The following is a 72,089-nucleotide window of genomic DNA, read 5'->3' as shown; positions in this document are numbered from 1 at the left end:
CCTTTGTTTATTTCTTTATTTTCCCTGAGTCACCTTACCTTTTGCTCATTTATCTAATGTATGCCCAAATATCACTACACTTTTTCAAAGATTCCACCTTACCTTTTGTTCAGTTTCCTATTTGTCCTAATTCACTCTATCTTTTGTTCATTTGTTTAAAAACAATAGGTGTTATTTTTATTTCACTCTATCTTTTGTTCATTTGTTTAAAAATAATAGGTATTATTTTTTATTTGTTGTTAATAATTAATTTAAGAGTAGTTCATTTTCCTATTTGTCCTAATTCACTCTATCTTTTATTCATTGGTTTAAAAACAATAGGTGTTATTTTTATTTCACTCTATCTTTTGTTCATTTGTTTAGAGATAATAAATATTATTTTTTATTTGTTATCAGTAATTAATTTAAGAGTATTTTTATGTTAATTTATCTAAAAATATTGAATGTTAGTTCCACACTCAAACCTCACCATATCATAAATCTTTAGCAAAGTCAAAGTCATGTTTTCTATTCATTTACTTAAAATAAGCATATGTTCATTTAAGTTCAAAATCACATTTTATGTTAACTTATCTAAGAGTACCAACTATAAGTGCTACACCTAAGCCCCACTACATCATAACCCTCCAGTCAAGGTGAAAGCCATGACTTTATGTTCCTTCTCTATTTTCCTTAACCCAAATTACTTTTGTTCATTTATTTAGAAGCAGTAGATGTTAGCTTTTGCTTGTTTTTTGTGATTTAACCCAAACTTCACCACATCATAAATCTCGAGTGGGGTAAAAGTCATATCTTTTTTTCATTTATAATCATTTGAGGTCAAAGTCATGTATTTATTCATTTATCTAATTTAAGTATTAGGACTTTGGTTCCACACCACATATCGACACCTACACCCAAATTGCACCACATTTTTAAAGGGTCCACCTTACCATTTTCTTATGTATATCATATATTAAATCACAATTTCACATATAAAGCAATCCACCTTACCTTTAGTTCATTTGTTTATTTACCCCAATTCACTTTCTTAATTCCACATCCAAGCTAATCAACCTCACATTTAATTCATTTCTCTATTTACCCCAATTCACTTTCTCAATTCCATATCCAAACTAGTCAAACACCTAACTTACCTTTTATCATTACTTTGCTCTAATCCACCTTAACTTTTCTTTATTTTTCTAAACATAGTTTTCATTTAATAGATATTACTTTTATTTATTTATTTGTTATTTATTCCATATCCAAACCCCACTATCATAAACATCAATTCAAAAACAAAACCATAATTTTTGTTCATTTATCTATAACATTATGTTCATTTAATGTCAAAGTCATACCTTATATTGATTTATGTAAAAATAGTCCCACACCCAAACCTTATCCCTATTGCATCATAAATTTCAAATCAAGCTCAATGTCATGCCTTTTGTTCATTTCTCTATTTGCCTAAGTCTAACTTACCATCTAAACATAATGTTCATTTATCTAAAAACAATAAAATTTATATTTGTTATTTTTTGGGATTTCAATAAAACCTTATTACATCATAAAACCTCAGTCCAAAGTTATACCTTTTGCTTATTTATTTAAGAGCAGGTGTAGATTCATTTAAATTCAAAGTTCGTGTCGTACTTTGGTTTATCTAAAAATGCTAAAGGTTAATCCCACACCCACACCCAAATCCTACCATACTAGAAGAGTCAAAATCGTGTCTTTTATCCATTTATCTAAGACTAGGCTTATGTTTTTTTCTAGGGTTGAAGCTTAATTTTTTTTAAGTATTATATGTCATTTACCTTAACACATCATAAAAACATTGAGTCAAAGTCAAATTTATATCAATTAAAGTTAAAATCATGTTTTCATATTTATTTAAGTTTATCTCAACATGAATTTAAGATCAAGTTATGTTTTAAGTTGATTTATAGGTCATTTTTATCTTGATACCGGTATAGATATTATACATCTATACCAGTATCTGTTGCATATGTTCATAGTCCCGCGCCTTTGTCTGGCTCCTCGAAGCTTGAAGACTATGCTTCGGGCCGACTATCTCGTCTAGGGCTTCAAGCAGCTGCCATTCACTTTGCCTGGGAATGGTTCTCCATTTAGCTTGACTAGCTAGACCATGCCTCCATTTGTGACCTCCTTAACCACGTATGGTCCCAGCAAATGCATTTTGAGTTTGTCTGGAATTTTTTCAAACTTATTTTCATACAGCAGCACTAAGTTGTTTACCTTGATGGTGCGCAACTTAATATGGTGATCATGCTAGGCCTTTTCACAATGCTTTTGTACTTGCTGATGAAAACCAACCAAGAACCGTTCCTCCTCAAGTTCTTCCAATTTTGCGAGCCTTTCCTCCAAAGCTTCACGGTCCATCATCCCAGGGAGTGCTACTATTCATAGACTAGGTATGATATATTCCATCGGCATGACAACCTCCATGCCATAAACTAACCGGAAAGGTGTTTTTCCCATCAGTTTCTTGCACGTTGTCTGTAAGCCCATAGCACTGTAGGTATGTGTAGGTCCCAATCGCTTTGCTACACGTTGCACACTTTGGTCAGTGCAGTCTCGAGTATTTTGTTGAATGCTTCTACCATCCCATTGGCTTGTGGGTGATATGGTGTACCTTTCTGATGATACATATAGAACTCTTATGTGAGCACGCTAATGGTTTCATTTAGGAAATGTGTTCCACAATCACTCATTAAGATTTTCGGACAGCCAAATTGGGGCAACATGTTTTCAAACAAAATCTTGGCAGTCGTAGCAGCTATGCAGTCTTTGACCGGCTGAGCTTCTACCCATCGTGTCACGTACTCTATCGCGGTGATGATGTAGTGTGCACCTGTCTTTCCCTGAGGTTTGATAGGTCTCACAAAGTCAATTGCCCATTTCTCGAACAGCTGCAGTGTCATTTGTGGATTCAATGACATCTCGTCCCTCCGCAATGGTTTTTTGGTCCTTTGACATATATCGCAGGCCTTACAGTGTGTTTTTGAATCTTGGTGAAGGGTTGGCCACCACAACCTTATGCGAAGAATATTTTGTGTTGTTGCACATCCTGCATAGTGTCCTCCTGCAGCGCCCCCCATGTGCTTCCGCGAGGATCTGACTTCATTCAAGTTCAGTTATGTATCTTCACAATCTCGTCATTTCCCATTTTGTATAGGTGACCCGCGATGACAGAAAAATCTGCCACGTGCACCACCAATTATTTCTTCTGTTGGACGAAGTATTCCTTCAGCGTAGTTCCTGTTGTCAGAAAGTGTATTATATCTTTTAAGTGTACATCCACGAAGCGCACAACAAAGAGTTGTGCGTCGGGTAACTCTTCCTCCAAACTAGTGTGTTCCTTACCCATCTCAATACGCAAGTGATATGGTCCTATGTTCAAGTGTCTAGGTTTGACCATGACCTCAAAGTCATATTCTTGGAACAATAACAGATACCTACATATGCGCCCCCCCAACACAGGATTATTGACCAAGTATTTTAGCGCGGAATGGTTAGTATACATCTTGAAATGTCCTCCTAGCAAAGAGTGTCGGTATTTTTGGAGTGTATACACCATCACTAACCCCTCGCTACTCCCAGCGCGATGCATGACACATCAACATGGACATGAAACTCCACATCCCATTTTGGGAAGACCAAGATTGGAGCAGAGGCCAATTTTCCCCTTTAGGACATCCAGGCTCTTCATGCAATCATCATTCTAGCAAAATGTGGCATCCTTTTTCAATAGTTTTTCCATCGGCGCGGTGATTTTGGCATAGCTTTTGATGAACTTCCTGTAGTACCCTATGTGTCCCAAGGTAGCGCACATCCATTTAACACTTCACAGTGCTTCCAAATTTAGAATCATTGCAATCTTCGCGGGGTCTACCATCAGTCCCTATTGGCAGACCACATGTCCCAACAGGTTCCCAAAGGGAACGAGGAACGTGCACTTCTTAAGGTTCATCGCAATCTGGTGTCGTCGACAAGTATCTAGTGTCAAGAGTAAGCTTGCTACATGGTTCTTAACCAATCTGAAGATAGTCTAATCATTCAGATAGAACTCCAGGAACTTGTGGATGTATTCTTTGAATGCGATAAAAACGATGCGCGAAAAGATGGCTGGCGCATTCTTCAACCCAAACGGCATAACGATGTATTGAAAGTAGCCCCATTCTATTGCGAAGGTCATCTTGCTCCCGTCTTCCAGTGCAATTTTGATCTGGTGGTACCCTGAGAACCCATCCGTGAACGAGTATGCTTCTTGTCCACCAACATTTTCCAATACTTCATCTGTGAACATTGTCGGGAATGGGTCATGTACATAGGTGTCATTCAACTTCCTAAGGTCCACGCATATTCTTATTTCACCCTTCTACTTTTTCTCCTGTACTACCATAGTGTTCACCTAGTCAGATTCTTCCACCTGCTCAACAATTCCAGCTGCGAGTATTTTGTCTAATTCTACCCGGACTTTTCCTTATACTTTGGATTCAAGCGGTAGACCTCTGCTTCACCGGCTTCGCATCAGGCTTTAGGGTGATCTTCATCATCCTTAAGTCGCCAACAATCTCTTTTAAATCCGTAATTTTGGTTGGGAATAAGTCTTGGTACTCATGGAGTAACTTAGCGACGTTATCCACCATGGCATCATCCCAATAGTCACTGAGCATTGCATACTTTGGTTCCGCCTCCATCCTAATGTTTACCTGCTTCATTTTTAGTAGCGCGGTGATGTCAAAATCCTCAATCAATGGTTCTTGAACCTCGAGACAGCCTTTAGTTTCTGGAATGTTAATATTCCATGGATCCTCATCATCCTCCTCAATATTTACATTGTAACACTCTAATGCGCAGCTCAACTGGGTCGCCCATTCTAGCTGAAGCACTTCCATTGGCTCCTAGGGTATTTTGAAGATAGCTGCTTTTACTTCTTGTAGCGCATCATCAATAGTATCCCACCAACAATCTTCAAATGTGAAGGTTAACAGGAATCCTTCATGAAAGATATCCCATTCACTCGTGCCATGGCAGAGCTCCATCTTAGCATACCAATTCATGGGTATGATAGAACAAATGCACCCATTCAGGTTGTGGCTCTTCCCCGTAAACCTTGGTCCATCTCGTGAGGTGTGTACATGGATCATGTGTCTGTCATACTTGTCTGTTAGTCGCATCTACAGTTTCCAAAATCGTAGGCACATCATCCTTCTGCATCCCCGCTAGTCCTTAAAACTTCTTTGATGTGTACCCCACCATCTTGTAGGTGTACCGCGCAGTGCCCATTTCAAAGCATCGAACTGCTGTTGTTTTGGCACCTCTCTTTCAAATTTGTTCAGGAAATCATCCACCTCACTCAACCCATCATACATAGGTAGATCCCTTACCTTTGTTGTCACGCAGTGCAGTGATCTTACCATCATGTTGCAATTGAGCGTGGTTACCTCGTGTAATTGTTTCTGCCATTGTTCTATTTCCTCATCCAAATCTAAGGTGCAGGAGATTTCGCTCTCCCACGAATTCCTACTATATTGTTGGATTCACCATGTCCTGCTCTTGTGTGGTGATTTTGTAGATACAGTCTAGGTCATCGTCACTCTCGTCAGCACGCACTGGCTTTGTGTAGCACAATCCTTCCACAGGGTCTAAAGGTACCACTACGCGTAGTGACTTTTTCTCAACAATCATATTGTGCTTCTTTAGATATATCACTCCATTCATGTCAGTGGCCCAATCTATTCCTAGTAGCACAGGATAGGGATTGTTGTCATCAACAATCTCTATCACTTCAAAATCTGCAAACATGCTCGCACCTTTGATATTTATCGTTATTCCCTGTAATCTTCCCATCGGTAGGATCTTTTGCTGGTTCACCATTCAAAATTGAATAGGATACCATTACAAAGCAGGCCTGCCCATGCAGTCCCATGTCTGCTTTGGCAGAACGTTCACGTCTGATCTTAAATCTAGAATCACTTGATCCATTTCATATTCCCCAATTTGTGCAGTCAATCTCATCTCCCTTCCTATTCGCGTTGTGTGCTTCTGAGCTTCCAGACCACGCACGGTTCCCTTGATACAACACATCTAGTGATGAGTTCTTGCAGTCCTTGCTGTCACGCAACAGCTTCATGCATTTCTCTAGAAAGGTAGTAAGCATTGATGGTCCATCTCCGGTTCTAGTTTGTCTTTACTACCTGAAGTGTAGGCCTTCATGAAGCTCTTCTTAGCTTCCATGAATGTCTCTTTCGCGCGCTCCAAATCGAACTTTAGTTCCTTTGTTGGAGCCTTGCAAACCCAAGCACTCTCTTCGGGCTGCTTGCCTTTTTCATCTCCTCATGTGATACCACTTCAGAGCATGATGTTTACATTCGAGTCCACCTCACACAGTTCAGACCTCATCATTTGTAGGTTCTGAGTCGGGGGAGGCTAGAGTATTCCTTTATCACACAACCTCGCTATTAGTGTGGGATAGTCCTCCTTCTTATGATCAAACTGGGTACAAAATAAACATGATGCTCTCGTTGGATTTGTACAATCGTAGGCATAATGCCTTGGCCCTCTGCAATTGTAAGAAATTAGCTGTCCGCGACCCCTTCCTGGTCCCATTCCACCTTGTCCTCGTCTATGCCCTTGACACCTAGTGCGTGCCATCCCTGCATTTTGATTGAGGGCTCGTGTTTCGGTCTGAACCCTATAGGTAGGAGCCTGATCCATCATTAGTTCATAACTTCTATAGGTATGCTCATCATGGCCTACTAACCTGCATAAATTACATAATAACTGTTGGGATGTTTGTGTATATTTTTGTAATAGATGACAGTTATCTGTAGCGTGCTTCCCTCCTATTTGATAAATCATGCACCATAATGCAGGTGCCGCACTCGACCCTGCTTGTGTCTCTGGTCTCAATGGCATTGGCTCTCCTCCTGTTAGGTAGTTTGCGAAGACTAGACAATGGTCCTTGTCATGCCCCTGGCCCTTGCATTTTATGCACCATACCTCCTCACACGCTTCTAGGTGATCCGTCCTATCTTGTTTCAAGCTCTTCATCTCGAAACACAAGTTTTTCAACTGCGCGTGGATCTGTTGCACTCCCAGGCTAGGATTTTGTATTGGGATCTCGTGTAGCCTCATTGCAATCTCTAAGCATTTGGCCTGAGTAGATAGCTTTTGTTGTGACAACGCGGTCCTTAGATGCGGCGTTAGTGATGCTACAAACCATGCGCAGTGCTGCCCATCCATCAAGGTCATGTTGACTTCGCAAATCATACCCTTCTGTCTTTGATCCAGCTCCTAGGGGGTCTCACCTAGAAGCATCACGATTTCCTTAAATCTGATAATCAACTGTGTTTCTGATTTTGGTCTGCTAAATTCCCTGTTTATTGCAGCTTGGATATCCACAATCCCAACGTTTGGATTGTCATTGGAATTCTTAATGTACCATGTCAGTGTGCGATCTGCAAGACGCTAACCAGTGTTTCCTTCTTCATATTATCATCCATGATTCCTTGCTTTTCCCATACAACGTTTACCACGAACCAAAATCATTCTGGATTTTCGTTCCCTACTCCTTTGAATACAGACAACTTTATTGAGCTCACCATATTAAACTGTGGTGGTGGTGGAGGTGGTGTGGGCAGAGATGGGGGTGAAGATGGTGAAACTGGTGGTGGTGTAGGTGGGGGTGATATGCATGGAATTCACTGCCTTATCAGACTAATCGCACTTCTTGGTGAAACTTTCACGAGCTCTTCCTCGCTTTCTTGTCGAGGCGAAATCAAGGGGCTAGTTAATATCTCTGCGCTACCTTCATTTCTATAGAACCTCCCACTTCATGTAGCCCCAAACATCAATCTATTCACATAACCCGCTTTTCACACTGTAGCATTTTAATCCAAGTGTTCACATATTTAATGTACTTACCTCGCGGTCATTTGAGGAAGTGTCGAGCCACCTCGTTGTAGTTGATTGACATGTCTACCATGAATTCGGTGATAAACCCTCCTATAATTTGATCGAGCCAATGGTCCACAGTGCGCGCGATCTTATCTTCCGATGCTTCTAGTCTGTGCACCAACTTTGGATTCCACACAATAGGTTTGTCGAGCCTACACCTTCCCTGACTGTCTACTAGATTTGCAATCCACTCGTACAACTCAGAGGGGAAGGATGCAAAGAAAATTTTATGGATATCTGTATATAAGTAGCACTCTAACCATTGTTCCTTTGATACTTGCGGATTCATGTTTTCCTGCACCGCGAACTCGTGAAATTTTCTATCCAGCCACCCTTCAATTTTTCTCTTTATCGGATTCTAGTGACATGACATCAAACATCTCTTATGCAGATCCCAGTCCCGACAATGAAACCATTTGTTGGCTTATTGGGGCCTGACCTAGGTTCAGAGGTGATTTAGCCAAACAAATCTTAGTACTACTAGCCCTTTCGGCAATAGTCCGTAGAGCGCGGACGAAGGTCTCACTCGAAGTAGTATGGGAGGGTGCTAGAACCAGGTTTTCAGACCCTGGAGATGTCGGATGAGTTCAAATGGTCCGTGGTTCGACCCTATGCGTACATCGCTACGCGCACTTACCCGTACCTCGCAGCCAAAATTGCTGCCTTTGCAAAGCACTACTCGGGTGTCAAGCACTGTTGTTACCCCAGTCCTTACTAGTATTCTACTGTTAGTTGATTAACTTAGCTTATTTGTATGCGTTAATTTACATTTAGCAATATAAATCATTCATACATGTTCACGCAGTAAACAAACAATATATTTGCAATTTACATCAACCATGCATTAATCCAAGAACAGATACACAAATTGGTAACAAAACCTTTCTTTATTAATCTCTTCTTCGGTTACAGACTCGACTCTGCCCTGCGCACTTAGCTGCAGGGGTTTGCGCACTCAGCTGCAGACTACTAGGCCTCCACACACTCAGCTACATAGCCTTTTCCTACGCTACAACCCAAGATGCACTTAGACACTTAGACTCTTCCCTTGCCTCTTTTCTGCCTCTACTTCCTTAGTTAGTCATCTTTTACATTGAGAGCCTCGCTCTATTTATACAATTCCATGATCTGCGAATGATGGGTAGGCCGACATTACATTAAAAGACTAGGGCAGGCAACCCTGTGACTCTATCATATGTTTCATGGTCCACACCCGCAATTCATAAAGACTTTACAACAAAATTAGATCAAAACTCGGGCTTTGAGGCCCAAAACATGCCTTGGGGGGATTCCATGCCCAACAGGTTGGAGCCTAAATTTGTAAAGGAGGATTGGAGTCCTCATTATTATACTTTAAGATAAAATTATATTCAAATAATTATATTTTTTAATTCTTGTGTCATGGCATTTATTGTGCTTCTAATTTTTAAAAGAATTTTAACTAGCAAAAAGTAACAATTGGATGAAACATTTATTCACCCCCCTTAGTATTTGTAACAAAATATACTCCCTCAAATGGCCAAAAAACATCATTTGAGGCCTCAAAATGACCTTGACATTTTAGAACCTAAAAAATGCCAAGATGGAGAATTGTGTTGAGTTGGTGGAATAATAAATGGCTATTAATGTCCACCTAGATTAGTTCACCCCCTCGAGAAGTAGTGGCTCCCATGCGTCAATTTCCCTCATGATATGGGGAAACGTTTGCTGAATTTGACTCCTAATGAGCTAGTTGCAGTGGTGATGAAGTTGATATACTTTAACGACTTAATAGACTTGTATGTTTGGGAAGGCACCTCTCATCTTGGTATCCATGATACAATCTAATATAACCTACTCAATGTAGTGAGGATTTAATTTTGTAGGGGCCAATTGCTTAGCCACCTCCAATGTGTCCAATGGAGGTGTAAAATATGGTTGAAGTAGATTGACATTAAATATTGGGTGCAAGCCAAGGAAAGAGGGAACATTCAATTCAAAAACATTTTTACCCACAAATGTTATGATGGTGTAAGGCCCATATTGGAGTGGTCTATGTTTCATATGGGGGTTTCTGCGACACTCTTTCTACAAAAGAAACCACATGTTGTCACCAACCTAAAACTAACTAGAATGATGTTAGCTTATCTCTGTAAAGAGGATATGTTACCTATTCTCATTCATAAGATGTTGTTAGAAGAGGTTAAATATGGTTATTTTAACATATAACACTAACCCAAAAGGGAAAAAACAAACCCTAGAATATGAAGCACCAAAGGGATTGCAAATATTGAGGCGATTGGTTGATATATCAACATCCTAAGGGCACTATTTTGCAAAATTTTGAGTGCATGCATGAGCTTCTTTTGGCATGGTAGCCGAATCAACATTCCAAAATGAAATGTGTTGATTATGTACCTACTTGTAGATAATTATGATAATTATTATTATTCAAATATTGAATGTAATGTATCTATGACATTATATATAGGAATTTGATCCATAATTTTAAGGTATATTATCTTATGCATGTAATAATGGAAGGATATGAAGTTACAAAAGGAATCCCTTTGAGGGTATTATAGATGATATAACAAGTATGTATGAGCTGCTCTTATGAACTTTAATAGAAATCATTGTGATATGGTCCCCCCTCTATAATGTTTGAATGAATATTGTGTATGAATTGTTAATAAGATGTGTATGGTTTATACTATATATATATATATATATATATATATATATATATATATATATATATATATATATATATATATATATATATATATGTATTTATCTCATGATTCTCTTAGTCTTAGGTAAGAGTCTATTCTTCTCTACACTATTTTATATATTAATGTTAATATATTATTGTTGGCATGCATGCCAAACCTAAGATATATTATTAGTTTCAAAAGTTATTTATGAGTATTCCTTGACATTTCCATATTGCATGCTATTTAAAATAAAATAATATAAAAAATATTTATCCTTTACCCCTACCTCATAATCATATAGACTAAACCAATGTACTAATACAATTCCCTTATCATACTTTATTAAATTATTAATGCAATATTAAAAATCCTTTTGAGGGTTGAGCCTCATTAAACTTACCATTTTTCAATATCATATCCTCTCTACACAAAATATATTTGGTTGACGATTTATACCACTATTTATACTCAAGACCTTAATCAAGTTAAATTCTGGTATATAACCATATATCTATCTACTAAATTTAAGTCTTAACCATTTTAAAATGTCAATTAATACATTAAGACAATCGCTTATTATCATTTACTAAATTATCATTGACATATTAAAAATCTTTTGACAGATTAACCTTAACCAACTTATTGTTTTTCATTATTATATTCATCATAGAAAAAATATATATATTTAATTAGGGCTTAATCTATCTATATGTTTCCATGTGCTACTATCCACAACTAAAATCTTAACTATTCATTTGGAGTTATCTTGGATGGTTAGACGAAACAATTATTATCCCATATATAAAAATTTACACCCTTTGTTTTAATAATCCACTTTACCCACAACCAAAACTTTTACCAAATTATCTATATATATATATATATATATATATATATAATCTTGCCCTAAGTTATATTCATCTATAAAACCATATACCTTTTCTATTTAATATCCACCTTACATTTATCTATCTATCCAAATAAAATCATGTATAGTTATATACCACCCTTTAAATGATACACTTAATTTCTTTGTTCATTGTTAATTTATCTAAACTAAACATATAAAATCATACCGTTCACTTTCAAAGGTCCACCTTTGTTATACATTCTTTAAAAATTGCAACTTTTATTATACACCTTTTTTATTTTTCTTTATTATCTATTGTATGCCCAAAATTTACTATACTTTTTCAAATATCTCACTTTACCTTTTGTTTATTTTTTTATTTGCCTTAGCTCACTTTACCCTTTGTTTATTTCTTTATTTTGAGTCACCTTACCTTTTGCTCATTTATCTAATGTATGCCCAAATATCACTACACTTTTTTAAAGATTCCACCTTACCTTTTGTTCATTTTCCTATTTGTCCTAATTCACTCTATCTTTTGTTCATTTGTTTAAAAACAATAGGTGTTATTTTTATTTCACTCTATCTTTTGTTCATTTGTTTAAAAACAATAGGTGTTATTTTTATTTCACTCTATCTTTTGTTCATTTGTTTAAAAATAATAGGTATTATTTTTTATTTGTTGTTAATAATTAATTTAAGAGTAGTTCATTTTCCTATTTGTCCTAATTCACTCTATCTTTTGTTCATTGGTTTAAAAACAATAGGTGTTATTTTTATTTCACTCCATCTTTTGTTCATTTGTTTAGAAATAATAGGTATTATTTTTTATTTGTTGTTAGTAATTAATTTAAGAGTAGTGTTATGTTAATTTATCTAAAAATATTGAATGTTAGTTCCACACCCAAACCTCACCATATCATAAATCTCCAATCAAAGTCAAAGTCATGCTTTCTATTCATTTACTTAAAATAGGCATATGTTCATTTAAGTTCAAAATCACATTTTATGTTAACTTATCTAAGAGTACCAATTGTAAGTGCTACACCTAAGCCCCACTACATCATAACCCTCCAGTCAAGGTGAAAGCCATGACTTTATGTTCCTTCTCTATTTTCCTTAACCCAAATTACTTTTGTTTATTTATTTAGAAGCAGTAGATGTTAGCTTTTGCTTGTTTTTTGTGATTTCACCCAAACCCCACCACATCATAAATCTCGAGTGGGGGTCAAAGTCATGTCTTTTTTCATTTATAATCATTTGAGGTCAAAGTCATGTATTTATTCATTTATCTAATTTAAGTATTAGGACTTTGGTTCCACACCCACATATCAACACCTACACCCAAACTGCACCACATTTTTAAAGGGTCCACCTTACCATTTGCTTATGTATATCATATATTAAATCACAATTTCACATATAAAGCAATCCACCTTACCTTTAGTTCATTTGTTTATTTACCCCAATTCACTTTCTTAATTCCACATTTAAGCTAATCAACCTTAGGTCATTTCTCTATTTACCTCAATTCACTTTCTTAATTCCATATCCAAACTAGTCAAACACCTAGCTTACCTTTTGTTATTACTTTACTCTAGTCCACCTTAACTTTTCTTTATTTTTCTAAACATAATTTTCATTTAATAGATATTACTTTTATTTATTTATTTGTGATTTATTCGACATTCAAACCCCACTATCATAAACATCAATTCAATTGTTCATTTATCTACCCCATTATCTACCCCATTATATTCATTTAATGTCAAAATCATACCTTATATTGATTTATGTAAAAATAGTCCCACACCCAAACCTTATGCCTATTGCATCATAAATTTCAAATCAAGCTCAATGTCATGCCTTTTGTTCATTTCTCTATTTGCCTAAGTCTAACTCACCATCTAAACATAATGTTCATTTATCTAAAAACAATAAAATTTATATTTGTTATTTTTTGGGATTTCAATAAAACCTTATTACATCATAAAACCTCAGTCCAAAGTTATACCTTTTGCTTATTTATTTAAGAACAGGCGTAGATTCATTTCAAGTCAAAGTTCCGGTCGTACTTTGGTTTATCTAAAAATGCTAAAGGTCAATCCCATATCCACACCCAAACCCTACCATACTATAAGAGTCAAAATCGTGTCTTTTATCCATTTATCTAAGACTAGGGTTATGTTTTTTTCTAAGGTTGACGCTTAATTTTTTTTAAGTACTATATGTCATTTACCTTAACACATCATAAAAGCATGGAGTCAAAGTCAAATGTATATTAATTAAAGTCAAAATCATGTTTTCATATTTATTTAAGTTTATCTCAATATAAATTTAAGATTAAGTTATGTTTTATGTTGATTTATAGGTAATTTTTATTTTGATTATAGATTTTTAAAATATTATAAAATGTGATGCTTTTATAAAATATATATAATTTGAGTGGGTTTGATGGTTAAAAGTATGTATTTTTTCTTAAAAATTACAGGAGTAGAATATGTATGTTTTAGTAGATTTAGTATTGAAATTACTATAGGAAAATAAGTCCCTTATCCCAAAAAAAAATCTTATATACTAATTTAGTATCTAGCTTGACCGTATCCTTAAATTAGATAATAATATTAATAATAATATTCCTAAAAATTTCCAGACATATCCGACTCATAGCTATCCACCAGCCAATATGAATTATTATATATTGATCCTCACAGCGCTGTGGGATTCGCTCGGATCAAAAAAGCGAAGCATCCTCAGCTGCCTCAGGTTGTGCATCCCCATCTGAAAAGCGATCAACGTATTTTAATAGAACATCAGCGAAAAATACGGAAGATCGCGTGGATTTGGGGAAGGTGCAAACGATTCCAGGCACTCATAATGGGGATGCCTATTTCAATCTTCATGTTGAAGCATGTTCTCTGTTATTTTTAGAGAAAGGTATATCAATGGACTTTTTTTTCCTTAGATTGTAAAATTTGAGACATTATATTTTTTAAATTTATAATGTATTAAGTATGGAGGTTTTTCGTAAAGAAGTTTTGGTTATTGGGATGTAAGTTTTGGAAGTGATAATCTTGAGTCATTGAGGTTATGTGATTTATTTCACTAGTTTCAATCTTATTTTTTCACCTATGTGAAGATCACCGGATTCTGTTAACTGGATTATTAAAAAATCATGAGAAATTAATTAGTTAAGACTACCTCTCATAGAAACAATCATAAAGAAATGACTTTCTTAACATAGTTGAATTCCAAAAAATGATATCTAATTTATAATGCACATAAGTTTAGAGACTAAAAAAATAAAAATGTAAATAACGGATTCTCTAAATATTCTGTAATCAGTAAGATGATTACAAAATATTCAAAAATTAGCAATCGACATAAGCTCAAGGGAGCTGGAATTAGGTTATGCATCTCCATCTAAAAAGCTCACCGTATTGTAATAAAAGATCAAAATAAAATATGGATCTGTTCATGGATTTGGCGAAGGTGAGGCACTGATGCCCATTTCAAGCTTTATATGGAAGCATATTTTTGGTTTTTTTGAGAAAGGTGTAAATCGATTTTTTTTTTCCTGAACATCAGATTTAAGATATTGTATTTTTTGAATTTGCCAATAATATAAATTCCAAAAATGAGAGTTGAGATCTCCAATAAAAATATCTTAATAAATCTCCTCTAACCAAATACAACAACTTTTACATAGTATCGAACCAGGCTCAGGTAAAACAAGCTACTGTGACACTGATGCTATCCCCGTTCTTGATGTCTCAGTGATAAGGGCTAACCTTGACACCAGAAAGCATGAAATCTATTCACAGCCAACATGCAAGTGTACTGAAAGATATCAAGATAAATGGTGTTGGGCTCATTATTAATACAATCCTTAAACAAATATTTTTGTTAATTAGATGCAGGGTTTTAAATTGACCATTTTTTTTTTATGAATAAATGCTAGCCTATTTATTAGTTAGAAATAGAATGTTAAATTCACAATGAGATGTTTATTATAAGGATTATGGGTTTATTATTAAGAGTTTTTGGGATAGTTTAATTTTTGAAAAATTGTTTTTATTTTCGACTTTTGTTTAGAAAATAAGAACATTTAGTATAGATTAAACTATAATTACACAAACCAATTAATCTACATTTTATGAATTTAAACTAATTTCCTATATTTTCACCAATAATATAAAACTACTCCTACAAACTCTACCAGACTTAAAAGTTCATCATTGATTTTTTTTTTATTAGATCCAAGGAATTATAAACTGGCTACCTGGCTGCCTTTACACAGAGTGCTTTAGCTGAGAGTGGAAAATTATAGTTACAACCAACTCATTCAAAAGTTTTACTTCGAAGCTCATCGAATAAAAACATATTTTTACATAAAGTCTAATCAAGTGCACCTTTTGAAACAGTAAAAGGTGGCGTGTTGAGCAGATAAACGATACCAGGTTGGTATCAGATCCTTCAGAAAAGTATAAAATTCAGAGTCACATGGGCATGTGCACGCACTGCTTTATTCTGGTAGGCTTTCATATAAAATTGGAAATATTCAGGTTAGCCTGCAAGAGGATACCTACATGCTGAGTGTAAAGTCCATATAAAGATTTGAATGTTATTGGTTGTTGGCATTATTTAACTTATTTATCAACAGAACCAGAACGATGATAAATATAGGATGATAATAATAATTTAATTTTAATTTTTAATTATGATATGAATTTTTTTATATTGTAAATTTGTTTATGGAGTATAACAATATATATTAGTGGAAAATTATTTGATATAATATATATAAACTTTTCAAAATATTTTTACAAATACAGAAAAATTAACTTTCATGAATAAGGATTATGGTTTTATAAATCATATCTAGTTCATTATTTACGGCTGAATTTAAGTCTGGAAGCAGGAAGTTGACTTCACTCACAAACTTACCAAAAGAAAAAGAGCCTTGTTGGCCTTGAGCTATTTTTTGTCTCAATTTGATAATTTCTACCCTAGGCTTCATATTTCATCTTCCACCATTTGCATTTGAGATCTCTGGTTTATCAGAATTTCCATGGTAGTTGTCAAGGTTCTAGCAAATTGATTTTACCTCAGCACAACTGCAAAATGTCCTCCTAAATCACTTGAATATTTGTGTCCTCTTCCTATTTCATCTTCCACCCTTTGCATTTGAGACTTCTGGTTTATCAAAATTTCCATGGTAGTTGTCAAGGTTCTAGCAAATTGATTTTACCTCAGATACAACTGCAAAATGTCCTCCTAAATCACTTGAATATTTGTGTCCTCTTCCTATTTCATCTTCCACCCTTTGCATTTGAGACCTTTGGTTTATCACAATTTCCATGGTAGTTGTCAAGGTTCTAGCAAGATGTCCTCCTAAATCACTTGAATTTTTGTATCCTCCTTGTGTTGCATATCATTGAGAGTTACCAGAAATTGACAACACTCTCTACCCTGGAGGGAAGGGGAATCCAATACCCAATCAAAAGCAGCCCAATCAAAAGCAAAACCAATAACAACATTATGGGCACCTTTACCCATTGCACCAAAATTCTCCCTTGGAAGCCAAAGTGCTTCATTATCCCATGTCCAATAATTAAATAAATAGTGAAATATTTATTTAATTATTCTTGTAGAAACTATAAAAGTGGGTGAAAATGAAATTAATTATTTTCACATAAATTGGTAAATATATGAAAATAACATGAAACTAATTGAATATTTTTGGGTTATTTTCATATGGGTAAATTAAATGACAATAATTTAAGAAAACTGGTTCACTAAATTATTTCTTATGGTGAAAATGGGTTTTAATGTGTAAAACCCATACTACATGGCTAATTTGGATCATCCTAGTGGAAAATGACTAGGTGGTCACTTTTTTTGTGATAATAATTGTGAATCTAGTTGCTATATCTTAGATTTGAGTTTCATTTGATTTCTTATAACAAGGTACCAACACTATTATTAGTTAAGGCAAGAACATGAGGAAAACTAGTGGATAGATTTAAACACTTTCAATTTGTATAGGCCTATTTAAGAAGAACCTGCTAATGCCTATAACCTCACCAATCTTCACAACCAACATTCCTAATTTGACTTAGACTCAATAATGGATTGCATGGGAACATGTAGTTACTTTAGTTAGGGGGAGATGTTGGGTTCAAAAAATGACATCGTTTTACCACATTTTCTCACCATTTTACCCATTTTGTTTATAAAATCCATATCCTTTTCATCCATTATCGTTCAATATTTCATCTTTTTGGCTCAAATATGTTAAATCTATTAAGTCTTGTTTGAATTTGAGAAGGATAATAGCTATTTTTGTGTATTCGTTGACAATGTGTTGAGAAAATTCCTACAAGATAACTAGTTGCTACAAGATATGATATTCTAGTACTTCAGGAAATTGTTACTCTATCATTTACAAGTGTTATTACTCTCAATAGTCTCGATGATTATCATTGAAGGTTTCTGTCACTCATGCTAATACTCATAGAAAACATTAGCCCACATAGTCTCTTATGGAAACGATGAATTGTCTCTTTCTTGATGACGTGGTTGTTCCAATCACGGTCATTATAATTATTCTAAATATGTTTGTTGACTCATATATGACATACCCGTACAAAAGTGTGCAAACCATTGCGACCCAACTCTCTTAAGAAAATATGATAATATAAAAGATAAAGAAAATAAACCTCATGAGTAAGTGGGGTCCCGAGAGAAATAACAATATGGTTGGCTCTTAGATCTTAATTTATGTTTTTATATCTTATGACAATTATAACGGGTTGCATGTGCTTGTTTCATGATGTTAATGATAGAAGATGGTAAGGAAAATCTCAACTATGGTATATTCATTTCATTATTAGCTCTATGGTTATTTTTATCTGGAGATATGCCTCTAATTTTGCATGGAGAATCATTAATGTCACCCTTTTGTTTTGTTATAAGCATATACATGATATATTTTGGTGCCTCCATTTAATGGTTGTAGAACATGATTTTGTGTTTGTCAAAACATCCTCTTGTGAGTTTCATAATTGGCATATATATAAGTTAAAAGAAAAGGAGAGAGGTGAATATATGACCTAATTCATTCACATACACATTCATAAGATATAATATTTTTACCAATATTTGGGGCATTAACATTGCTTTTATATATATAAGCAAAAGAGGGAGGTGAATATATAACCTAATTCATTCACATACACATTCATAAGATATTATATTTTGTCAAACGTTTGGTGCATTAACATTTCCAAAAACTAAACATGTAATACTTTGTTAAATGTTAAATCATGAAATTGTCATTATATGGCATAAGTAATGGCTAGCATAGCTAATTATTTGGCATATAATATAGATGGTGTAACATTACATTAAGTCTTTGGGTTATAATGTAAGCTTGGCATATGGTTTCAGCATTCGACAAAGTCTAGTTGAATGGCATGGTGACACATAAACTTGGAATTGTTAGAAACCAGAATAATACTAAGAGGGGGGTGTGAATGGGTATTATGACCAATTTAACCAACTATTGCAAATTTATACTTTTCAATTTGTTTAGCAACAATTCATGTAAGTAGCATCATAAATCAACTCATGAATCACACAACAACACTATAATTAACATACACATATGTAACACATAGAGGCTCGAGATGTATTGTGGAAACCAATAATGGGAGAAAACCACCAATATTATTTTTAGTTTCTTGTGTAAATGCAAGCCTTGACTTGTTGTTACATTATATTTTCTAACACCAACTAGAAGGAAACAACCACTCTCTCATTCACAACACCCACTTGTAGGAGCACCAACCCCTATTTGTTTTGTTCGCTTCAATTTCCTTCTTTGCAAGCCACTACTTGTAGGAGGCACTGCCCCTTAAGTTGTTTCTCAAAAAACCACCTGAAGGAAGCATCGACTCCTTCATGTGTAGGCACCAACCCACTAAACCATGCAAATCCATTCTTCATTCATTTTCAAACTAAAATGTATAGGTGCTCTTGTTACAATCAACTTGTTTATATCTATGCTTTGGCTCTCACTAAGCTTGATATATAATAATACAGCTCAACATCCTTTGACTCTACCTTTGTTATGTAGCTATCCTCACACTCAAGTATGATCACAACATTTCAGATCTATTTAATCAACTCGGTATTTCACTGTCTCATCCCTTTCAACTTTCAACCATCACAACTCTTCGCCTTCTTAAAATGCTTGGCTTCTCATATGTTTGGCCTTCTTAGTCACTTTCCCTTCTCAGACGTTTCAAACACTAATTTGTTGTTCGCTTTCAAGATACATCCATCTCAAATACCTCAGACCATATGCATTATTTGTAATTTTGTTGTTGTTTATATAGATTTAGAGATTCCTCTATATTGAGTTCATTTGCGAATTTTGGGTTTAGAAATCAATTTCACTTTAGTTCTATTCTTCAATTTAATTGGTATTTCTTGTGTTGATTAGATTCTCTTTTTTTCAACTTGAACTAGATTTTCACCTATATTTCAACACCAAGACTTATTCTCAGTTTAACTCTCTTATTATGTCCATGGATGCTGTTTTGAATGGCAGTGTATCAACCTATTTTAATTTTGGCACTAGAACACCAAATTTACTTCAACTTAGAATACAAAATTTCAATCCATGTTGCACCCTTAACGTTTAGCTCTCTTCTACATGAAACTATATCCTCATAATCATAAGCCAGGTGTTGTAGGGCACAAATCCTCTCTTTGTAGCACTCTTATCCATATTTCTTTGTACCATGACCACTAGCTTAAGTACAGAGAGAGCTTATCATAACACGGATTTTATAAACCTTCTATGCCTTTAATTTTTATTTTATAAGCATTATATTCTTGAGGGAAATAATCATGTTATACCTTACCGTGCTCACCATGTCAGCTCTTTATAACCTATTCAAAGAAAAATCAATGCGACACATGGACTTGTTAGGTCTACTGAGTCATGGGCTAGATATCTGTATAAAAATAGTCCAAACACCTCTTAAGCATTTACTGGCCCAAAGTGCCACAAATAATTAACACGAGAGAATTCTTACAAATGCATCCCATGGCATGAATTCCAAGAATGTGCCACATTATTCTCTGAGCCACATTACTTGATCCAGGTGGATATTGGTGGCCACCTGCCAAGTCCACTTGGACCCCCACCATTGTCTTTCTTAGCATTTTCAGTTTCCTTAATTGTAGCACAACTTACTATTTTTAGCAGTTTTTTCGGGTCCTGAACTTCCGGAGCCGTTTTGAGGCCCTAAACGACGTTTTTTGGGGAATCCAGGGGCAACATGGGTGGACCAATGTTTCCCGTTCCAACAATGATAGTGCTCGGATAGATCTTTCTAATGAGCTATTGTACGCGTCAAATGGAGATCATATGCCAAGTTACGACCCGGGAAGTTGATGTACCAATTTACCCCAAACGGGGCCCACAGTTGGCGTTTCATCTCCTAGGGTTAGGTTTTGGAATGTTAAGGGTTTTCCATTGTTTCTCAACAATAAATAGGCCTTCGAGCCTCATTGTAACACAGTTCGGAGGCATGTAGCCATCACATCTCTTCTTAGAGATAAGCTACCATCGCCCTAGCTGGTTTATTTCCATTTCTGGTTGTAAGCATATTTCAGTATTTTCCATTAATGAAATGAAGTATTATTTCCGCTGCATCTTTGTGTATATGGTTATCTCTGTGATTTGTTGCATTCTTGTTTAAATCCGGATCATTACTGCCACCTGGAGTTATGTCATCATATGAATAACACATTCAATGAATTTCAGGCGTTAAAGTGTAACACCTTCCTCCCACATCTACCTAGGTAACCGGCCAACTAGGCTAAACATGTGATGAGAGGCTACTATGATATGATTCAACCTCCTAAGTGACCTTAAGGAAGTGGAATCAACGGAAACACAACATACAAAACTTCCACATTACCTACAAGACTCCTAGTAACCATCCCAACCACTCAAGTAGCTAGCCCTTGGGTCCCACTGAGGTTTTAGACCACTTGACCTCTCGACGCTCCCATGCTATGGGCTTGCCAAGGACACTCTCATGAAAAGGAATGCCAATGTCTAGGGATTGTTTTGCTCAGTGTTGTGCCAGCGTCCCCAAGATTTGAGCCACTTTTTCAGGCCCAAAGCCGAGGTCACTACCCATAATTGAATGACACCTTTAGAACAGTAAGATAATAGGGAAATAATGATGCAAAATTAAATACTTGAACAAGTCCTTAACTGGACCCCTACTAGCAATGACAGGTATTTCATCAACATATCAAAAATATGCAATCTACCAGTGTAAACAACATATTTAAGCATAGGTGTATCATACTTATCTAAGAATCACTATGAAACATTGTTCCCTTATGACATTTGTTGCATTATCATCTATTAGGTCATAGATAAATTGTGCATTCATTTACAAGTAAAAACATGATGAGACCCATACATAACCACCGTCATAAAACATATACATAACCAACATAATAGTAACAAAAATACCAATGAAATCACAACCATATGATCCAAATATAAACCAATGTAATACTCATAGAAATACAAGGAGAAATAACCTCATATTGATGATGAAAAATCCAAACCCAAGATGGGACTACCACATTCCACCCAACCATAGAATTGTTGAGCCAAATCTCTCTTCAGCCATTCACCCTCGTGCCATATTCCAAGCATGAATGTGGTTCTCAAACCAAAAGAACTAACCAAGGCATCCCAAGGCTAAATCACCTCACCCTATTCAATAGAAACCAGGCTTTACCATAATCGATCCCAAAACACTAGGCCAACACAATGAACATGTAATAACAGGCTTTACCATGATCTCCACCCAACCATTAGGCCAAACAAGAATGGATGCCAAGGGATTTCTGCACCTACACCGTGAGGAATTTTCCTTTCTCCTAGTCTCTCAGGCTTTACCACAATCCACATCGGATCACTAGCCCCTAAACTGAGACCCACTCTCCAAGATTTACCACATATCCCAACCCAGGATTACAAGGCCCAACGAGAGCAATCCACCTCTTGGCTTTACCGTATATCCTGCCATTCACCTACAAGGATTCCTAAGCCCATTGAGGCAACACAATCCTGGCTTTACTGCAACCCACAATCTAGCTCACGGGTTATTAGGCTAGTGGCTTTCCCGTGATCCACAGTTCGGTTCAGGGACCACTAGGACATGTGCTCTATCATTCAGAGATCCACTTCATTCAACTTCAAATCCATCCGGCAATATAGCTCAACCGAAACATGAGAACCCCATCACACCATGGTTATCCAGAAATGGAAAGGCTAGGTTGAAAATACTATCACACCTAACAAACCCATGCCATAACAACAAACGAACCACATGCAATACCATGCATGCCAAATCTAGTAAGGAAAATACACATGCAAATTGATACCTACAAAGAATATTGTTGTAGCTTCTTGATCCTACTCTTCCTTGCTTGATCTTTTCTTCCCTTTTCCTTATTTTCCTTTCTTGATCCCATGAAAAACCTAGCAAAAGTTTACCAACTAATCCTCATAAGCATTTTTATCAATGAGGCCTCTATTTTCTTCATTTTCCATTATTTTCCTTCAATTTCCTCCTCACATGCAACCTTTGCACCTTTGACCTTCCTTTTCTCCTAATTTCCATTATTTTCATAAATAAATGTGCCAAAATTTCCATTTTGCCTTTCCAAAGCCTTAGCCATTGCCTTTGCCAATTTCCTTAGCCATATTAACCTAAATGAACACCCACTAGGATTTTTTTCCCACCATTCAGCTTGGAATATGTATCCCAATCTTATATATTTTTACATGAGTTTTTAACCAGGGTTGTTACAGAACCCTCTCCCTTGGGGGAACACTGTCCTTAATGTTCAATGACACCTATAACCAACAAGACTGCTGAAAACAAAGCATACTTCCCATGGAGCTTTATAACATAGCTCATTTTAGTATTTACAATGATTATTTTCTAATCATGACAAACCTACTATTTACTAGAGCTTTATAACACAAATCATTACGATATTTACAATACAACCACACACATACACATTTTCTCAACCATCAAATAAAAGGATACAATGACTGCATCCACAATAAGGGAATCCAGAGGCTCACACCTCCACCCTCAAAGTAATACCAGGATTCACCTCCTTCGTAAGAAGTCTAGAATCCACTACCACAATCAAAACTGCATCCAATGTCTAGCACTATAATCTTGCACCACTTGTCCTCTCACTGAACAGTTACCGACTCATTGTTCCAGGGTGCACTCCCGCTGTGTATTTGATTCCATCTAAAAGTGTTGACCAAAACAAATATATCCCCGAGCTTCCCTTTTCTGCTACACAATCCCTCGGGTAATCTAGTCACCCCTTCTATGTAGTCACTGACCTTCCAAGTTCCCCAGCATCCCCTATCTCGAGCGATCCATCCCTTGGAAAGTCTTCCTCGCATCAGAAATTCAAACAACCAAGGCATATAACTTCCTCAAACCATCATAGCAGTCATAGCATGCTCATGGCAATAAATGGACACTATTGGGTACCAGTGTCCCGTAATGGCCCTAATCCTGAAGTGCTTTACCAACATACTGCTGCATGTTCCAATTCCTTTTTTCATTGCTTCTAATTCTTGCAATTGATTTCAACCACCCAACTCAAAAGTTCCCGCGCTTTCATGTACCAAGCACATAATTTCCATTAGATTCAAAAGAAATTGAAATAACTTCAAATCATACCTCATTGGTGGCCCATCAATAAGGTACACTTGCAATTATGTTTATTTCCTATTACAACAAGTCAAACTAGCATATTTGACCAAATCATCATGTATAAACATATCACATCAGGTTAGCTCAAAACACAACCATCATAGACCAAAATCCTAAATCACATGTAACCATGATAAACCAAAATCATAGATCACATGTAATCATCATAGACCAGAATCATAATTCACATGCATAATAAAACTAAAATAAAATGTTGATACTTATGTTTTAATCAACCCTTACCTTTAACTTTTTCCTTATTTCGTACGCACACCAAATCAGTTGCCACACCCAACAAACAGCCAGTGCCTTCTCCTCAACCATGTGCACATACACATAATGTGCATCACACACATACAACCTCACATGACATACAACACCACACAATACATGCATCTACACTTGACACACAACACATACACCTGCACCTAGTGTACAATACAACACAATACATGTGCCTACACCTAGTGTACACCACCACACAATACATACAACTACACCCGACGTGTAACACAATATATATATCTATACCTGATGTACGACCCCACACAATACATATACGTACACAGAGTACAACATAATAAATACACATGTCGCGATACCATAACTACATATTGCACACACATATTACCACATGCTCGCAACACAGCATGTATGACATGCACAATGTTGTACCTATTTCTCGTAGGCAGTTCTTGGCTACAAAAACTATGTCGAGAAATCAAATCAACTAGCCTTTAGGTTCAAGCTGGCCCTTGAAACAGAGGGGGCTCCTTCAATTGTTACAAGGCCTTGTTTAATGTTGATCATTGTCACTAAACAACATCCTATGAAGCACAATGGCTAGATTTAGGATTTAATGGAGTGGTTACTAATGATTGCACAATTCTTGTTCATGAATAAATCCCTCCCTTGTAGATTCCTTTCTCAAAATTTCAGCTTCCAACGTGATAGAAGAACTTAAATTTTTAAAGAATTTAAAAGAAGAATATAAGGGGATTCCTAATAATTAAGGAGTGAGACATAATACTTAATTAACTAGGCAAAATTGGATGCATGTAGAAAACTTCTATAGCCCAACAAAACACATTCAGGAGAAGATAGAAGGAAAAACAATAACTAGTTCAAAGAGGAGCTACCTCAAATAGACAGTCCAATATACTAATCTCTTTAAACGATTATAAATTTGCAGGGGATTTCAGAGAGATTGAAACTCAATCTTTTCTTACCTAGATATTCTATAATACTTTGAACATGTGCAATGTTAGGTTTCTATACCAATAGGAGTCATAATTTTTGAATGACTAAGTTTAAAACTTATAATATGTACATACCTTTGCTTTTGCAAATGTTTTCCATATTCAAAAATTTAAAAATGTAAAGAGGATATGTCCTAAAAGAAAAATCAAAGGACAAAAAGAATAAGAAAAGGTCTAAAAAAAAGAAAATATATGAACCCCAAAAAACAAAAAGACCATGAAAGTGTGCAAGTCTAAATGCCACTACTATTTACTTTCATGCATAATAATGATTGTGTGCAACTTGTTATTCATGCCACAATCCATGGTAATCAAACTATTTAATCTTGATTATGCCATGCTTTAAATTTCATGTTGATAGTTAGAGAATAAAATCTGACCAAACTGTTTAATCTTGGTAGATCATTATATAGGTAGAGTAAATAAAAGGAGCTCATCAGTTTAATCTGAGCCCTTGGATGATATAAGATTAGAATTAGATAGTTTCCTGCTTTAAAAGAAAATTGATAAGGGTTTGCTAGCTCAAATGCACCTTAATAAAGAGAATTAAAAATGGTAGGATGAGTATATGGGTAAGTAGAAGAAAGGTTGCAAAAGTATTATGATTGATTAGACAAAAACACATTTATCATATTTCAACATGTATTTCAAATGTGAATGGGCAATTAAGCATGCATAAGGTTTACAAAGTCAATTAATTAAATTCCCCCATTCATTTCACCCCTTTACTTTACTAATTTTGCATAAATAAATTCTAAGTACTTAAATCCTTTAAGTCAAATAGGCTCAGAGCATTTCTCTGACTTCTGGAGGGATTGGACCCTCGGCTTAATGACTTAAGGACAACAAGTACTAGATTCCCCCTCATCAAAAATTCATCTCCCTTCATTCCCCCTCATTTCCCTAATAAAATCCCTTTTCCTAAGGTTAAAACACTATTTGCCTAAGGAAAGTAATCACCCCCATGTAAAACCCATTTTTCTTAAAAACCCACAAAAACACTTTAGCCTAAGTTATAATGCATATATGCGAAAAGCAAACAAATCACAGAAAATACATTATGTTTAGTGCAATTCATTTCCGTTGTTTTCATATTAACTTCTAACTTTTATATATTAATTCCCATTAATACCCTTTCTCGTATGTGTATATCAAATCCCTTACATTAATATCCTTAGACCTAGTTTTAACTATAAAACAACGAATTTCATCCAAACCTCGACAAAGTTCATTAACTGATTGATTCATGATTACATTAAGTAAAACTCCGAAAATCACCCCATCCGCCTAAGTTTGTCCTTAACCCATGCTTAATCACCATACCGTTGCACTTAATCGCCCGTCGGGCCCCCCACTATCCTATGTGTAGTTTCCCCACCCAATCACTGTGCGATCACTTCCCCCCACATCTTAAGGCTCTTATCCATATCAGGCCAACCCATCTGCCGAACTATACCCAACCAAAAAAGTGGTTTTGCCACCAGCCCCCGATGATACGTGTTCGCTGATGAGTGGCATCGGGTGGCCTCTCCCCAATACCACCGAGCGCCTGTAAGTAGTGCGAAATAAAATTCTTATCATCCTCTTGCCAGATGAAAAAACCGTCTACTGTTCACCTTGTGCCAAAATTTGAAAAAATCAAACCTTTACCCGTTTAAACACAAAAACCCCAGTTTTGTTCGTTTTCGACTGTTTGTGTAGTAAAACCCTGTGTAACCCTTCTGCACCACCTAAAGCCTCTGCTAACCAATTCAAGTATGGTTTACCTCTCGAAAGCACTTTGGACTCACTCCATAGACCTATAAAGCTTGATAAAACCATTAATGACCCTCCCTGTCAACCCAACGTTTTCCTAACAGTTTGTTTTATTTTGCAGGTGACCAAAAGACCGTAACCTTGGATAAACAGTCTTAATACTAGTCATAAGACCTGTTTACTCTGAGATTGTTATCAAATCTATTCAAATAGAGATGGAAAATAAAACATATTGTTAAAAGATAAGCAAAGGAAACATGGAATTAAATGATTTACTATTGAAATAAACAGTAAAAACCTAAAATATACAGTGAAGGTAAAAGGAAATAGTAAAGAATAGTCAAAGTGTATCAGGGTTAAAGAGTATCAGATTGAATACCAAGTCAAGTAAAGTAGCTAGCATGAAGACAAACAATAGGGAAGACAATTACAAAGCATACAGATTCATGTCAAAGTGAAGATAGATGAAAAAACAGAGCAGTAAAATTAAACAATAAAAGTAAACATCGAGGTAGTAAGGGTTAAACAGAGATGAAAACACTTTCACCAACAACAATGAAGTTTATCCAAAGTAAAATTGAAAAATAGTTAAAATAAATTCAAGGTTAAAAGATGAAATCAAAGCAAAAATGGTACATTCTTCAAAAATTTCTTGTTTAAGTCATAGTTTTACAGAAACTATCGTGGCCAATACAAGATAAATTTGGAGAAACTGAAGGAGGTTTGTGTTCCTAAAAGGCTAATCTACAAACAACTATCTCATTTTTACACAGGTATTACCACAAGTGAGATAAGTGCATGTATTCACAGGCTATTTTTCGGACTGTATAAAGTCCTGTTTTTGACATCTTTTTTCAGAGAATATTTTGAATAGCTGGAGCTGAATTTTGGGAAATTGAGAGACAATTATCTCAAAAACATACTTATATACAATAACCTCTTTCACTTTTTACATCTCTATCACGGAGTGAAATATACAAAGCTATAAATGTACCATAATCTTGCAGAATTGCTGGATCAGAATGCACAAAGAAAGGATGCAGTTAGTGACTGGGATGCCTCATCATCAATTGAGAGTTGCCATCAAATTCGAATTTCTCTTGTTTTTCACTATAAATCCATAAAAATAGTGCCAAATAGATTCATTAGTTTGGAATGTCCTTTATTTAAGTTCTATCAATGTAAAACAATTTGAGATATTTGTAAAACCAATCTTGATATTTTTTCAAGATATTTCAGTTTAGAATTTGTATAAATACTTATTCATTTGAAGTATTTTGGGGGGATTCAAAGACATTTCTATAGACATTTTCTTCTCAAGTTAAGGAGCTATTGTACTCAAGACTGGATTGGCTTGCTGGATCAAGGAATAAAGTAAAGACATTTCACAGGATTCCTGTGTAAAGCATAAATCAAATAAGTATTCTCTCTCTCATGTGTATTATTGTTTCTCTTTATGTTTATTAATAATCATATGTGTCTCTATGAAATCTGAATGTTAAACTAGGAATGATATTTCAGAACTGGCTTGAATGCTCTCTGTCTTGACTGTTTACATTCTTAATGTTTTCTGCTAAACTATCTTAGTTTGGGAATTCTTAATTGCTCCCTTACTTCCATAGTTTTCCCCCTAGGTCTATAGTAAAGGATTCTTAGTTGCCCTTTGCTCATGATCACTTCTTGCTCTTCATCTTGATCCCAGTCTAAGGATTCTTCATTGCCCTTTCACCCTGGTTAGGACTACCTCATCCATTGGAACTTGAAGATTTTCATTTTGTTTTGTTAGCCTACCCTATGAACTCTTCCTTTAGTGATTGATCTAATCCAGTTAAGCCATCCTTTAATTGACTCCATAGCCCAATGGCTTGAAGGCCTTGCTCTGTCCATCTGTTCCTAGAATTCCACCACCCAACCAATTCAAAACCTTATGAGCACTAAGAACTAGCCTAAAATCCCACCAAAACAAAGTTAAATTATAAAGAGAGAGCCCTCTCTGGACTTAGGTTGGCTAGAGCCTGAGTCTAAAAGATTAGGTTTGTGGTTACCTCAGATTATTCCTTCTTTTTATAACTTCTAGGGAAGACTTCTCAGTGATAACATGCAGAAAACAAGTTATGGAAACACTAGAAAGACATACTAGAAACTTAAATTATGTCATAAACTAGAGTCGGAAGGCTTTGATAAGGAATTCTATAATAGAAGTTTTATAGAGCTGAAAGGTTTTGGCATCAAAAGCGAACCTATGTTTATTAGAAATGATCAAATATATAGAAAAATATATCTCTAACTTGTTACAATATTTCTGGAATAATATCCTAAACAATATACTAAAAATAAAAATAATCTTTGGATACTCTGCCATAAATTTGGAACTGTTTGAAAGTATTGAAATCTGGAATTGGTTCACTAGAAATCTGTCAACTTCCCTTTTCTCAAGGTCAATTTTGCCACCTAGACACTAGTTGTCACACAACACTTTTTCTCTTTTGATATCTCTGTTTGTGGTAAGTAAAAACCTTCGTGAAATCCTCATACTTTGTAACTGCTTCATCATTTTGAAAAGTAAAATATCCTTAGAAAACATAGGTAATGTCTGGTTCTATAAATGTTTCTCTGAGAAACACAGTGAGCAAGAACCGAATCAACCAGACATGCACTAAAACCATCTAAGGATAAAAATTCAATTATAAAACATTCAACTGAATTCAAAAACTTTAGTGCTACTTAAAGAAATTTGGCTATTCACGAAATCTGATTTTTTCCCTTTCAAAGCACCCACAAAATATCTCAAACCCTTGACAATTTTGTGAAAAATTTCGCAATTGATGTCATTCTGCACAAAACCCACATTCCAGATTTTTGAAATTTGTCTTTGCTTGCTAAGGATTTGAGCCCAAAATTCATTGTCTATAAACACTGCAAAATTTTAAATGAAGTACACAATAAAATTTATTTCTTTGATAAAAACTGGTGCTTAACCATGGAATCCCCTTTTCAAATTGGTGTTGGTAATATCAATATGGATTTTGGCACCTGATCACGATTATCTGTCATACATTCTCACTTGAGAAGAAAAATTAAAATCATATCATTGCTCTTGAGTCTTGTAAGTCCAAAGTCCGCAATACGAGCACTGAAATTGCCATCTAATAGCACATTGTTCGGCTTTACATCTCCATGGATGATGGGCAGATCACATTCAAGGTGCAGAAATTCCAGAGCCTACACAACATCAAGGATAATATTGAATTTCTTCTCCCAATCCAACTTACCAGGCAAACTCAGATCATCCTTCTCAAACAAAGCTTCCTGCAGGCTCCCGTTCTGTATATATTCATAAACGAGGGGCCTCCTCTTACCATCTACATAATAACCCAAAAGAATAATGGTGAAAGGAGAGTGAAACCTGCCGATGATGGCCATGTCATTATGAAAATTTCGTTCACCTTGTAGGGACAAGGCATCGAGTTTCTTGACAGCCACCTCCTTGCCATTGCGCAAAACTCCTCTGTAAACAACCCCAAATCCTTCTTTACCTAGCTTCATCGAATCATCAAACGAGATGGTAGCACCTTTAAATTCCCCCAAGTGCATGGAGCCTAAGAACCAGGGTTTGCTTATTGGCTCCAGAGCCATGGCCATGACAATTTTCTTCCTTTGGCTTTAGTTGATATGAATGGATGCTCTGAAATAAAGAGGCTGAAGATGGAGATCCCACAAATTGTTGTGGGTATAAATTTCTGGATGACATCTTGTCTACGTAAACCTAGAGCTCATAACTCTTCTTCATTAATAGTTCAATAAATGAATGCCTTATCCTTGTATCCAATCATGGAGATAAGCCTAACTGCTTGCATTAACTCAAAATCCAAGTTGTCCATACCTGAAAATGATTCCACAGAAATGAAGGAGCCTTCAAGTCATTGATGTCTGGAGACCATGATAACGGAACTACACCTAAAAACAACCTAAATATATGCTTCTTACACCATAATCTCAACAGTGTAGCCAGATGAAGAAGGAGGATATTTTAAAAGCAGGAAGGGTTAAAATTAGAACCCCAAGTTTAGAGAAACATATTAACCACAGTGACTTGACTAACTCACATTTTGAAAGTAGGGTTGACTTATTGTCGAGTGGAAGAAAGCAAAGCAGCACTTATTCAGAAATTCATGGTCAACATAGGCCTGTGGGAAGCAGAAACAAAGGTTTGAAAATGTGTGATGAAATTTTGAATGAAATGAAGCAACCCACCCAACAACCCAACATGGATGACAAAGATTGAATGGACAACATACATTCCTGAGCACATATATCAGTGAATATTTATCTACAAGACTGAGGATTGGAAGTTGGAATGGAGTTGGGGAATTAGAATAAGACGATGGGGATGACAAGCATAACAAATATCTAGGTAGTCATGTAGGAGTGAAAGACCCAATAAATCCATTTCTATCTATTATCACTCCACGAAACTCTCCTAGGTTGCAGCTCGGAGATGCCTGGTAACATATAATCTTCAATATTATTCTCTGAACTATTGGAATGAATGATGGTTTGAATCAAGCCAAATAACCATTTAAACTATGTTTTTACGCAAGACATGCATGAACACCCTCAGCTTACAAGGATTTAAACCACTAATGCTCAATAGTTTGTAGATTTAATGAATGGATGGAGAATACTGACCATATCGATAGATGCATATATATAGATATATATATATCTATATATATATATATATATATATATATATATATATATATATATATATATATATATATATATATATATATATATATATATATATAAACACATATGAATGGCTAGCTACAGGCAGCAAATGAGAATACTGACTGTACTAGCAGATGCATACATAATAACACATATGAAGGGCTAGCTATAGGCAATAAAGAAGCTTGCATATCTAATTTATCAACGCAGAGATAAGATGACAGTTATCTAGCATTAGATATAGAAGAAACATGAACAAACTATTCAAATGCAAGCTTAGAATAGAAGAGAAAATGAACATTGAACATATAACAACAAAAGAAGCTTGTATTGCTAATGAATGCAGATGAGAAGCTTGAGTAGCAAAGTCTCAATAGTCTCCAAAAGTTGAACCATTGTTACATCTAGTTTTTAGCCTTTTATAGGTCTTTTACAATGCTCCTGAGCTCTCAAAGGCTCAGAGTCTTAATCTGTCCTCTCTGTCCCTTAACTGTTTGATTCATTGAATAGGCAAGCATGGTTCGGAGGTTTTCTCCTTCTGACAGAGGAATAACCACCTTTAGATAGTTTGATGCATTGTTTGGGAGCTCTCTCATGCCAGGGATGCCCCGTAATCACTTGTTAGTTTTTGATAAGCTGTGTTGTTGATGCCTCATGACAGATTCTGTTTCGGGATAGCTGCGCGTGCTATGTTGCATTGTGTTGTTCATGATCACATTTTGGCCTCTGTCCCTATCTCTTGGCCTCTGTTAGGTAATGGAAAGGGTCTTTGGGCCTATGTAATCCCTTTAAATGTTTATAAATATTGTTTTGTTGTTTTTACATAGAAAACTTTGCACGCAGCAAAAGACTGCCCATCTTAGTTTGTTTTGGACTTCAAAAGTCCTTAACATGGCCTATCCCTCTATTGGGTCTTCCCTTAGGGTCACTATGCAAATCACAAGTGGCATGGTCCCTTGCTTCCCTTTGTATTCTGAAACGTGTTGAAAAACACAAAAAAACCATGAAAAATGGCTTATGGCAGACCTGAAAAATTATACATTTCATTCCCAAACCCTTTCGGGTCCGGGGCCTATCGCATCGTCGCTACCAAAGGCTCCCTTGTATTTCTTAAAATACGAAAAACATTGAAAATGAATTAAAATTGGCCTTCTTGTGGACCTGAAATATTATCAAATACTATTTAGAATACCATCAGGTCCGAATCATCACATCGCACATATGAAGGAGTAAAGGCTTTGCCCTCGATTTCCTCGATTGCGATCTGCCAATGAGATGTGGGCCATCGATCTATGTGCGCGATCGATGGTCCACGTTTAATTGCCAATCACAATCGCTCATTCCACACTATCTGCGTTGATACCTCCATCGACGTGACTCGCCGATCTGATCATCAGTGATCGCTGATCGGCGATGTCTTGCATCGATTGTCACTGCCTGCCTGTGCTAATCAGATCCGCCGATTGCAATTTGCTGTTTAGATCTGGGCTGTTGATCGGCCAGATCTAACTACTGTTGTTCTTTCAGTGTTTAAGCCTACGATTTTTGTTTTTCACTGTTTTTATTTGGTTTTTTCCTCCCGATAGTGATTTTCCACACTTCCAAGGGCTCTTGGCATGTGAATGTTGGGATTTTTAAATGATCTTAAGAAATATTTGAAGCCTTTGGTGCATACTTGGATCCTTTGGCATAATTTTAAGCAAATTTTGAAGCCTTTGGTAGTGTTTTGGATCCATTTTTGGGCCAAATGCTTCCAAGGCTAACACTGGCTCCTTTTGGGGATGAAATCCTCCCTGTGAGGTTTCAAGAATCACAGATCAATGCCTTTCCTGTAAAAACAACATCAAACCTTCCTCCTAGTGTTGCATTGGGCATGGAGTCTATTTTGCAATGAAAATAAAAACTGGAAATAACATATTTACAATACCAAGGCTTTAAAGCCTTAAATGAAACAAATTTTCAAAAAAGGCCCATTGATTGGGCCATCAAAAACATCTCCTCCTTCCTTTAATGCATCCCTTTTGAGAAAACAATCACCAAACTGAAAATTGACCCTTTTTACCTTTCTATCAAAGGTTTCTTTCTCTTTGTCAATGTGTATATCAGCAAAATCATCAAAGACTTGCAAAAGCCTATTGAATTGATCATCTAGTCCAAAGACTTTCCAGCATTTGGCATTATCAGGCAGAGATGGTCTATATTTCACCTCATCTCTGTATGCTTTCAACCTTGGATGTTTTTCTTGGAAGGTTTTGTACACCTGCTGAATGATCTACTTCATACTTTGTTGTGTCATTTGTGACCTCAAAAGTTAATATAAAATATGAATCAATGTATTCCTCTGTGATCTGGAAAACTGGTTTCTTAAGCTGAGTAGAGGCCAACTGAGACTTTTTAATCTAAAGAAAACAAGCTCCAAAATTAGTGTCAACAGCATATATGGGATGATTGGTGGGATTCCTTTCATCACTAATTATATAAGCCAACTGAGCTTCTCTGTATAACCTCCTGCTTTCACCTCCAAAAACTGGGACATTAGCATAAGATAGAGCATTTTGCAATGTTACACCTAATCTTTTGATCTAGCCTCTAGAAGGTAACATGCCAAACTTGGGGGGGGGACATCTTCTACCACAATATCCATCATCATGCTTTTCATGGGTAGCTGAGAAAAAGTGATGGCTAGATCCTTGATTAATCCCAGGCATTCCACCTTTCTAGAGTAAAAAGAAAATAGGTCATGGTAAGGCTTCTTAATGTCAAGATCCAATTTATCCATGAAAGCCTTGGGCATTAGATTATGGTTGGCTCCAGTGTTTAGAAGGAAATTGTGAAGGATTTTATCATGAATGGACAGAGAAACATAGAATGATGGCGAGCTGTCTTCACAATTTTCAATCATTGGGCTAAGAATAACAGTTGGTTGCTCATCTTGTATATTTACATAGTTAGTGGAGGCTTGGATGGCTTTAGGCTTAAGAGCCTCAAGGATAGATTTCTTGAAGGACTCATTCTTCACTAGTTCAATTAGAGGCATAAGTATTCTTAGCTTCTGAATTTATGATTGAAAACTGAAAGAAGAAGGGGGCTTGTCAAGGCCTTTTACCTCTATGGCTGGAGCTTTGAGGATGATAGTATCAATTGCTGGTTGCTTCTGCTTATTAGCTTGTTGTTCTGCAGGGACAACAGCTTTATGAACAGGAGTTTCCTTGACATTATTCATCTTTGACCTCAAACTATATCGTTGCTGATCTTCAGTTTGTAGAATAGCTTCACCATCCTACTTTTGGCTGATCTAGTCATTGAATAATGACTTCGCATAGGCAGTTAAGGTCAAAAAAGGGGAACTGCCTTTGTCTTCCATACAATGGATCTCATTATCTTCAAATTGCTCTTCTTCCATGACTGCATTCTAAAAAGGGGTCTTCACCCTTTGGTCTTCATTGGCATCTTTATTTCTTTGCAAAGTCTGCAACTGGCCATTTTCTCTTCTATATGGATTTGGATTTGGAGGAGCAAAGGTATTAGGAACCCTTCCCTTCCCAGAGTGCTGCTCAACCTTTAATTTGGAGATCTCAGAGGCTAATGACTCTATCATCTTGGTCATTTTATCGATCTTGGGATCTGAAGGTGATGAAGACTCATCCCTTTGTCTCCTTCTATAAGCATTTCCCTTAAGCTTATCTGTAGCCATGATGTTTGATTCTACCTCCAAGGCTGCATCCTGCATATCAACCAAAGAAGCACATCGCCTCTCCCTTAATAGTAAATAGAAGTCAGAATCAAAGGCACTGGCATAGATGATTCTAGCATAGGTCGTGGTGGGTTTTACTTCAGTTGGTATCTTGCTGTACATGTGGTTAAACCTCTTATTAAAATCAAACAACAACTCACCATTTTCCCTCTTTAAGTTCCCAAACTCAGTGTGGTAGTAGAGGAGATCCTTTTTATCCCCCTAATGCTTTAGAAATGCATAATCTAAATCCTTAATATCTACTATAGATCTTGGAGTTAGTTCTCTGGACCATTTTCTAGCCTCTCCATCTAGGCTTTGGACAAAGACTCTCATCCAGACATCATCTTCGCTAATGTCCAGGTTATCAACATAGCTATAGAATGACTCAAGATATTCTTCTACTAAAACACTTTCAGTCTCAGTGAACTTAGTCATATACTTTTGATATTCTCTAGTAGGCATGGCATTCAAAGGAGTGGGTAGTACTAGAGGTCCATACCAAGTAGCTACGATTCTTTCCATTTTGGTGGGTGCTTGTGGCCCTGCCATAGCTATGGTGGCTAAAAGAGTAATGGCAGTCTGAATGATAAAGGGCTGAGGAGTGACTGATAAGACTAGAGTATGATGGATAGGAGGTGAGGTTTCCTTTGGGCTTACAACAAAAGGGAAACCTAATGAATAAGGAGCTTTATGAATCTCTGGGAGTTTTTCTTCACTGCTAGTATTAGATGCTATACTCTCAACATGTATTTGTTCTATTGCAGGATTTTCTTGAAGAGATATAGGAGATTGTTTAGGTTTACCTGAACCTGATGCTCCTTTCTGCAATACCTTTATTTCTTTGATGATCTTTTCAGGGTCAAGTACTAGGTCAGCTTGTGACTTCTGAGGATTTCTCTGAGTATGCCTCACAAACTGAGCCAGAACTACAAAGTGGAGTCGCCAAAAGGTTCAGCCTCCAGTAGAGTCGCCAGATAGATGATTACAACCAAAAAAGTGCCCAGACTTTGTCTATCATCAAAGCTAGATCTCTTTCATTTCCCAGGGAAGCTAAGCTTCAGTTTTTGGTCCCCGGCAATGGCGCCAATTATGTTATCACTCTAGGAAACTCTCCTAGGTTGCAGCTTGGAGATGCCTGGTAACATATAATCTTCAATATTGTTCTCTGAACTATTGGAATGATTGATGGTTTGGATCAAGCCAGATAACCATTTAAACTATGTTTTTACTTAAGACATGCATGAACACCCTCAACTTACAAGGCTTTAAACCACTAATGCTCAATAGTTTGTAGATTCAATGAATGGATGGAGAATACTGACCATACTGGCAGATGCATATATATATAAACACATATGAATGGCTAGCTACAGGCAGTAAATGAGAATACTGACTGTACTGGCAGATGGATACATAATAACACATATGAATGGCTAGCTACAGGCAGTAAAGAAGCTTGCAAATCTAATTTATCAATGCAGAGATAAGATGACAGTTATCTGGCATTAGATACAGAAGAAATATGAACAAACTATTCAAGTGCGAGCTTAGAACATAAAAGAAAATGAACATTGAACATATAACAGCAAAAGAAGCTTGTATTACTAATGAATGCAAATGAGAAGCTTGAGTAGCAAAGTCTCAATAGTCTCTAGAAGTTGAACCATTGTTACATCTAGCTTCCAACCTTTTATAGGCCTTTTACAATGCTCCTAAGCTCTCAAAGGCTCGGAGTCTTAATCTGTCCTCTCTGTCCCTTAACTGTTTGATTCACTGAATAGGCAAGCATGGTTCAGAGGTTTTCTCCTTCTGATAGAGGAATAACCACCTTCAGATAGCTTGATGTGCTATCTAGGAGCTCTCTCATGCCAGGGATGCCCCATAATCACTTGTTGGTTTTTGATAAGCTGCGCTATTGATGCCTCATGACAAATTCTGTTTTGGGCTAGTTGCGTGTGATGTGTTGTGCTGTGCTGTTCATGATCACTTTTCGGCCTCTGTCCCTATCTCCCAGCCTATGTTAGGTAATGGAAAGGGTATTCAGGCTTGTGTAATCCCTTTAAATGCTTATAAATATTGTTTTCCTTTTTTTACACAGAAAACGATGCACGCAGCAAAAGCCTGCCCATCTCAATTTGTTTCGGACTTCAAAATTCCTTAACATGGCCTATCCCTCTATCAGGTCCGCCCTTACGATCACTATCGGAAATCGCAAGTGGCCTAGTCCATTGCTTCCCTTTGTATTCTAAAACGTGTTGAAAAACACTAAAAAACCATGAAAAATGGCTTATGGCAGACCTAAAAAATTATGCATTTCATTCCCAAACCCTTTCGGGTCTAGGACCTATCGCATCGTCACTGCGAAAGGCTCCCTTTGTATTTCTTAAAATGCGAAAAACATTGAAAATGCATTAAAATTGGCCTTCTTGCATACCTGAAATATTATCAAATACTATTTAGAATACCATCGGGTCCGCATCATCGCATTGCACATATGAAGGCGTAAAGGCTCCGCCCCTTGGTTTCCCTGATTATGATCTACCGATGCGATGTGGGTTGTCGATCTGTGCATGTGATTGATGGTCCACATTTAATCGCCAATCGTAATTTCTCATTCCACACTGTTTGTGCCAATACCTCTTCTGATGTGACTCACCGATCTGATCATCGGCGGTCGCTGATCGATAGTGTCTTGCGCCGATTGCCACTACCTGCCTGTGTCGATTAGATCCGCCGATTGCGATTTTCCACTTAGATCTGGGTTGTTGATCAGACAGATCTAATGGCTATTGTTCTTTCAGTGTTTAAGCCTGCGATTTTGGTTTTTCACTGTTTTTCTTTGGTTTTTCCTCCTGATAGTGATTTTCCGCCCTTCCAAGGACTCTTGGCATGTGACTGTTGGGATTTTTAAATGATCTTAAGCAATATTTGAAGCCTTTGGTGCATACTTGGATCCTTTGGCATGATTTTAAGCAAATTTTGAAGCCTTTGGTAGTGTTTTGGATCCATTTTTGGGCCCAATGCTTCCAAGGCTAACATTGTCAATGCGCACAAGCCCAAATTTCCACGAGAAAAATGATACCATTTGCTTCTTGCAAAATCTCGTTGAAGTGTTTTAAACCCTCTATGGTCTCAATCTTAGCAAATATCTATGTCTGGTGAAAATCACCAAGCTTAGAAAGATAAGCACGAGTTTGTCTAACATCCTCTGCAAGTTTCATCCTTGTTGTATGTATCTGGAATATGCATCTCCTTGTTTTTATGTCAGGAAGATAATCTTTAATCCTTTCAAGCTTTAAGAATCGGAGCTTGGATTTGTTTAGGGCATTAGATCTGTCAAAATCCAAAGAAAATGGCATGTCTAGAAGAGAGGAAAACAAAGAACCTTGGTCAAATTCAAACCTTAGCTCGGATATCAATTCACATTCTCAAACATCTTGTTGTACTCAAACCGTAAGCTGATTTCGGAGGGGGTCCGTAATTGTAAGTAGTTTTTAACCTGGGAGGACCGAAATCCATAGGAATATGCCATGCACTTGTAAGTTGTTTTTATCAAACATAGGCTTAATACAAGCATACAATATCAATTCATATCCACATGTTACTGACCTCGTATATTTGTCATGACTATTCTTCCTGTTTTATTCCTCACGAACCAGGAATCTCTTCATGTCATTCACCTACTATTTTGGGTGAAAGCACCTTAGGGCTTTGGGTTAGAACCCTAATAGAGCAAACGAAAATTACAACAAGAAATACTCAAACATATCAAGCAATATGCTTATATTATCAAACTACGTAAGAGTGACCGTACCCAGATTTCCTTCGTTTGAGTAGGTCCCGCAGGGTTCAGACCCTCTGCAACTCCTGATGTTCTTCAAACCTGAAAATAATTCAATTAAAACATATATAGGACTATAGAAGTAAAGAATATTCATGAAATTAACTTTATATCATATAAACAAATGATTGATTAGACATCAAAATGACATTCATATATGAATTAAAACATAATTTGATGCATAGACATAGTTAATTTTAGAAACAAGACAACAATTATTTTATTGCAGTAAGTTGTAAATAACATGGAGAGAATTCACCTGAGTCTTTCTCTGGCTCCAAGAGGAACCATCTTCCGTATTCGTCCTATCCTAGCCTTCAACAATCTTCTTCCATCACCAACACCATGACATCTCAAGCAAAAGGAAGGATATCTATAATAAAGGAAACAAGGGTTTCCTGAAGCTTGGGGAAGTGCATGAGGCACAGGGATTCATAAAACTCAGTCACGGATAATATCAATATAATAACTCTATCTCTTCTCCTATCCCTTAAGGCCTTCCCATAGAGGTCTATTTATACCTCTCCCAATTAGTTTTTAGTTGGGAAACAGTTGGGCCATGGGCAATAGGAGATAATCAACAAGTAAAACCTATGAACTCTGCCCAAGATTAAGGAAATTTAATTTTTTAAGTGTTTTAATACATATACATGGGTTGCGTATTGACTGACCCACGTGTACATGCTTTTAGCTCAAGGCAAAGTAGCGTACAAGGAATAAAAAACTTTTTTTATATATTTGGACCAAGTGTAGAAGGAGGGGTTGCCCTAGGCCATAAAAAAAGCATTATATATACCAAGAGTGGTAAATGGTGCTACAATAGATGCCCCCTAATATATGAGGTCAGAAGGGGTACATGATGGTTGAAATGTATCAAGTGTATGGAAAGATTCATGCCGAGACTAAGAAGGACTTCACCAAAGTTCAACCTGCCAAGCCATCAAAGGAGATCAGAAAGAAACTGCTATCTGAGGTGGGCATACCCATGCTCAGAGAAAGTAAATCATGTCCGCATATCAAGTACAAGTAGATCCAATATGTATACTAGTATAAAGGAACTAAAAGTACATAATGGATCATCTGATCGTGATAGAAAAAGTACATGTTTGAATATCACATATAAGAAGACGACCAACGATTCTGAAGGATGAAGCTATTCACTCATGTTAAAAACTGATCCCAATAGTACCAAATGAACATGATGGAATAAAATAATAAAATATTGCAACTCGGATGCCAACATATAAGATGTCACTGTGAAGAACTGCAACATATAAGGTGGATGGTGTCAACTAGCAACAGTAGGAGCAACTAACAAGTGAACCAAAACATGCTAATGCAACTCGAGGTATTCACCGACCACCGCGGTACTTTTCTACACAATGGTAATGAATGATATGAGGTCGACCATGTGAGAAATCATTTGATTACTGGTCGTTGATGTATACCGTTAATAAATGCGAGATTACTCACTGATAATGATAATGAGAGTCAAGGTACTCACTACAATCTAGCAAGTACGAATGAATGAGCTGAAGTCGAACACTTGAAAGAATCTATCAATCAAGAGACAATGATGGTTTACCACTATCGATAGTGAAGTAATCTGTCATTGATGACTGCAAACCCAAAGATACTGCCAAATGGACTTTAGATCTTTTTCCTAAAGAAAATGAGCTGTAGTTGATAGGAAAAGATCTGCTAGAAGGAAGGCATTAAGGAATCCTTCATCAATCTAGTGTGAGTGTAACTCATAGGCCAATAATGTGGAAGGAATCAGACGAAAAAGATATAGTAACCCAACTGAATCACAATTACGGCATACACAAGATGTAGCTAGCACACAATAGAAATGCTTTGAACCAACCAATAATAAAAGCTGACACAGAGGCGAGGAATCCACCAATAGGGTCAAATGGAAACCAAGGCATTGCACGAATCCCAATGTTTGATAATGGAAGATGATGTCGAACATAAGGGAAACCACTCAGTCAAAGACCCATGATACTGATCGATTCTGAGCACAAGGTGACCTATCAATAATGAAAATAGGGCCAGGGTGCGGCTCTAGATCTGGCCTCAGAGCAATTTTCCGTAGTCGATAAGGACAAGACCCGTTAGTAAGAAGTCAATGGAGACCTTCTCAAACCCGCACGAGCAAAGGACCAATGTAATTGATGTGATGACAAACATGACACTGACAACCAGGGATGGTCGACTGAAAAATAGGTCAAGAGACACCGTAGAGAGGCTGACTCAATTATGACTATATGGAAACATATGATAACTCTGTATAAGTTTGTCATGCAAGAGGCATAAGAAAACTCTCCATATGATTGGAAGAGGTAACCAATCAGAGGAGTATTGACTCAATAACAAGGTTAAGGCACTCCTAAGTCAAACTAAATCCCACCCCAATGGAGGAGAGAGTTTATTTTGAGTGATTTGTTCAAGGGTGACACGATTGACTCTAGCTGCCAACAAATATGGAAATGTCGTCCCGTTACCGCTCTTTTTGGAATATATATATATATATATATATATGTCATTTTCTTTAAGCTAGAAAAAGAATAAAAGAATGCTATAGTACAGTGTAAAGAACGAGTGTCAGAGAAACATATGATCTTGTTCTTGGGAGGGGAACATTCCTATGCTCAATGCACAGAGGCGAAATTGGTCAAGGACACTCAAAGGGATGCTCTTTCCACGGGTAAAAGGATGAGTCAAGTTGTAGAAGCTAAGTGATTGCATGGTTGACTTTGTAGAAGACATGGTCAATAAGTGGCTTAAACATGAGTCCAAGTGAAGCTGGCTCAAGGCCAAAAGGTGCAAATAGTCAAAATGCAATGCAGTAGTACAACTCAACACAAAGGAGCCTCTAGGGTATAAGGCCAGAAAAATAACAAAGAAGTAGAGGAATGATGCTTCAACGCACAAGTCATGGCGAGACTAAAAAGGACTCTCGAGCCTAAGATCAAAAATTCAGCATGGGTGCCAAGTGACAACAAAGTACTATCTAGGGCGCCCATGATAGGGTAGGATCTACCACACAAGTCATGACACTTTTAAGCAAAGAGAAGGTTCTGCATCATATCTTGGTGGGGTTGATAGTAAGGCCAAAATGGGAAAGGAAACTAATAAATTCACAATGCAAGTGAAAAACCTAACGTATATGCCAGTTTCGAGAACCAATACCTGTCAGAGCGAATCAACCATACAAATATCCAAAGGAGAAATCTTCTAATTTCTGTAGACATAAATAAGAACACTAGACAAGAAGTTAATACATCCCACATATAAAATTTAGATAAAATCTTGTGTTATAGAATACAAAACTTGAAAAGGCGTACCTTATATGTACAATATGGTACAAGGAAACACGTAGCCTTACAACTTACACATAATAGTTCTTTGGAACAAGCCCCTTGCGAGGCTTGGGCCAAGGACTCCTTTGGTAGTCAAAACTCATGGCTTCAAATAGTTCCTCCTGTGAAGGAAAATAAAATTACGAGAAATCATGAGAACTACAAGGATCAAAAGAGGGAATTAAGGGGTCCCATGTCCCTATAGGAAGAATCTCTTGGTCAACTGCTGGGACCAATTCCCAAGAAGGAGAATAATAGGTCAAAGGATCCTTCTCAAAAGAAATTGAACATTGAGGATTCAATGCCATATAGTTCACCCGTGGCGGGGTAGAGTCTACTTGAACACTTGAAACAAACCAAGGGGTATTCTGTAGTAAATTCGAATTAGGATGGTGATTATTAGATGCAAGCTGATAAATAGTGACATTATTCCCTTTATGAGGAAAACACATCAGTCGAAAGAGTGAAGATACCACAACATTCATCGCATAGACATAATCATGCCCAAGTAGCATATTAAAGTATAAAGGGCGATCAACCACCATCATATTGATTAATATAGTCTTCCCACCAAAAGTAATAGGAAATTGAGGAAGAAAACCCATAGATTCACTAGGTCTTCTATTATAAGCTAGCAACTGACTCTTAATTGTTAACAAATTTGGAGAACCCAAAGCTTTCCAAGTCAAGGAGGATATAATACTTATAGAAGATCCTTCATCCACCATACATCGATAGACATTTGTGGAATTAACTCTAACCTTTATTTGGAAGGGTGCAATGGAAGGAAGACGAGGCTTGACAAGACTATCCCAATCAAAGGAGACACTCCTAGAACTTGGAGGGGGAAAATTCAAAGAAACTGGAATGCCCCCTATACTAGAAGACTCTGTACTAGAAATCAAACAGACTTTGTTGTTAGGCACTTAACCCCCCAAAAGAGGAGTGTAATCAGCTAGAGATTGCACTGGCACAACCACATTATCAACCAATGGTTGATACGACTGTTGAGAAACCATATCAGATTTAGGAGTAGAAGAATTTTCAGACTTAGACCATGTTATCACAAAACCAGTACTGAGGGCTGCAACTAAGCATGGTCTCATGTAACTATTTCAACCTATCTTTAGACCAAAGATTAGCCTCTTTGATCAGAGAGGGCTCTCTCAAAACTCTTGATAAAATCCTTCACACACTAGATGGCTAACTCTTTATTTACTTATGAAAACATAACTGGTTGGAAACACACCAAAAGATATCTCATTGGGCTATGGAGTCTATAATATCAAGTAGACAAGAAAAACACAGTGATCTCATAGAAATCAAGGCTCTTAGCATTACAAGTCAAACATATTCCACCACACATAGCTTGCTGTATACACAGGAAGTCAGAGCATATAATTATGAATTCTGAGTGATTGCATACAACAAAACCATAAAATAACATAAGGTATAACACATCATCACTTCATTTGACCATGACAATCCTTCGAGAATCTTGAGAAGAGAATAACTCTGTTTTACTATTACTGTCAAAAAAGGTCTTACAGTGGCCCAAAACAACACACTTTTTCTATTAAGTATCCAACCTTTTTTACATCTAAGTTATTCTTATATATAGCCTATCAAAACACTGCTGTACGAGACTCCTCATCAAGCATGAAGGGAGCTCGGGCTTTTGACATAAATGACCTTAACAATAACATAAACAAACTAATTGATTACAAGAGATATGATGCTACGAAAACAGAGGATTCCATCATATTGGCACTTTAAGTCTTCTTCCTTGTATACCCTGCTGTGTCCTTGGAGCTTGCCACCTGTAGTATTGCAATAATAACCATATCCAAACTTAAAACAGATTCAATGTATATACAGCTCCGGATACTTGATGCATAGATGATTCAACAACCGAAAAGAAAATGAAGCCTATATTCTTGGTTGCTACCTCCCCTCGGTGTTCATATATTAATGATCCATCTTTAAGCCATTTAAACCTTGGATAGTCCCGTGTGACTGAAGAGAACTCATAACCCAGCCATCCCACAACTGGACAAGTGTATCATTTAACACCTCAGCAGCTCTATCCAAACCCTAAAATTTCGGAGATAAAGTGACTTTTAGGCAAAAGACAAAACTTCGGCTTTTTCTTTGAATATTTACACCTGGCCTCCTTTTCAAAATATCTGACTGATCTTCTATAATCTCCATGCTGATATTAAACCATCTCTTTAAATATATGCTGACCTCAGCATTCCAACTCAAGCTTTAAACCTAACCAGTCATCTACAGCAGTTTCGTAGCGCGCTACGAAACTGCTGTAGGTCATCAAATTTAGCAGCAGAACTGACCAATCACACTCGCGCTACGAAACTGCGCAAGTACCTAAGAGATCATACCCGCGCTGCGAAACTGCGCAAGTACCAATGACATGACATGACATAACTAACCATGATGGAAGATGACTAATGCCCTTGCCTTTACACGAATTTCATTCATAACTCTTGAATTTCAAAATTTGAAATTGACATAAGTTAACAAACCTATTTACAAGACTTCAAGACTCTTCAAAAACTTATAGACAATTATCATATACATGGACTATAATTTCTAGTGATAACAGACCATATCCTTTGTACCTCTGGAATAATAGGGCAAAAATGAGTAAGATGGTCTCCCTTGCATATCTTACAAGGGAACTTAGGTTTAAGACTTCTACACTTAGGCTTCTGATCATCATCCATTCTACCAACATGACTAGTAGTGGTTGGTGGAAAGTCCCTAACATGACTTGTAGAGGTTAATGACTCTTTGCTAGTATAACTTGTAGTGACTAGACTTATGCCCCCAACATGACTTGTAGCGACTGAAGGATCATCTCCAACATGACTAGCAAAGGTTGATGATGAATTGCTAGTATGGCTTGCAGTGACTAGACGTGTGCCCCCAACATGACTTGCAGCGGCTGAAGGTTCATCTCCAACATGACTTACAGAGGTTGATGATGATTGGATAGAAATGGTCTTCTTCTTTGTCCTCCTCTTTCTCTTATTTTTAAATCTCTTATTACAAGAGGGAGGATAAAAAGGAATACTAGATTTCTCTTTTAAAGAAGATGGACAATTAACACCATTTTGATTCCCTTTAAATAAAGCATTCATCTGAGAAGCTTCAAGAACATCAGGAATATTCGGAGTGGACCACAACCAAACTAGTAGTCCAAAATTCAATCAAGGAATATTCAAAGTGGTCATCAAAGGATACCAACATTTCCAAAGAAACGAAAAGCACAAGGATCCCCTTTTGGTAGGGTACGTTGGTTGGTTTCCACAGGAATATGGTCCATATCTAACTTATTCGTAGATCCTTCCCTTACAGGATTATACAAATGACTTTCCAAGGAAGATAGATGCACAATCAAAACCTTTTCCCTTGAGGAGGCAACTCCACAACTTTCGAAAGAAAGATCAAAAGCTTTTCAAGATCAGCAAAGTGGTAGGTCAGTCACTTAGAATCTAAAGTCAAAAAGTGACGACAAAAATACCTAAAGCCAACTATATACAAAGATCAAAGAACACTCGACTATAAAATCCCTAGATACAACCAATCAAGCAACTTCCAAGTATTTCCACTTTAGGTGATGAGGACTGGACACCAAAATACAAGAAAGTGAAGTAAGGGACCTTTTGAAGACAGTCTGGTATAATGATGGCCCAAGCCTACCAGCGAAGGTATAAGAGGAAGTTACGTTGACCTCCAGACAATAGCCTTTGGTAGTGCAAGTACCCAAGATTCGCAAGGGTACCCTCCAGAAGTATTGTTGAACGTGATGCAACGTTAGCCTCAGGTGCCACGCGATTCCCCTCTGCAGCCACCTATGTGATCCCTAGGATAGGCAACTATGGTCACCAACTCGTATCAGAAGCCGGGTGGAACAGTTTGTAGAAATTTTGAATAATTTAACACATATTCAATGGAGATTATCCTGATCATGTACTATTGCGGAAAACATACACAATACATAAGCTCCTCTATGTTGATCATCAATATAGCAGCATCAATAACAATAAAACATCAAGAGCATTCACACATTAACACAGTATGTATCCCGGGGAAAGCATCTCGCTAAAAACCCCAACTATCTGTATATTAATGATCGAGTCATGTAACATTACACAGCATAATACTTCTCACAAGTATCTCCACCTCTGTTACACACAATACAGCTCAGATCTGATCTCCAAATCTCTTCCACTGCTTGCCTGCCTCCACTGCTCAATACCTACTCAAGAACTGATGAGAATGGCTCACCAAACTCGTTTTTCACCTGCAAAATAGTCACTCACACTTTGTTGGACGTGAGAAAAGGCTATAATGTGGGCAAATACGTGAGCAAACTCATTGGCATACTCAATCCCTTTATTGTGCAAGATCTGGTGCACAACTATAGTCACAACTGATAGCAATCTGATTCTCTACCACCTGTCCCTGTTGAACTGAACATGCACTGACATGAAACTGAGTTAACTGATGTATTCATTAGTTGTATTATGAGTTAATAACTTGTGAATTAATTAATAACTAATTCACCCAACTCATCTCTAGTCTATTTTCCAGTTAGACTAAATACAACCAGTTTAACAAAGCTAAACTGAACACAACTCCATCAACTCCACAATCAACTCCACCAAACTCAACTGATTGAGTTCTAACTGAAGTCATGCATGCAACAACTCAACTGACTCATAAGAAAAGTGTATTTCCTTCTGACAGCTGCATGTGCCACCTCTGTAATGCAACGTCAGCGTCAGGTGCCACGCGATTCCCCTCTGCAGCCACCTATGTGATCCCTAGGATAGGAAACTATGGTCACCAACTCGTATCAGAAGCCGGGCGGAACAGTTGTGAGGTGAGACCCAACAAGTAAGAGAGGGGCTATCTCTCATCCTTATCTTCACTCTCCCTCGTGCTTTACTCCCAGTTACGGAGCTTTCCCGGTCTCCCTAATGCTATTGGATTTTTCTCATTAATCAAACTTCTATGTTTTGTAATTTTGAGCGGCCTTGGAGAATTAACTCTCCTCTCGCCTAATCCAAGGCCCTAATAAAGCTAAACTTGTTGGTGTATTCTAATGACAATATAAAATTTCTAGTTTATTTTAATTAATCACTTGGTTTTAATGATTGTTCTTTAAGTCAATGGTAAAGATGGGAGTGAAATCAATGATGTTTGTATGACGCAACAGACATCAATGAAAAACTAACTACATAAGTGCAGTCATTTTTTCTTCGATGAAAAGAGATCTCGATATGGGTTCTACGAAACTTCTACAAAGCAGAGTACTTTTTCTCTTCTTTCTTGAAACACACTTCACATACCCAAAAACTAAAATACTACGAATGCATTAACAATGCAAACTACCCTAATGCAAGATATAATGGAGACGCAAGATCCTAAATAACACTAAAAAATCAAAAGCAATTGTTTATAACTAACAATGAGCCAAATTAAGTACTGAAGAGGATACAAATTTTGAACACAAAATTCTCTCCAAACAAGAAGGACAAATTGCAAAAGATCGCAATTCACTTTCAACAACAAAAGGAAACCATTAACCAACCTTGGCAAAAGAAAAACAAAAACAAAGTTTTTTGAGATCTTTTATTTTTTAAAGAAGCAACGAAAACAACTTTTTGAAATCACCAAAATGTTACTAAAACTCAAAAGATCAAAAAAAGAGCACAAGGAGTCTTTGCAAGTTACAAACTCAAAAATGAATGAAAACTTGAGCAAAAAGACTTCAACTTGTACAAAACAACCCAAATAGCAACAAAGATTTTGACAAACTAACCAAGAAGGTTGGAAAGAAATACTTCCAAAATCATCAAAAAGACTTTCAAAAAGAAAGAAAATATTTGAAGCCACAAAACAAAGGAGAGCAAAGCAAGTAGATTTGAAATCCGGGCTTGACACTGAAACTGAAAACAATCTCGTGTTCTGGAGGACCTGAACAATCAAGAACTTCAGGACGAAATGTTGTGTGCCAAAACACAAATTACAAACTCGCTAAAGAAGCAAACCTAGGCCAAATATTTTCAATGAGGAAGAGACTTCAAAGTAGTAAGCTTGTAGAATAATTAAATTCTTCAAACAGCATTTGACCACACAGAGACTGAAAATTCCAGGCGACAAATCTATCTAGGCTGAAAGATTTGAAAAAACAATGAAAAAATTTGCATACACGACTATGTGCAAACACATAGGCGTGCACATGCACTCCTAACACAGGAAACTTGCATATACGTGAGTTCAATTTATAGAAACAAGTGTGTATACACGACTGTAAACAAAGTAAAGAGCGTATACAAAGCTTTGCAAGAAAAAATAAAAAACAAAGTCTGATCCAAAAGATCAGACTTGAGGCCTGGGACTCTAGTAGACCAAATAAGACTGTAACTGCAAGCAAACCAAAGACTGAGCCCTGATTGAGAATGAACAACCCAAACCAGGAATAACAAGATTGTTATCCCCAATGGAGTCGCCAATTCTATTTCAGGTGAAAGCACCCTAGGGCTTTGGGTTAGAACCCCAACAGAGCAGAAGCAAACTACAACAAGAAATACTCAAACATCTCAGGCAAGATGCTTATATGATCAAACTATGTAAGAGTGACTGTACTTGGATTTCCTTCATTTGAGAAGGTGATGCAGGGTTCAGACCCTTTGCAACTCCCACTGTTCTTCAAACCTGAAAATCATTCAATTCGAACACACATAGCAGTATAGAAGTAAAGCATATTCATGAGCTTGACTTTATATCATATAAATAAATGATTGATCATACATCAAAATGACATTCATATATGAATTAAAACATAATTTGATGCATAGACATAGTTAATTTCAGAAACAAGACAACATTTCTTTTATTGTAGTAAGCTATAAATAACATGGAGAGAATTCACCTAAGTCTTTCTCTGGCTCCAAGTGGAAACGTTCTCTGGATTCGTCCTATCCTAGCCTTCAACAATAGTCTTCCATCACCAACACCATGATATCTCAAGAAAAAGGAAGGATATCTATAATCAAGGAAACAGGGGTTTCCTGAAGCTTGGGGAAGTGCATGAGGCACAGGGATTCATCAGAATCAGTCAGGCGTAATCTCAGTATAATAACTCTATCTCTTCTCCTCTCCCTTAAGGCCTTCCCATAGAGGCCTATTTATACCTCACTCAATTAGTTTTTTAGTTGGGAAATAGTTGGGCCATGGGGAATAGGAGGTAATCAACAGGTAAAACCTATGAACTCTGCCCAACATTATGGAAATTTAATTTTTTAAGTGTTTTAATACATATACGTGGGTTTGGTATTGACTGACCCGCATGTACATGCTTTTAGCTAAGGAAAAAGTAGCGTACATGGAATAAAACATTGTTTTTTATATATTTGGACCAAGTCTAGAACGAGGGGTTGCCTTAGGCCATAAATAAAGCATCATATATACCATGAGTGGTAAATGGTGCTATAACACCTACATAAGAAATCATTCTTCCACAAGAATTATCCCTATAACCTTATCAGACAGTGACATAGATACATAGATACATAGATACATAGATACATATACATAAACATTAGCTTAAAACAATCATGATTCTGTCAAAACAACAACATATATACACACATGCATATACATGTATACATATATAAACATCAGCATAATCATGATCATAACATAATTACCAGATAACACAATGTCTAGGTTAAGAGAACTCCCTTTATCTGTCAACACCATGCACAATCATTGAGAACAATCATTCCCAACATAGCCAAGGCATCTGATGGCTCAGATCCATTTACTTCACCTTTCCTATTAGCATTCTCATGACTGTACTGCCACTGTCCATTTACACCAATGGATCGAACCAATCCAACCGATTGTCATATTCTTACGTTCAACTTCCCTTATACATGCACCGAGCTTCATCTGGGTCTTACCTTATCTATTGGGTTTCATTCAAACTCCTTGAGCTTCAATAAGTTTCCTCTTTTCCCAACCAATTCCCAAGAATCAAAACATAAAAGGCAAGAATAAGAAGTAAATAAGAGAAAACCATGAAAACCAATAGTAATATGACATCACAAACAAAGTCGTATGGCCATACACTAGATGCTAACAAAACCACAATCAAGCACAACAAATCACCAAAATACCAAATGCATAAGACTAACAACAGACACCATGACTCAATCCCCATGGTTCCGAGTGCTTCCAATGGAAAGCTCAACCTGATCCTTCTTTAAGATTCCATGGCAATTTCTTTTCCATGCAATCCCTTGCATCATACTTTCTTCAACACATAATTGTCAGTGTATAAATAAACATAACAACATACTAGTTGCCTCATCTCACTATGTCAAGCACGTTGATTTCAACTGAACACATCCAAGCCATCTCTCAAGGGACTCCAATCCTTTGACATATCTAGCTATAACTAGCAACTAGTTGATTTACCTGTCAAATACATGTTCATAACTATAGCACATATCCGCATAATGTAAGGGAAATCAAAGTTAAGAAGGCTTCCTGTATGCAAATAACTCATTTGTTTAGAATTAGGGTTTCCAAACATAGCCAAAGGAATTCTTGTCCAATTCCTTTATTTTACATTTTTACCTTGTTGCAATCGAGGCTAACTATGTACTGCCACATCACCCAACTATTAGTTATATAAACACATCAATTGTTACCTTGTCACACTAATACCAAGCATGTTTCCTGCAGCTGTTTACACATGTCACCCACGTGTTCCAAATATCAAGACAATCATATCTATCAATTTGAAATCAACCTTTACCAAGACTAACAATCATGTCATAATCCATAGTCAACTCATAGTCTTTAGACATAATACTACAATTGTCACCTACCACACTCAAGTACATATCAACTGTCTCAACACATATGTGTTAGTACAGTTATCTTAAAATAAGATCATTTGAGCACATACTCATATTATGCAATTCATCAAACATCCAACCAAGATGCAAACATACCATGTTAAATAAATGAACTAGACGACCTAATAGACATCAATAACTCAAATGTCAAATAGACGTTAGTAATCAAACAATCAAGCACAAAGTAGATGACATAAGCAAGTTCATACCTTAATGTATCTTAGGGGAGGAAATATTGTCTACACAATCAATCCAGATTAGCACGATATAACTTCACAACATATCAACTCAACCACAAATAAGGTCATGATATCCATAATAGTCATTAGCTAATATGTCCACATCATAATCTCATAAACATTTATGATTCATACATAATAATCACATTTGCATAGTCATTCTATATTAGTATGACATAATATCAAAACATATTAACTCATACCTGAATTTCATGACCATAACCATTCGCATAGACCAATCCAAGGATAATTTTAGGGGCGAATGTTCGCCCTTTGGCGAAATTAAGGGGTTTTAAATTTTTAGTGGGGGAATATTTTGTATCATAGTACATTTTTACAAATCACCTCAAATAGCCCACCTTATTCTAAGGGAGAGGGTAAAAAAGGTAAATTTAGCCCTTGAAATTAGGACTTACAACCTTCCATTCGCCCATTTTCAAGAATAGGTTTTATTTAAGTGAATCCATTCGCCCATTTTCAAGAATATGTTTTATTTAAGTGAATCCTATGGGCCAAATACCATATTTATAAAAGAGGTATGGTAAATTAATAAAAATATAAATAAATGAGAGGTATGGTAAATAAATAAAACATTTTTTATATTTACTCCATAAGTCACCTTATATACATGTAACGGTGTAAACAAATAAAAATATAAGTAAAGTGGAGGTATGGTAAATAAATAAAACGTCTTTTTATACTTACTGAAACAGTATGGTAAATAAATATAAATATAAATAAACTAGACGTATCGTAAATAAATAAAACCTCTTTTTATATTTAGTCCATAACCCTCGTTCTATTTATGAAGGCTCAAGAAAGAGGTTTTATTTAAGTGAATCCTATGGGCCAAATACCATATTTGTAAAAGAGGTATGGTAAATTAATAAAAATATAAATAAACGAGAGGTATGGTAAACAAATAAAACATTTTTTTATATTTACTCCATAAGTCACCTTATATTTACGAACACTCAAAAAATGGGTTATATTTAGGTGAAACCTATGGCCAAAATACTATGGGACAAATACCATGGACTAGATTGTTATTAATACCATGCAAAAAACCATTATTAACTCTAATATTAGAATTAATAAAAATAAAAATGGCACATGGTATTGACCCATGGTATTCACCTAGAATGTAGCCTATTTAAATGGGGGAATTAAACCAGCATGTAGCCTATGCTAAGATTCACTAGGACTTTACAAAGTTTTATTATTTAGTGAAAGACTCGCCAAGATTTTACAAGATTTTATAATTGAGTAAAATATTTGCCATGCCTGGTGAGAGATTCACCAAAAAATTATATATACATATTATATTATTGATAAAATCGCCTTCCATTTTTCCTATATACTATGGAGATTCACCCATTTATTATATTTATAAATTTAGGGGGGGTTCTTAAAATTTTCCCTGGACCAATCCAACTTAGTATGATACATATAACCATCAAGATCTTAATGTAATAACCCTAATCATCAAGTTACTAGCATATAACAACAACAAGTTATATATCATGCTCATCAACAACATATAACTTATTCATCTAGCTAACTATAATACAACAACAACAAGTTACCTATAAAATACTCATCAAGAACATATAACATAATCATCAAGTTATCTAACATAAAACAACAATAGCAATGCATAGAAAAACAAGTTACTATCATTCATGACTATATGATACATGTGCATATGACTAGAATAATCGACTAGCATCTATCATGTATGTAATCATAACATCAATAGAATGAAAGGCATACACATAACCATAATGAATATAACAATCCTTAACCTACATACCTACATGCCCATCATACAAACTTGTATGATGACATGCTCTTGCCTCAAGGTCCAATGTTGCAACTTCACTCTGATGATCTACATCTCTTGCTATACCTCAGCCAACAAATTGGCATCATAACATACCAATATCATCATGGTGACCTAAAATGCATACTATGACCTCACAATGCATGTCTGACCTACCATACATGCATAACCATAAACATGAACATGAATGCATAATAACATATGGACACTGACACACATAACAAATTCATATACAACCATACACTCATGACGACACATCCCACAACAACACCATCAACCTTCACATGGTGAGATCACTATGACCATGATCAACACCATGCAAATGCAACAAGCACATGGAATATAAGCATAAGGAACACATATACAACAGGGAAAATTTTAAGGATGGATATTTATATTAAAGTTTAGAAACCTTGGCGAATCCCTCTAGTCTATAATATGCACTCTGTAAAGTGTTTGGAGATATTTTTGTAGAAATATTCAAATTTGTAATTATTTTATATAGTCTCTATATAATTTTTTGGTGATTTTTAGGATAAAATAAATTCATACTATAAAATTTGGGCGAATCATTTTTAGTAAAAAATGGTAATTAGCGAATCTTTTTTGTGGAAAAAGTATAGAAAATTAGCCCACCTACGAATATTAGCCCCTAAAATTTTCCCTGATATGCAATCGACATGAATGCATGACCAACACACCGCCCATCTAGTTTGAGCGATGAACCATGCTCTCTTACCACTCTGTGGTATCAGATATGACCTAAAGAGAGTGCAACCCACTCTGATACAACTATATAACACCCTCCTCCCACATCTACCCAGGTAATTGGCCAACCAGGGTAAACATGTGACGAGAGGCTACTATGATATGATTCAACTTCCTATGCGACCTTAGGGAATTGGAATCGACGAAAACACAACATAGCGACCTTCCACATTAGCTACAGGACTCCCAGGAACCATCCCAGCCACTTAGGTAGCTAGCTCCTGGGTACCACTGAGGTTTTAGACCACTTGACCTCTGAATGCTCCCATGTTATGGGCCTGCCAGCATCTAGGAGGCTCTAGATGCTCTCATGACAAGGCATGCCAATGTCCAAGGACTATTTTTCTCAGTGTTGTGCCAACATCCTTGGGATTTTAGCCACTTTTTTAGGCCCAAAGCCCAAGTCACTAACCAGAATTGAATGGCACCTTCATAATAATAAGATAACAGGAAAAAAATGATGCAAAAGTAAATACTTGAACAAGCTCTTAACCAAACCCCTACTAGCCATGACAGGCATTTTGTCAAACATATCACAAATATGCAATCTAGAGGTGTAAACAATAGATTTAAGCATAAGGGTCTCATACTTATCTGATAATCGCTATGAAGCATTGTTCCCTTATGTCATTTTTGCATTATCATCTATTAGGCCATAGATACATTCTTCATTCATTTACAAGTAAAAACATGATGACAACCATAAATAGTAACTATCATAAAGCATATATATAACCAACATAATAGAAGTAAAAATACCAATGAAATCACAACCATATGATCCACATATAAGCGAGTATAATAGTCATAGAAATACAAGGAGAAATAAAAAAATCCAAACCCAGGATGGGACTACCATGTTAAACCCGACTATAGAATGGTTGAGCCAAATCTCTCTTCAACCATTCACCCCTGTGCCATATTCCAAGCATGAATGTGGGACTCAAACCAAAATAACTGACCATGGCATCCTGAGGCTAAACCAACTCACCCTCATCAATAGAAACTAGGCTTTACCATAATCCATCCCATATCACTAGGCCAACATAATGACCATGTAATAAAAGGATTTACCATGATCTCCACCTGATCACTAGAACAAATAAGCATGGATGCCACCGGATTTCTCCACCTACACTGTGAGGAATTTTCCTGTCTCCTAGTCTCTCAAGCTTTACCACAACCGACATTGAATGACTAGGCCCTAAATCGAGACCCACTCTCTAGGATTTACTACATATCCCATTCTGAGATTACGAGGCCCAACAAAGAGCAATCCACCTCTTGTCTTTACCATATATACTGCCATTCATTGGAAAGGATTCCTAGGCCCACCAAGGCAACACAATCTTGGCTTAAACACAACCCATAGTCTGGCTCAAGGGTTATTAGGCCAATGGCTTTACCATGATCCACAATCTAGTTCAGGGACCACTAGACCACGTGCTCTATCATTCGGAGATCCACCTCACTTAGCGTCGAATCCATTTGGCAATCCAACTCAACATAAAACATGAGAACCCCATCATGCCATAACTATCGAAAAATGGATAGGCTAGGCCGAAAACACTGTCACACCTGGAAAGCCCATGCCATAACAGAAAAAGAACCACATGCAATACCATGCAAGCCAACTCTAGCAAGGAAAACACACATACAAAATGATACCTGCAAAGAATACTTTTGTAGCTTCTTGATCTTGCTCTTCCTTGCTTGATATTTTCTTCCCTTTGCCTTCTTTCCCTTTCTTGATCCCATGCAAAACCTGAGAAAAATCTTACCAACTAGTCCTCAAAAGCCTTTTTATTAATGAGGCCTCTATTTTCTTCATTTTCCATTATTTTTCTTCTATTTCCTCCTCACATGCAACCTGTTACCTTTCACCTTCATTTTCTCCTAATTTCCATTATTTTCATGAATAAATGTGCCAGAAATGCCATTTTTCCTTTCCAAAGCCTTAACCATTGCCTTTGTTAATTTCCTTAGCCATATTAATTGAAATGAATAGCCACTAGGATATTTTTACCACCATTTAGCTTGGAATACATGTCCCATCAACTATGGTCATATATATTTTTCCCTGAGTTTTTAACCAATGCTATCACAAAAACATTGCATATGTAAAAAGCATGATGGAAATATGGACTATTAGATCAAGTCATTCTCAGCCATTCGATCCATCACATGTAGGTAGGTTCACTAAAATTCACACATGTTGTTCACCTAATATCAATCATAACCTCTGATCTCACTGGTGATGATGAATTATGGTTGTTAAATCTTCTTTCGTTTCTTGCGCCCTGTGGCCTCATTTTCACATGTACCAATCACCACATGCCAAATATCATCCACGTCACCTGCCATGTATCACCTTGTGAGTGGTGCCATGTTTCCCATGGAATTGGCCCACTTGGCCACCTAATAATCCCAAAATAACCTACCACGTGTCATATGTACAACATGCCACATCATCATCTATTGATATGTCACCTACCACCTTCCATGTGTCCTCTTATGATTGGGCCACATTCGCTTCCTTTCTACGTCAACGACAGTTGTTTACCACTTGTCATAAGTACAGAGGAGAAGCCTAGAGACTGTGTTTTGTAGCATTTTCTAGTGTTATTCAAAAATTCTTGGGGCACGAGATTTATATTGAATGAAATTGTTGTGAAATGTTTTCTTCCCTCAAAGTATATCTACCATGGCAGTCATTCAATTTTGATCCTTGCTAACCCTTTTACATTTACTCTGTAGTGGGATGTGAATGTTTACATTATCTAATGGATATTTATCTGTCTCCCAGAGACCGTCAACCGTAGAAGTTTCCAAAACAATACCTTTGCAAACATTTTTATTGAACCTCCATTGAAGGAAAATAAATTTCACAGTATAAAAAATATTTTTTCATCTCTTGTTCTGTTAACTACACCACCTCCAACCATATCATTCTCCATCTCTACACCTTAGCTTGAAACTATATGGTGGTACATGAATTTTACTATTCTTTGATGTAAGAGATTCTTGATCATGGAATTTGTCAACTATGGGACCATGGCTCTCCATACCAGATCCTCCCAACCAAAGGTTCAACGACGTGACATGAATTTGTTCGTTTGATAATGGGAAACAACACGTCTGTAGAATTTTTCAACAACAAGACCCATTCGAAATCTTTCCCAACAAAAACCTCCATGGTGCACCATCAAATTTTAGGTTAGATAACACAAACACTGATGTCCCATGCCTTATGATTGCTAGTGGAACTAAGAGGCTTTAGAACCCTACCAAACTTCATTATGCCATAACTTTTATTCTTGGGGAGTTTTTCAAAGTTCCATATACCATTGGAAAGGTCTCTCATAGGGCTATCTAATTATACACTTTGTAAGGGGACTTGATCTTATCTACTGTAGAAAAAAATCCCTCAAATACATATTATATAAACATTGAAGACACATCAACAATAATTTATTGACATCAATGACAATTTCCTTCCTACCCAACAATCTCCAACATGCTCTCTAAGCTTGGAACTCCTTGACATCAACAACTACTCCTTTGACATCAATGGCAAAAATTTGCACAACACGAATGTGGTTTAGTATGGTTGGGAATTTGATTATGTTTTATGTAAAATTTTGTGTTACATGTAGTTTATATTAATTAATGTGGGACATCCCAATGCATGTCTTGGGATGCATGCACTACATTTCGCGGCTAGCTAGCCTTGAATGCATGCTACCAACCCACTCCACATTCATTCTCTCTTTCCATTTATATTACACTCAATTGCTGTACTACCTCATTTGATTTGAACCCTAACTTTAGAGAAAAATGCATTGAAGGAGCTAGTGGTTGTACTTGGTTAATGCTTTGGGCTCCTCAATTAACAATATAAGGCTTCTTGACACAAGTATGCCCAGTTTCATTTTGATGAGGAAGAAAAATTACCTATATAGTCGAATTATTGAATGGTTTATCTACGTGGCTCTGTCTATATTTCAATACTAGGTTAACCCCCTTGTTCATTTTTCGATTTTTCTTAATGTCCCCCCATGCCTAGTTGAAACCATTATGCTCATGATTTTTATTTCATGCAATTTCTTTTGTGAAAAAAAACCTATGAAAAAAACTCCCTGAGACGATGGCATCATAGTTTTGGTATTCTTTGTTTAACATGTGGTAAGGGACAACCCCATGACCCTCTTGCCTTAGCATCAAAATTAAGATCCATTATGAATGACATGAAATCCACTGGTGTTGAAATAATATTCCTCTCATAGCTTATGTTGAGGCACTATATCCAACTTATTTACATTATCTTGAGTCATTTCAAGCAAGTGGAAAACTCAAGGAGATTACCTTTGACTCCCTTGAGAAGAATTTTGCTAAAAGAGAGAAGGATTTTGGGAAGAATACAACTCCTAAATCTTCTGAAGAAGTTGTGTCCCTTACGCATAAAGAGAAGAATCATGTATAAGATTCTTTGAGAGGAAGAGGTGGCTAGAGAGGAAGAGGAAGGAAGAATTTTAGAGATAGGGTGGGAAAAATTTCCAAGGAAAAATGTTTGATCTTCATTTCATATGATGCAATAGAAATGGACATGATGCATCCACGTGTAAGCTACCTTGGGATAGAATTGGGCAGGAAAAAAATGAAGAAAATGGTAAAACACCTAGTAAAGGGAAATGAAAAGCACCCAAGTTTGCTTAAATTATGTTGTGGCACATTACAACATTGGAGTAACTGAATACTTATTCAACACTTCACTTGCTTCCTAGAAAGATGCTTGGTTGCTTGATTTAGGAGAAACTTGCCACATGACTTTCAAAAGAGATTTCTTTGAATAATTCACTCATAATGTTGATGGAGCAGTATACTTTGCACACAAGTCAAAACTCAAGTCATCAGGACTTGGCACCATTAGGCTCAAACTTCTTGGTCTTCTAGTATTTATTCTACATGATGTTCTATACCTCCCAAAGTTGAGGAGAAACTTATTGTCTTTGGTCCAAATATGCCAGCAAGGACATTCCATTCATATATTACATGGCAAGGTTAAGGTCAAAAAAGCATCATATCACTCACTTGTCATGACTAGGATAGAAGAAGAAAGACTTCTTGAGCTACAAGGAACCTCTGCTCATATTGGCCGAAACATTTAAATGAATTTTTACCCAGGGTTCAGTCTAGGGTGCCACCAAAATTTTCCACATAGTCTAGCACTTCACCGACATTTTCACTCCCTTGGATCAAAGGAGCGTCTCTACCAAGGTGTGTTGAAAAGTGTGCAACAAGAAATGCTTGTTGAGAATGCAACAAGATGATGGAGATTAGTGAAAAGAGTCGCCTTCACTAAGTGGGCCCGCAGGAAAATTATGGCACAAGTTCTATTTTTTATCACAGTGTGGATGATCACAGTGTGGGTGATCACTGTGTGGATGATCACAGTGTGGGTGACCACAGTGTGAGTGATCACAGTGTGAGTGATCAAAGTCTGTTTTTAGACTGGCTGTCAAAAATAGAAAAGTCAAATATTATTGTCTCATAATAATATTTGGACTATAAACTTGATCTTATTCTCTTGGAGCACTTTAGGATGAGCTACGGATGTGGTACATGCAAATCCCAGAAGGAAATACGTGGTTACCTATGGGATGACTAATATTTGCATGCAGGACTTCAGTTAGAACTCAAGAGAGTTGAGTTTAGTGGACTGGAGGTGCAGTTGATGGAGTTGTGTTCAGTTTAGCTTTGTTAAACTGGTTGTAATTAGTCTAACTGGCAAATAGACTAGAGATGAGTTGGGTGAATTAGTTATTAATTAATTCACAAGTTATTAACTCATAATGCAACTATAGAATACATCAGTTAACTCAGTTGCATGTCAGTGCATGTTCAGTTCAACAGGGACAAGTGTTAGAGGATCAAATTGCTATCAGTTGTGACTATAGCTGTGCATGATGATTTGCACAATCAGAGGGATTGAGTATGCCAATGAATTGGCCAATATCAAGGATTGTAGCCTATGCTCACGTCCAACAGAGTGTGAGTGATTATTTGCAGGTCAAATACGAGTTTGGCAAGCCATTCTCATCAGTTCTTGAGCAGGTATTGAGCTGGAGAGGCAGGCAAGCAGTGGAATAGATTTGGAGATCAGATCTGAGCTGTATTGTGTGTAACAGGTGGTGCTGGTACTGGATTGCTTGTGATAAGAATTGTACTTTGTAATGTTACATGATTCAATCAATATAATATACAGATAGTGTGGGGTTTTTAGAGAGATGCTTTCCTCGGGATACATACTGTGTTCATGAGTTTGATTGATGCTTCTATGTGTGCCTGTGAATGTTTCTGCTTCTGTAAATTGATGATCAACATAGAGGAGATTATGTATTATACATGTTCCGCTTATAATTGTATGATCAAGATAATCTCTGTGAATATGTGTTAAATTATTCAAAATTTCTACATGGTATCAGAGCTAGATGATTTGTAGAAAAAAATTCTACATGGTATCGGAGCTAGATGATTTGTAGAAAAAAAATTCTACATGGTATCGGAGCTGCTTGATTTGTAGAAGAGTTTTTTACAGGATATCAAGCGAGGATTGATCATCGGATCTATTATTCAGAAAGTGTTTACAATTTATTTCTTCAAGCAGAGTCTGTGATTAGGCCAGGTAGCCTCTGGATTCATCCTTCCTTTGGAAGGTGAGATATCCGGTGAATGCCCATACAGTCGATCTTTGTACGAGAAATACTTTGTTCTCACGAATTTTAGATCGGAAGCGGTTGAGTTTTTTTCTGGTGGAATTCGAATTTAATTCCAAAGCAAGAGATAAAACTCAGAAACATTAAGTGTGAGAATGGAGATAGTATGCCCTAGTATCTCACGAAGTTCACCCAATGCCGGGATGAGCTGGGAAGTGTGGGGGTGACTGTCGGATGAGGATGGTGAGTCTAGCACTCCTTGAACTTCCTAAGAGTTGGCATAGCTACCAGGACTCGGTGAATGGAAGGGAGAAACTGCCAAATTTGGAACGACTATGGTCGGATTTGATGCAGGAGGAGATTAGACGAAGCACCAGAGACGGTTCTTCATCCATTCAGGATGAGGAGAACTGTGCCTTAGTGAGTAAGGTGAAGAAGGGGAAGGAGAAGGTTTCTCTTTCTGAATCTTATTCTTCCAATGATGGGAAGAAGGTTGACAAGTCGAAGGTGAGATGCTTTCGTTGTCATGAGATTGGTTCATGGGTCAGGAACCTGTATGCTCTTGAGGTTCAAGATGCATGCAAAGCCTTGAGCAGCGAGGCAACCGATGGAGACTTGGTGGTTGAGAGGGAGCGTATATTACCTCTCAACATGTAGTGCCAGAAGAAGTCTCAGATGATTGTGGAGGAGCCACGATTGGTGCAGCAACTTCAGGAGGTTGTGGAGCAGCCACAACAAGGGAAGCTGAGAGGCGATCGAGTAGAGACATCTACTCATCCAGAGACCTCCAGTAGGGGGAAACTTCGAGCCATGTGGGTTGAGGGATCGCATGCAGCCATACCTCCAGGTAGGAGGTGGGGTGATGTGGATTGATCGTCCCAAGGAGGAGGGGCAAGATCCTTGAGGTACCCAACCTCTTGGATGAGACCTTGCTACGGGAGCCCCAGATGTATAGTAGCAGGAATTGATTGATTGGGTAGAGACAGATGCGGATGGAGCGGCAGAGAGAGCGACAGTGCAGGGAATCCCAGGACAGCGCATAGCTAGCAGGCTGCAACAATGCTAGAGGCACAAGTGTTTTGCACAGTGCTAGGTGGCACAGAGAGGTGTGCAATGGTGCAAGATGCATGGAGATGTTGTAGTAGCGCAGATTTCAGAGAGGGAGCACTTGTCAGCAACAGGTAGAGCTTCAGCATCAGAGGATGTTTCTAGCCCAACAGGGAGGTTAGTTGGGAGGTACAGTGCGGATGCAATGCTGGGAGATAGAACCAGCAGTAGCACGGATGCAGTCAGAGATCAAAGTGACAGAGGCTAGAGCAGTCAGATACTGAAGAGCACAAAGATGCAGAGTTTCAGTCGACAGAGGCAATAGTAGTCAGAGACTTTAATGACAGAGCAAGTGGACCGGCCAGATGTGTTGCATGGAGAACATTCCAGAGTTTTAGGATCGGGTTTGAGAGGAAGCCTTTCTTGTTGAGAGGGAGTGTTGAAAAGTGTGCAACAAGAAATGCTTGTTGAGAATGCAACAAGATGATGGAGCTTAGTGAAAAGAGTCGCCTTCACTAAGTGGGCCCGCAGGAAAATTATGGCGCAAGTTCTATTTTTGATCACAGTGTGGGTGATCACAGTGTGGGTGATCACAGTGTGGGTGATCACAGTGTGGATGATTACAGTGTGGGTGACCACAGTGTGAGTGATCACAGTGTGAGTGATCAAAGTCTATTTTTAGACTGGTTGTCAAAAATAGAAAAGTCAAATATTATTGTCTCATAATAATATTTGGACTATAAACTTGATCTTATTCTCTTGGAGCACTTCAGAATGAGCTACGGATGTGGTACATGTAGATCCCAGAAGGAAATACATGGTTACCTATGGGATGACTAATATTTGCATGCAGGATTTCAGTTAGAACTCAAGAGAGTTGAGTTTAGTGGACTGGAGGTGCAGTTGATGGAGTTGTGTTCAGTTTAGCTTTGTTAAACTGGTTGTATTTAGTCTAACTGGAAAATAGACTAGAGATGAGTTGGGTGAATTAGTTGTTAATTAATTCACAAGTTATTAACTCATAATGAAACTATAGAATACATCAGTTAACTCAGTTGCATGTCAATGCATGTTCAGTTCAACAGGGATAGATGTTAGAGGATCAGATTGCTATCAGTTGTGACTATAGTTGTGCATGATGATTTGCACAATCAGAGGGATTGAGTATGCCAATGAATTGGCCAATATCAAGGATTGTAGCCTGTGCTCATGTCCAACAGAGTGTGAGTGATTATTTGCAGGTCAAATACGAGTTTGGCAAGCCATTCTCATCAGTTCTTGAGTAGGTATTGAGCTGTGGAGGCAGGAAAGCAGCGGGGGAGATTTGGAGATCAGATCTGAGCTGTATTGTGTGTAATAGGTGGAGCTGGTACTGGATTGCTTGTGATAAGCATTGTAATTTGTAATGTTACATGATTCAATCACTATAATATACAGATAGTTGGGGTTTTTAGCGAGATGCTTTCCCTAGGAAAATATTGTGTTGATATGTGTGATTGATGCTTCTATGTGCACCTGTGAATGTTTCTGCTTCTGTAAATTGATGATCAACGTAGAGGAGGTTATGTATTATGCATTTTTTGCTTATAAGTGTATAATTAGGATAATCTCTGTGAATACATGTCATATTATTCAAAATTTCTACAAGGTGAGCCAAACCATATAAAGATAGAAGAGAATCTAGAAATAGATATTATGTAGTCTGCGCAACAATTCATACATTCATTTGTGGAAGTTTAACTTATACATTTAATAGAAAATATCATCATTTAGAAAATTTTAAAAGGGGTGCAAAAGACATAAATAAATGATAGAACTCCCATTCTCCATTTATTATTAAAACAACTGAGCCCAATTACAATTACATTTCTTCAATACAGCTCGCGACACATTACAAACTTGGACATGAATATTACAACTCAAAACAAGTATAAAAACATATCATTACATGTTCAAATATGCCTATAAGCAATATTTATCTCACATAACTTGGATCCAAACATTACAACACCCTCTAAAATTTCTATTGCTATCTAAACTTTGCAATGTAGTCTAAACTTGTTTCTCATTTCTTTTCATCCTATTGTATAGTCGTGCTCACTTGATCTGATCTTCGATCCCTCGCTTTCTTGATCTATGATTTTCAAAAACCTGGAGCCATTACCTTGGTTTCCTGTTGAATGCATCAAAATTAGTTCTAGATTCTTCATTGCACGCCCTTATTTTCCACTGCGCAAGTCCTAAAATAAATATTCTGCTACCACTTTGATTTTTCGATGCTCTACTTCCAATAAATTTATACAAAATTTCCTCTGCAACTTCTATTCCTTCAAAAATGAAGGACCCAACATGCCCTGACCACAATCCATTTACTCACCCTCAAGTCAATGTTCTATTGCTGCTGCATATGAACTCTGTGATGGTTGGATTCTGCTTGGATCAGTTATGGTACCTTCAAAGGAAGGACCTAACTACAGAACAATTTGATGAGAAAATTCCTTAAAGGTGGCGTACGTGGAAATAGATGAGTTCCACGAGTCCAAAAGTGTAGACACCTTGCTTGAAAATTCTTCCACTGTCTGTGCATTGAGATCACTGGGTTTCAACTGGACAAGATCTTAGAGATGTTGATCAGCTAGAGTGGATAGCATGTTAAATGTGAGAAAGTGTCTCTGTGCTTCTGAGTGGAGGTCACAAAGAATGCATATAGTCACCTAGGATGCATCTTAAAATTGATTAATCTAAGCATTGAATACATCGACTTGAGCCACAAATTACTTCTTCACTTCTAGGTATGAAGTCACCATCGCTTGTTGGAGCAGGTTCTTGATGTTCTCATGCAAGGGATAAATGAGTGCATTATTCTTCACAAGAACACTGCTCCAATAAAAAATTTGACTGACCATTTGATGTGACTCTTGCATAAGTTGCGAAAAAGTGTCACAGACAGAGGTGGTTGCTTGAATCTTTCCAGCTATTTGGTTCGTGAAGAGATTTGATGGATCCAATGTATATTGTTGTAGGCTATTGATAGTGTCTTGGAATGTAATATTTTGGGCAACAATTTGTTTACAAGCCACTTCAACAAATTTACAACATTTGGTAGGGGAATAGGTGGCGAGATCTATTGGATGCTCTTCGGAAAAAGGTGCAAGTGTAGGCCACAAAGACTGAATTTTGGAATGAAAATCACTTACTTGAGCCTCTAACCCATATTTCTCAAGGCAAAAATTTGTTTATAATGTGACGATGGTGTTGAGATAATGATGTTGTTCGTTGTAAGAAACTAGGAGATCTGTGCACCGAGTCCCAAGCTGAACGATGGTTCTCTAACTGAGAGACAAAAACATGAATGAGCTGGAACAACTATAGTGAAGACCATGTACTGAGGGTGTCCACTAACACTGAATATTATGTTGGAAGTTGTGATGACAGTGGTTGGCCACTAGAAACTCAACTCTCTGACTAAGCCTATGGTGAAGATTCACCATGTAGAGTACCCTTTTTATTTTTCACAATTCTGTGAAGAACGTGTGTTGGAATAAAAGTAATTAGGTCATGTTGTTGGGTGGCAAGGGAGATTACCTGAAGACACTGCTCTAAATATTTCATGAAATTGACGACTTGCTCAACGGAGATGAGCAGAGTAGTGGAAGAGGAGGGATGCGATGAGGTGGCAGTAGAAGGAAGAGTTGTGGATGGTGGGGGAACAATAGCGGCAGGAAAACTAGAATAAATAAGAAAGGTGGAATCAGTTTACATAACTTTCATCTCATCAACAATAGTGGGTGAATCTGGACTATCGGATATGATCACTTTTGATGACTGAGGTGACTCATCGAAAGATATATGCGGGTATGGGGGTTGTTCTTAATTAATGGGAATATCATGATCAATGGATGGTGGCTCGACATCAAGGTTGATGATGGTGGAAACATGGGTATCATGATGGGTTTGGTGAGATGAAGCGGAAATAGGGGTGGTAGCCTGTGGAATGGTGGCTGCGATGGTGGGCAGTGTAGTGGACATAGGAGTGACTTGATGTACCTGGGTAGCTTGCTCAACCAAAGAACCTACCTCATTCCAAGTAGCATATGACATGATTATGCACTCCTTAGATTTTTTTATCAGGGGATGAATATATTCTGTCGTATATCTAGGATGCTTGCGAGAGGATGAAGGGCATCACTAACAGGTCTCATGGAATCAAAAGTATACAAGTCCATTCCATCTTACCACCATGACATGACTCCTAGCTAAGTGATGCCTTAATTATGGGAATCTATCTCGATGATGTAGAACAACAACTTTGTCATAAGAAAATTTGTAGGAAAAACATGTAGTAGAGGAGATAAGAAGAACTATGAGTTATACTGAACCAAACTTGATGAGCATACTAGTCGAGTAGAGGGAGAAACACTCGTGAAATGGTTTAGGTCACAACATCCATTTTGTTGAACTAGTGTCCAAATGCAAGGTCATTAAACTCTTTGTTTATAGTGTCTTCAGTACTACACCAAGGTGCATAAGCATATGCAAGAGGTTCACCTTCTGCAACCGTGGTGAGGTCTCGACCTTCTAGAGCACACCATTTGTACATAGCAAGTGGAAGAAGCAGATATCTAAAAATAAAATATGTGGGTTGGGTATAAACATCATGGGAAGCTTCAAATAATTCATTAAGAAGATAGCTAGACCAATTGATTTGGTCCCCTGGAATGCAAGCCTCTGCAATTGATATGACATCCAACGAACATTCTCCTCTAGTAAAATTGTGCATGAATTTACTAGTGATAATGGTGGCATCAACATGAACTAACATATTATTAATCATATCAAGAATATCTCTATGCACCTTTCCTAGTGGTTCCATACTCTTTATACAAATTAATCACATCGGTCTTCTTTCTGCATTTAGATTTTTACTAAAAAGTTGAGCTAACATCGGTACCATAAATGGATAGTCCTGTGAGTTTGTAAATATCTTCTGCATGGATGGGGTATTCTTGGTCCAACCAGAGAGAACCCCCATGGAGATGACTGATTAACCACTTTTTGCAACGCATGACTTCACTAGTGGTTCCAAAAGCAAGTAACTCGCACAAAACAAAGGGAGTGGAAGATTTCAAAGGATGGAAATTGGTTTTTACTTTCAGGGTAGAACAAGAATTGGGATGGGTATTGGGCTCCATAAAGACATTAATTCAAAGTGTAGGGAACAATTATGGATCAAAGAGGTCATTATCAACAAGAGTGGATTTCTCATATTTCCTAAAGAGGTCATCTTGGCAGTGAATAAGAGAGTCAATAGGGTACAAAGTGATAGCGGTTCGAACTTGACGAATCATGGTTGTAGAATAATGGGTATACACAAAACAAATAAGGGGGAGGCAAGACAATGAGGTTTCATGTATAGGTGGTGACAGAGCTACAATGGAAACTGAGAAGTCAAAATGGGAAATAATGAAAATGGAAATGAATGGTGGACATATATAGAATAGTCAATATGGTGGAGAGCTTAGTTGTTACGCATGATAAATGCAACTATTCAAAGTAATTTTTAGGAAATATTGGAATGTACTAAGGAATGTCGTGAGTTGACAGAAAATATAATGAAAAAAGTAAAATCTTATCGAGAATTGGGAAATGGATTTGGTAACTAACTCGGGCATGACAAGAATTAATGATAGAAAATATGAGCATTAAAGATCCGAATTGGATCCTAAAACTATCTAAGTCTTCATGACTATTTCAAATTATGCTAAAAGATTCATGTCCTAGAAAAGATCGAAGCTATCAGAAGGAATCTTCATAAAAATTTCAGTTGTGGCCAGAGTGGAGCAATGAGGACCCTCGTTCGAGCGCGCATATCGTTGGCCCATGGTAAAGCGCAATGGCACAACTGGCAGAACCAGAGGCCAGATCAAGAAATGGAGGTGGATTCTGATACGTGATTAGTAATAAGCACTAATCATGTATCACAGGGCGTCCCCCTTAGTTAAGGAAAGCCTCGAAATGCTCGGACACAAAAATGCTATAAAACTCGGAAAAGTAACTGTTTCGATTCCGTAGCGCGAGATTCCCCAAAATCGTTAGGATTTTGGAAGGTTTCGAGGCGTAAGCAGTTTTAATTGAGTCCTGTCCAATGCCACACATCAAGCAACATGCGTTCAGTAGAAGAGAGAGAAAACTGCCCTCATCGGACGGGTAAACGTCGTGCGACTTGTCCGCCCGATATGAAGGAAGATCGTAGAATCTAGGGGGTCTAGATCAACGATAGAGATGCGTCCTGATGACCGATTGGATTTGATAGGTCAAAAAGCAAGACGATAGGGATTTTACATCCAACGTGGATGATGAGTTGGAAAACGATTTGTGTTCGTGGACGATCTTGAAGCAAACATATTTAACGGCCATTCGAGTATGATTTAGGGAATCCGACACCCAGTTCATTAGCAAATAGGTGGCCACCTCCCTGCAAGGTGTTACCCAGTGATGATGATGCAGAGCAGAGGAATTCGAATGGATAGAGGAAAGGAAACTAGAAGGCTGGGAAGCGGAAATGAGTAGTCAAAGAGCAAACTGGCTTTAAAGCCATTAAAGCCATAAACTGACAGAAGCAGAGGGACGGGCAACACACAGAGACACAGAAATCTAATAGTAGAGAACAGAGAGTAGAAGCTGAGCTGACCTGAAGGCAACATCGAGCTAGACAGAGCCAGAGAGTCTGTGTACTCCATTGAAGGCTTGAGAGGTTCAAGCAAGCTCCTCGGCATAGGTCTATCATACTACTATGACTCTCAGAGGTTGAGTTTCAGTAAGGAGAGTCTATGTACTCCATTCCTACTAACTTCATTCTATTAATGAGACTCGAATCGAGCTCACTGTTGTAAAACTCTGCTTGAAAACATAATAGAGAGGCCACCACTGAAAGGCTGGACTAGGAGACGTAGCCTAGGAGAATTGAGTGAACTCCTTATTAAACTTGTTTTGGTTACATGTTTGACTGTTATGTTTTCTCTGATTTCCTTAGTGTCTATGTATTTTTCAATCTTATCGATCCATTGCATAAAGTAACATAGGCACATCCATGCACATGAGTCTTTCATTCTTTATCCTGGATAAATTCTAGATCAAGTGGTATCAGAGCTCAAGTTTATTAAGGTTAGACAAGCTTGTGCTGGATTTTGTTGTTGAATGCTAACTAGATCAAAGCTTAAATTAGGAGAAGGAGAATTGGCTGAAACTAACCTGAAAATTGGCAGAGTCTATTCTAATAGGAAAATGTCAAGAGAAAATCCCTTGGAATCAGACCCCCAGTTCATGGATAGTTTTATGATCCTGAAATCCATGGTGGTGGAAATGTATAGGGACTATAAGAAACATACAGATGAAGATGCATCAAGCTCCAAACAAGAAAAATGAGTAGAAGAATCTCTCCTCCATGACCACTCCAAAGGCAAAGGGAAAGAAGAAAACTTTCTCACGCCTCCTAATAGCCCTAAAAATAAAAAGAAGACATCTTTGATTAAATTAGATGTTAAATTTGATTTACCAATATATGATGGAGAGTTGAATGCAAAGAAGCTGGATAATTTGATCAGACAGATTGATGTTTATTGCACAATGTAGAGCATTAACTTAAACAAGAGTAAGATTCAGCTGGCCAGCCTATGCCTTGGAGGCACTGCCTTGGTATGGTGGGAAGGCAGGACACAAGCTGACATGAAGAAACATGGTAAGATTCTTTCTGTCTGGAGTGAATTTTTTTCTACAATTAAAAAACAATTCTATCCACTAGCCTACATGCAACAAGCCATGATGAGTTGGCAAACTCTTCGACAACTAAAAGGGCAAAGTGTACAAGGTTACAATCAAGAATTTAGGAAAAGAGCTTTGATTCTAGGAATTACTTTAGACTCACCTGAGACTTTGTTGAAGTATATAGAAGGTCTACACAACTACATGAGGCACATTATCCTCATGTTTAATCCCACTAGCATAGATGAGGTATCCGTTCAGGCTACGCATCTAGAAGCTAGAGGTAAGAATGGGAACCCAAAAGTTGGGGGATCATCCAAACCCACTGCAAGCAAAAATAAGGAGAAAAGAAAACAGAAATGGAAAGAGGGGAAGACAGACACTGTACAAAAAAGAAAGTCTTCATGCACTCACTATAAGAAGGATGGGCATGATGATGAACATTGTTGGATTCTGCATCCAGAGCTGAAACCTAAGAAGTTCGAGGGAAAGAAGAAGAAGACTGCTACAAATATTCAAAAGGATTTGGGGTTAGACTCAGGAGATGAAGCAACAATCGCAGCCACATGTATAAAAGGTAAAAATTCTGAAGCATCTACTAGTAATTCTGCACAAATTATTGATAATGAAGAAAATGAGAGAAAAAGACTTGAGCTTTTTCATATTCGATTTATTTCCAATCATCAAAAGATTGATACTTTGTTTGACAGTGGCTCACAAGTAAATTTAATTTCTAAAGCAATTGTAAAGAAGTTTGGATTACTAACCACACCTCACAAGAAACCATATCCATTAGGTTGGCTATGTGATAAAGCAAATCTACGAGTGACTAGACAATGTAAACTTAAGTTTTCTTTTGGGTCAGCATTTGTAGATGAGGTTGAGTTAGATATAGTTCCTTTGGATATATGTGGAATTGTTTTAGGAAGTCCTTACTTGTATGATAGAAAAGCTAGTTTCTATAGAGCTCAGAACAATTATCTACTTGTTAAAGATGGAATCAAATATATTGTAAGAGCTCATAAGCTCAAGAATAATTATACTCTCATAAACTCAGGGAAAATGAAATGAATTGTAAATTCATGCAAACAATTTTTACTGATGGTTGTAAATGAAAACAAACCTGATAAAACCAATGTATTTGAGGGATGTGATGTTAAACAACAAGCTGATTTAGAAAAATTTGTTTCAGAATATGATGTATTGTTTCAAGAACCTAAAGGTCTGCCACCCAAAAAGGAAATAGTGCATGATTTAATTTGCAGCAAGATGCTCCATTGCCTAATATCAGAATGTACAGGTTGTTTGCTTTAGAGAATGCAGAAATCAAAAAGTAGGTATAGGAGCTGCTTGAGAAAGGGTTCATCAGACCTAGCACATCACCATGTGGGTCTCCAATTGTTTTGATGAAGAAGAAAGATGGCTCGTGGAGAATGTGCATTGATTATCGAGCACCGAATAAGATAAATATAAAAAATCATTATCCCCTTCCTCGCATAGATGATCTATTAGATCAGTTGAAAGAGGTTGTTTATTTTTCCAAGTTAGACTTGCATAGTGGCTATCATCAGGTCGGAGTCACAAAGCAAGATGCATGGAAGACTGCTTTCAAAACAAAGCAGGGATTGTATGAGTGGCTAGTTATGCCTTTTGCCTTAACTAATTCTCATGCTACTTTCATGAGAGTAATG

At 37.0% G+C, this 72,089-nt stretch overlaps 1 pseudogene; it reads right to left on the bottom strand.

Annotated features, from left to right (window-relative positions):
- Positions 1 to 30,610: 30,610 nt before the first annotated feature.
- On the bottom strand, positions 30,611 to 31,030 carry LOC149175884 (putative receptor-like protein kinase At1g80870 pseudogene; annotated as a pseudogene).
- Between the last annotated feature and the right edge of the window lie 41,059 nt (positions 31,031 to 72,089).

Source organism: Pinus tabuliformis, chromosome 4_1 (genome assembly GCF_031772625.1).
Source record: "Pinus tabuliformis cultivar Carrire ecotype Pingquan chromosome 4_1, CPIR1, whole genome shotgun sequence".
Taxonomy (NCBI): Eukaryota; Viridiplantae; Streptophyta; class Pinopsida; order Pinales; family Pinaceae; genus Pinus; species Pinus tabuliformis.
The sequence above is the reverse complement of the archived record's forward strand: the minus strand, read 5'-3'. Positions and strand labels throughout refer to the sequence as shown.